This window comes from Aythya fuligula, chromosome 16 (assembly GCF_009819795.1).
Source record: "Aythya fuligula isolate bAytFul2 chromosome 16, bAytFul2.pri, whole genome shotgun sequence".
NCBI lineage: Eukaryota > Metazoa > Chordata > Aves > Anseriformes > Anatidae > Aythya > Aythya fuligula.
In genome coordinates this window covers 2,869,425-2,930,372 of record NC_045574.1, presented here as the reverse complement: position 1 = coordinate 2,930,372, position 60,948 = coordinate 2,869,425, and the positions used below count along the sequence as shown (strand labels likewise).

General features: G+C 52.2%; 2 protein-coding genes across 2 annotated transcripts; both read left to right on the top strand.

Annotated features, from left to right (window-relative positions):
• The first annotated feature begins 1,012 nt into the window (after positions 1–1,012).
• Positions 1,013–18,145, top strand: ZNF341 (zinc finger protein 341). The gene is made up of 15 exons (XM_032198072.1): positions 1,013–1,054; positions 1,176–1,286; positions 2,577–2,764; positions 3,581–3,733; positions 4,389–4,622; positions 5,352–5,547; positions 6,692–6,776; positions 7,842–8,032; positions 9,052–9,245; positions 11,261–11,469; positions 12,679–12,775; positions 14,308–14,440; positions 14,882–14,993; positions 15,780–15,850; positions 17,047–18,145. The coding sequence occupies exons 2-15, from the start codon at positions 1,178–1,180 to the stop codon at positions 17,559–17,561; spliced, it is 2,487 nt and encodes an 828-aa protein (XP_032053963.1). The 5' UTR covers positions 1,013–1,054; positions 1,176–1,177; the 3' UTR covers positions 17,562–18,145.
• A 3,695-nt stretch (positions 18,146–21,840) lies between these two features.
• On the top strand, positions 21,841–41,368 carry CHMP4B (charged multivesicular body protein 4B). Its single transcript, XM_032198349.1, has 5 exons — positions 21,841–22,115; positions 35,278–35,455; positions 36,246–36,360; positions 36,763–36,889; positions 39,898–41,368. The coding sequence occupies exons 1-5, from the start codon at positions 21,920–21,922 to the stop codon at positions 39,969–39,971; spliced, it is 690 nt and encodes a 229-aa protein (XP_032054240.1). The 5' UTR covers positions 21,841–21,919; the 3' UTR covers positions 39,972–41,368.
• Positions 41,369–60,948: the final 19,580 nt, after the last annotated feature.

The window sequence follows — 60,948 nt, the reverse complement described above, 5'->3', positions numbered from 1 at the left end:
TCCTGAGTTCAGAGTTACTCAGGGATTTACAGGTTTCTTTTTTTTTTTTTTTCCAGATCTGCAAAGATCTTGATGAAAAGTAAAAAGCAATCTATGAACTCTCCCCTCCCGCTTTGCCCCTTAATCTCCACGTGTGGCCTTGGTGTGCCATTTATTGTATTCACAGATTTGTTGTGGTAAGGAAATTAGCAGAGAGGAGTGGTGCATTAACAATCCCCCCTTTTAGCTATTTTTTTCATGATTGTTCTCTGATTCTTCCCCTATGATTTCTAAAGAGAGAAGGAGTGCACGGGCTGTGATGCGTCGGCCACGTGCTGCTGGCCGGCTGTGTCCCGAGGCGAGCCGGCCCCACTGCGGTGTTCATCTAGAGCGTTTTAGATCATGTTAGCTGTGGTGACAAATGTTTGTGCCAAAGCAAGCGAGCTCGTTCTGACACCAAATCTGCCTGGGTGTGCATGCGCTCAGGGAGTCCCGGGGGAGCTGGAAGTGACAGAGCCACCGGCAGCTCTGAGGGAGAGGCACCCGCGGAGGCTCAGCCCTGGGGGCAGCGGGAGCTGTGGTCCTGTAAGTGGCTGAGCCAGGTCTGCTCGAAGCATCTCTCCAAGGAGCCCGTGCTTGATCTGTTCTTTTTAATGCTGTCTCTGAACCCTCCTGTAGTTCATAGCCCTGTGTCTGACGGGATCCAGGAGCGCTGACCCTGCGCACAGGGAGGTGTTTCTCCTGCACCGCACAGGAGCTCAGGTGTGGGCTGAATCCAGGTGGCTGCACCCCAGGCATTTTGTCATCAGCGAGCTTGGTGGCTTGCTTCTGCTGTGTCCCGCTGTGTTCCCAGAGAGCCCCTACATGGGCTGCATGGCCCGTGACATCCCAGATATCCACCTCTGAGCTCTTTTCATACCTGCTGCCTGCAAGCATCCTTCCTCACTGCAACCCGTGCCTGAAAGGAAGCTCTCTCTCAGCTTTCTTGCCCTTCTTCCCTTCCCTTTCCTTGTGCCAAAGGACAGGTGGGAGCGTTGCTGTAGCGTGACTGCCCGTGGAGCAGGGTGGTGAGAAGGTGAGGGGGGCTCTGTGGGGAACACCTCCCTCTGCGACTCGTCGTGAGCAAGCTCCCGGTCCCCAGGTGCTCTGCGTTCACACCACGCCCGATTCACCCCCTGTGCTTTGTCTCCTTCCAGGAATGGATAACCAGACGGTGCTGGCCGTGCAGTCCTTGCTGGATGGTCAGGGAGGAGTAACAGACCCGTCTGCTCAGAGCGTCAGCTCCTCCACCGCCATCCCGCCCATGGGTGAGTCCCGAACTGGGGGAGAGACGGGCGAGGGGTGGTGGGCTGGGGGTGTCCTCCCACGGCGCGCTCTGTGACTATCAGACCAGGCACCCTGCTTGTGTAGGGCGCTGCTGGAAGCGTTGTGACCCCTCAGCGGGGCCTGGCAGAGCAGGAGGAAGGGGCAGAGCAAGCACCTGGGCAAGCAGAAATGCTTTGGGGCAGGTCAGGCGTTAGGCTGGGCTACATGGTGCCGTTAAAGGCACGGAAGAAGGGAGCAGCCACTCTCTGCCATGACTGCGTGTTCATATTTTTTTATTTAACGAGCCATTCCTTATGCCCTGGGGATGTATCAGTGCAGTCACACATGCACTCACAAACTCCCAGTGCTCGACTAGGACGGGGGTTGCTTTATCCCCGGGCTCCCCGCGTGCTGCACGCTGGCAGTTTGGCACCAGCCAGTTCAGTAGATTGATACATTGCGCCTTTCCCCGTGAGTGTGTTTTTTCTTTTTACCCCTTTTCCCCTTGTGTGGCTGCTGATCAGATCCGATTAGATAGTGAGTTCCTGAGGGATCCCATGGGAGAAAGAGCCTCTTGCAGTGCCCCGTCTGAGCTGTGCTCCTGCAGAAGTTACGGCCGTGTCCCCAGACAGGAGGTCCACCTTGTGAGCCACAGAATATTATTTTTTCCAAGAGGTTTGAGTCTGACTGGCTCAAGTGAAAAGTGGTGTGAGCTTATGTGATTTGCTCGTGCTGCAAGTTTCATCTAGGGTAATGATAGCTGGGCTGTGGTCTCCTCCTGCCTCTAACACCAAGTAGAGGCACCAAAGACCAGAGGTCTTGTTGGGGGTGGGTCCCAGACAGAAGCCGCCCTCCCCTATGTGCCCTGCTGCGTGTTCCTCATCCTTTGTGCAACCTGAGCAATAAAATCTGCCTCAGCCAGGCTAATGCAAATGCTTCGGAAGAAGCTGTTTTAACAGCAGAAGTTGCTGGGGGAGCAAGGCTGGGTTCCTTGATCACGTCTTCGGGATGAGAGGACAGGTGATGGGATTCAGCTTGTCAGAGGGGGACAGCAGGGTTTGTGTGTGGGAGCGCAGCCAAGGCCGGCTTGTCCACATCAGCTGGCTGTGGGGAGAGCTTGGCATCGGGGAAGAAGGACGGTTGCACCCGATGTCTCCTGGCGATGATGTCCGCGAGGTGCCAAGACACAGCAGGCGTCTGCTGCCTCGCCTTTACTTGCTGTGGCTGTCGGGGGCAGCTCTGGGGCATGCTGAGCGCGGCCGGCAGCAGGGAGCTGTTTCTCTTACTTGCAGATGACGAAGACGTCTTCCTGTGTGGGAAGTGCAAGAAGCAGTTCAACTCCTTGCCTGCCTTCATGACCCACAAGAGAGAGCAGTGCCAGGGAAGTGCCCCTTCCCTCTCAACAGTCTCTCTGGCCAGCAGCAGCGTGTACAGCCCCCCCATCACAGCGGTGCAGCAGGCTCCGAGCGCCAGCCGACAGGTACCGTGCTGCGGCCCAGCAGGCTCTGCCACCCGGATTTTGGGAGTCGGGGTACCCTCTGTGAGGCTTTTAGGTCCAACAATGCCTCACGATTGACCTGTGTCAGTCGCGGTGCTGTTGGCACCTCATGGTTAAATCTGCCTGGTCCTCTGCAGTGAGGTGGCCTTCAGTACCCAGCGTCTGATGGCCCTTTTTCTGGCTGATAGCCCTTTTTCTGGCCGGGAAGGGTTTCCCAGCGTGTCTGTGTTACAGCCAGGCTTTGGTTCTGCTCAGGAGCCCCAGCGTCACCACCTGGCAGGTCTGCAGCGTGCTTGGGTGCTCGCTGCGCAGTGCTCAGGGGTCTCACTGGCTCATGGGCAGAGGAGGGCAGCGTCTGTGCAGCCTCCTCCCTGCGTCCCTCTCTCAGTCTCCTGCAAACAACTTCGCCATCTGGAGCTGGAGCAGCCTCCCTCTTTTCTCTACCTTTCCTCGCTGGGGGGAGGTGTCCAGTGAAAGCCTGAGCTTGTCTGTGACCGGTTTGTCCTGCAGATCTTTAATAACCACAGATTTTAGCTGTAGCCAGTGGGCATCTTCTCATGCCGCTGTCATCTTTTATACCTCTTTTTCTGAATGAAGAACATTCCTGGAGCTGCCTTGTTGTTACAGCTAGGAGCTATTAGGGACCCATAGATCATTACTGTGGCTTTTCACAGCCTCTGGTCAGCGGATAGCAGAGACTCAGAGGCTCAGCAGAAAGTAGTGCCATCATTTTTCTGCGTTTATTATTCTGTCCCGTTGCTGGCCAGCAATGCAGCGTTCTGTTTCTTTTTCTTCCAGCAAATTTCTACGTACATCACCGTTCCCCCATCGCCTTTGATTCAGACCCTGGTGCAGGGGAACATCCTGGTTAGCGACGAGGTGCTGATGTCGGCCATGTCCGCCTTCACGTCCTTGGACCAGCCCATGCCCGCCGTGCAGCCCCCGGTGCAGGTGAGGGGCTCGGGGCTGTGGTTGGGCAGCAGGAAAACCCAGCTGGTTGATCAGAGCCTGGTGATCTGCTTCCAGGTGGGGTCCCGGGCACCTTCCTGCAGTGGGACAGCCAGCCCTGGGTAGGAGCATGGGGTACGTGACAGGGTAACTGCAGGGCCTGCTCTCTGCTCGTGTCCCTGTTGCTGGATGCCCAAGTCTTTGTGTCCCTGGCTGTCTGTTGCACTGACTGTGGTTGGCTTTTGGAGTCCTTGTCAGTTTGCCTCGTGCATCTCCCTCCTGGGATGGTTGTGCTGGGCTCTCCGCAGGGCTGCCCAGGCTGGCCACACTCCCCTTGCTCTGAAAAGGTCTTTTGTAATCGTGAGGATTAAAAGCTTTAGAAATGAAGCAAAAAAAAAAAAAAAAAGCAGTGGGGCTTGGATGCTTGAGTTCTGGAGGAGGCAGTGCCTGCTGACAGGCCAAAGCAGCGTGGTCTGATCCAACCTGATGGCTGGACCGGGCTGTGTTGTGTCGAGACACCCCCACTGCTCCTGGAGGTGCCCTTTTGTGTCAGGGCTGGGAGCGTGTGTGCGGGAACAGCCCCTCCAGCTTCCTGCTGCTACACTAGGGCTGTGTTCTCAACGTCCTATCTGTCTGTCTTTCCCTGTTCTGGTTTCAGAGCAGCCTGAGTATGCACGCTGGGGCTGGGTACCTCTCGCAGCCCCCCCCGCCGCCGCCTCCCCCTCCGCCGCCTCCTCCTCAGCCCCCGCCGCCTCCCCCGCCAAGCCTGGGGGCTCCGGGACAGCCCAGCGCCGGCGGCGTGGTCGAAGTGTACAGTGCTCCTGCTCCTCTGGCAGCAAACAGCTCGGTGGAGATCCAGGCGCTGGGCATGCAGCCCTACCCGCCCATGGAGGTAAGGCTGAGCCCGGGGCTCCGTCCTCCTGGGTCAGTCAGGCTGCAGTGCTGCTCGGGGGTCACCTGGGCTCAAAACACTGAGTTAGAGACGGGGAGGGTACGGCCGGTTATCTGCCCGTGCTGATTTCCTCTGGGAAGAGGGGCCGATCAGGTGTCAGCGAGATGAGTGCTCAGAAATGGGCTGGGGTGTTGGATAGCTGGCACTGCATTTATCAGGGTGGGAAACAGAAATGCCCTGAACCCAAATCACCCTGGACTTTTTTACTCCAAACGTCCATTTCTAGGAGCAGCACTGATGCAAGCAGCTCTGCTTTGCCACCTGGCATTTTCTTGTGCTCCTCCTTCCCCTCTGCAGGCACCCTCAGGGTGCTGTGAGCCCACAGGCTCAGCGGTGGTGGTCCTGGTCCCCTGCTCTGAAGGGATGAGAAACTCTTGCAGGCACTGGGCATAGCTGGGTACCAGAGGGCTCCTTCAGAGTTTCTTTGCTGTTCTGTTCTCTCTGTAATCACTCCCAGGTACTTTGTGGTGTTCAGCAAGAGTTTTGCACTGTGCGTGTTGTTTTAGAGAGGCACCGTTGGATTGCTGAACCAGGAATTTGGTTGTTTGGCGGGGGGAGAAAACTCAGGCAGACTCCCAGCTTGGTGGGGCAGCTGCTGCTGGAGGTGGCGGGTGGTAGGAGCTGTGCTGCGTAGCAAGCCTCTTTTCTCTGATAACTGAACTCTTGCAGGTACCAAGCCAGTGTGTGGAGAGCCCCGTGTACCCCTCTCCCCCTGTGTACAGCCCTGGGAAGCAGGGGTTCAAGTCCAAGAGCACCAGTGCTCCCGCGCCTCTGAGCGGCTCAGGAGGAGGCAATGTGGTTGGTTTTGATTCCACCTCCGCTGTCAAAAGTAGGCGATCCAAAAACGAGAGTGGGCTGCAGGAAGGTAAGAGTCCTCGTGGCAGCTGCCCTGTGCCAGGCTGCAGGATGCCGCGCTTGTCCTGTGCCACGGCTCTCTGGGTGCAGTGGGGTGGCACTCGCTGTGCCTGCAGCTCCCTGGGAGGACACCAAGCCCTGCCCCAGGCTGTCAGGAGCAGGTGAAAATGTGGATGTGCTGCTTCGTCACCTCTGAGCGCACGTGAAGGGGCTGTCCCTGTGCTGCTGCGTGGGCAAGCTTGTGCTAAACCTGCACGGCTCCGCGCCAATTGGATCACACTTGAAAACGGGGAGGTTCTGCAAAATAGGGTGTTAAAGCTTGGTCCTTGTTCTCCAAAGCGATAAAGCCCAGCCACAGGGTGTGTGGGTGTTTCGCTGTCTGTGAACACAACACGCTCCCAGGTGAGGAAGGCCAGGGGCATGCCCAGTCCCAGCACAGAGGAGCCCCAGATCCCCCGCTGCCCCTTACTGGTCAGAGCCTGCCCTTTACTGGTGCGGTGGCCGTGAGTGTAGCCCAGTGACGAGGGAGGTCCCAAGCACGAGGTGGAGGAAGGCTGCTCCAGGAAGGCTGGGCCCGTAGAGTTACACCAACACCAGGCTTTAACGTTGTTTGCAGAGCTGTGAACGACCGTGCAGGCTGCAGCTCTCAGTCCAGAGTTTCCTAGAGCAGCCCACGGCTCTGCTGTTTTCCATTGGTTTATACCCCATCGTAGTAGACAGAAGATGTGGCTGACCGATCTTCTGGAGGGGAGAAATATGCATGTGCTCTGGCTGATGGCTGACCTTGGTGAGTTCATAGGAGAGAGACAGAACCGGGGCCCTTCCTCTCACTGATCTTGTGTCTTTTCCTAACACCCAACGTGCCTTTACTCTGTAGCGTAGCTGGAAGGGTCCCTGGAGTGGTTTATGCCCGGAAGGGATTCCCTGTCCCCCACTTCTGTTCTCCTCAGTGCTTACAGAGTTAGCTCAGGCTACGTTAAATACACGCTTGTCCCATAACCTCTCCCTGGTCTGGCCAGGCAGATCTTATCCTTCCATGAGCCCTTTATTATGGGTCCTGCACAGTCATGTCTTGGGGTGAGGGCCCTGCAGTGCAGGGGGAGGCAAGGTTATGCCACACCGGCTCATTCCTCTGCACACTCTTGCTCTTTCAGGGAAACCAAAGTCCCCCAAGCTGAAATGCACTTACTGCGACAAGGCCTTCACCAAAAACTTTGACCTGCAGCAGCACATCAGAAGGTAAGGGTGATGCTAGGCCGGGCACAGCAGAGTGCCTGGGGTGGATCCCGGGCACAGGAACGCTGAGGGAGTCTGCACAGCCCAGCAGACCTTGCATTTGTCGTGTCTCCCAGAGTCCGTGCTGCACTGGGAGGTCATCCTTCATCCCCCTGTCTCCAGGCTCTCCCTCACAGTTCAGGAGCTGGGCTGAAGGCTGCATTGTAGACGTGATCTTGCTGCTTATGGGCTGAGGCTGGAGCCTGCTTTCCTCACTGATGAGACCTTGAAAGCCACAGCTGTTGTTACCTGACTGCTGGAGCGGTGTCATCTCCACTGCTTCCCTCTGCCCTTTCCTTCTCCATCGCAAGCTGCTTCCTGCTTGCAGGAGGGCTGCTATTAGCAAGCCATAAACCAAGCCCAGCGTCTACATGGGGAGCTCTTACAGAGCCAGAGCTCTGGCAGGAGGCAGTTGAACTCTTCAGCATTTTCTCCAGTGGAGACTGCTGAGCTCAGGACAGGTGAGAAGGAACAAGTGGTGATTTTGCTCCCCTTCCCATCCTGGACTCCTCAGGTGACATGCTCCATGTGTCACAGCCAGCTTTTTCTCCTGCAGCAGAGGAGGGCAGAAGGATGTTTCTGCTGTGCACAGCAGGGAGCAAATTCAGAGAGATTGGGGACTCCAAGTTAGAAGCCACGTGTGCAGGGGAGGGAGGGGTAACAGGGAAGAAGAGGCTTGGACCCTTGAAAAGAATAACGGGGTCCCAGGGGTCCATGCAGAAATCCCAAACCGAATGCCCTGGTGTTGCTGCAGAGTTATTTTCCTCTCCCACTTCTTCCTTTGGTCCCTTGCTACCCCCAGACTGTGAGCACTGCATATATGTGCCAGGCTTGTTTCCCCCAGGCCTCTGACCGTCCTCTTACTCTGGTTGATGGGGTCTGAAAGCCCTCGTCCAACCTGGTCCAGGTGCTGATCTGCTAAGCAGAGAGTTCCTAGTGCAGTCCTGCAGCAGCTGCCCCACCACGGTCCCTGCCCGGGGGCTGCCTCCTCTCTCTGCTGGCTGCTGATCCGGTGCCTTCTGCCTTCAGTCACACAGGGGAGAAGCCCTTCCAGTGCATCGTGTGTGGCCGAGCCTTTGCCCAGAAGTCCAATGTGAAGAAACACATGCAAACCCACAAGGTCTGGCCTCCGGGGCTGGGCTGCACCATCTCCCGCAACTCCATCACGGTGCAGGTCATGGCCCTGAACCCCAACCAGACGGAGGATGAGGAGAACACAGGTTTGCTGCCTGGGAACGTGAGCTAGGGGCAGAGCAGTGATGTGAGGTCTCCACGCATCCCTGTGTCGCTTGGTCCTGTGCAGGGAAGGAGCCGTGCGTGCTGTTTGTAGTCCTGCCGTGGGATTTAACAGCACTCACCAGGGAAACGCTGCCGGAGTCACATTTGCTCCACTCTAGCTGGCAGCTGCGTCCTTGGGTGCCCCCAGCCGCTGTCAGTTCAGTTGCTGGTGAAGAGAGGGGCTCCAAACTGTGTGCCAGGACGTGCCAGGAGCAGGGAGAACCTTCCTTCCCCTTTTCACTCCCTGGCAGGTGCAGCACTGGTACTGCACGAGCCACCCTGGGCTGCCCTGGTTCAGCGGCTGGCGAAGCCGGTGATTTAGCACACCTGGTGCTCTGGTGATGTGCAAGTCAGGCCTGGGCTGTGTCTGTCCCCAGCAGCCAACCGAACATTCTAGAAGCAGAGAAAAGCTTCTTGATGGTGTCTGCATGCCCTTTCCGCTGGTAGCCCCAGCCCTAGGCAGGAGGGGAGGGAACAGCCCTGTGGCAATGTCATACCTTGGGGAAGGTCCTGGGAGCTGCTCTCTGCAGCCATCGGGGCTGCTGCTGGCTGGAGGTGACCACTGGAGCTGGGAGTGAGCCTGGCACTGGTTCCCTGGACGGGGCCTGTCCTGCTGACAGGGAACAACAATTACGTCCCTGGAAGCGCTGTGGTGAAGAGAATTGGTCAAGGAGAAGAAGACGGAGTGGTCAGAGCCCTTGGTCATCAGTAGGCAGGCTTAGAACTAGGCCGTTAGTGAGATTCTGATCTGAAGATCTGCCTAAACTAAAGAATCTAAAGATTCTTTTTTTTTCTAGATCTAAAGAACTCGGTCATTAGAGAGTGAGATTTGATCTAAAGAAAGGAAGGAGGAGCCTGGATCCAGAGCCAGGCCTGGGTGTCTCAGCAGTGCCGAGCTTGCAGAACAGCTTTCAGAGCTGTCATGTGGCAGCCTGTGACTTTCTCTCTCCCTTTTCTCCAGGTTTGACTCAGCCCTCGAGGAACCTCACACAACCGCCCCAAGACATGAGCCCCATGGAGGAGAGCGAGGCAGGCAAACTGGAAGCCAAGCAGGTTGTCTTGATCGACAGCTCTTACCAGTGCCAGTTCTGCCCCAGCAAATTCAACACCTATTTCCAGCTCAAATCACACATGACGCAACACAAGAACGAGCAGGTAGGAACCAAGAGTACCTTGTGGTGCTGGTGAGATTAAGACAGGATCGCAGGCTCTGTCCTGAGCGTGCTGCTTGCTCAGTCAGTGCTTGCTGTGCAGCTCAGCTCCCTGCACGTCTGGGTTGCAGCTGTGAGCTCTGGGTGGCTTTGAAAAGCTCCCCCGCCCTGCTGAGCCACTGGGGAAAAAAACGGTCAAGCAGGTTTGGGTGGCTAGAGGGAAAAGAAAAGAGGCAGAGACCAAAGTTTTCAGCGTAGGTAGCAGCTCTCAGGATGGTCACTGCTGGGGCATTGTGGTCTCACCACTCTGGTGTTTCCAGGCGCTCACACCGACACCCCTTTCTCCTGCCTTGCTTTCTTGCTTGTTTTCTCAGGGGAGTGCCCAGGCAGTCTGTGCAGGCAGAACAAGTATCGTGTGGAAGGTGGGTAGGTTTGGCCCAGCTCTCACGATGTGGAAAGAGGCAAGGGCCGGAGGGGTTCGCTTCCTGGAGCTACATCTGCTCCTGGGCCTGCTCTCACCCCAGAGGTAGAAACGGGAAGGGAGCGAGCCCTGCTCTGGGCTCTGTGCTACCTGGGTGTCCTCTGAATGGCTGTGAGTGTCAGGGAAGGAGGCTGGGTGTGTGGGGCTGGCTGTGCCTGGTGGGGTCCTTCCCTGAGCCAGGTGAATCATAGAATGGTTTGGGTTGGAAGGGACCTTAAAGATCTCCTGGTTCTAACCCCCTGCCATGGGCAGGGACACCACCCACTGCACCAGGTTGCCCAGGGCCTCATCCGACCTGTCCTGGATCACCCCCAGGGATGGGGCACCCACAGCCTCTCTGGGCAGCCTGTGCCAGGGCCTCACCGCCCTCTGAGGGAAGAATTTCCTCCTAACCTCTGACCTAAATCTCCCCATGGTTTTTAGTTTAAAACCATTCCCCCTCCTCCCGTCAAAGAGTTGCTCCCCATCTTTTTACAAGCCCCCTTCAAGTACTGACAAGCTGCACTGGGTGCCCCCGGAGCCTTCTCCTCTCCAGGCTGACCACCCCCATCTCTCTCAGCCTTCCTGCCCAGGAGAGGTGCTCCAGCCCTCTGGGCATCTTTGTGGCCTCCTCTGACCCCGCTCCATCAGCCCCACATCCTCCTGGTGCTGGGGGCCCAGAGCTGGACGCAGGGCTCCAGGTGGGGCCTCAGGAGGGCAGAGCAGAGGGGCACGATCCCCTCCTCCCTGCTGCCCACCCCTCTGCTGATGCGGCCCAGGGTGCAGTTGCCCTTCTGGGCTGCAGGCACACACTGCTGGCTCATGTTGAGCTTTTTGTCCACCAGAACCCCCAAGTCCTCCTCTGCAGGGCTGCTCTCAGTGAGTTCTCCCCATCTGTGCTCAGGCCAGGTAGATGACATTGGTTGGTTTTCCTCTGTCAACTGATGCAGTCACTCCACTGTAGAAAGCCACCAGTTGGTCAGGCATGATTTGCCCTTGGTGAAGCCGTGCTGGCTGTCTCAGATCATCTCCTTTTGTGCGTGTGCCTCGACATTGCTCCCAGGAGGATCTTTTCCAAGATCTTGCCAGGTCCTTGTGTGTCAGCCTGGTGGGTGCTGTGCTGCAGGAGTGCAGTTCTGGTTTCTGTTCAGCTCCCAGCAGGTTCTGCTGCTGCCTTCACCTAAAGCTGTCAGCCACATTTTGGTGCTGAGCTCTTCTGCACCGTTCTTGCTCATGGGAAGAGGATTTTTTTTTTTTTTTACTGTCACGTTGTGCTCCTGCTGCAGTTGAGGGCTGGGTTTCATTGCTCTGCCCTGACCGAGCCCCGTAGCCAGTGTGTGAGCGTGGTGGGGTGCTCTGGGAGCCCTGGTGCTGTTTTGTCCATAAAATCAGCTCAGCTGCTCCCCAGCGCAGGGCACTAAGGGGCAGCAGTTGTGTTCTGTAGAGTGCCCAGTTGCAATGATTTCCAAGCTAGGAAGGCTGCTCCGTCTGCTGGCAGAGGATTTGCCCTGTTTGTTCCCATGCTGTGCCACTGCCCCTGCTGTCCCTTCTTCACCCAGGTGTACAAGTGTGTGGTGAAGAGCTGCGCTCAGACCTTCCAGAAGCTGGAGTCTTTCCTCGACCACATCAAGAGCCACCAGGAGGAGCTGAGTTACCGCTGCCACCTCTGCAGCAAGGACTTCCTCTCCCTGTATGAGCTGGGCATCCACCAGTACTCCCACAACCTGCTGCCCCAGCACAGCCCCAAGAAGGACGTGGCCGTGTACAAGTACAGTAGCAATCGGTGCTCACAAGGCTTGTAGGAGTGAGTGTGTGCAGAGCGTGGCTGCCTGAGAGCGGTGGGGACGCCAGGGGGACGAGGGGGCTGCCTGCTCAGCAGCCACGGTTCTCTGGTGCACGCAGGTGGTAGCTGGGGTCCCACCGGGCTGTTGGAGCCACGTGTGGTGAATGCAAAGGGCCTTTCAGAACGACAGGAACAGGCTGGGTGCAGCTCTGTGGGAAGAGCCCCCCACTGCAAGCCCTCTTATCACCCCGTCAGGAGGGAGGAGAGCACAGCTGAGTCTGCCCCAACGGGACAGTGACCCCGGGCCCAGGCTGAGTCTCTAAACTGCAAAGGGACTGTGGGCTGTAGAAGCTGTGCCCAGGTAAAATGAGTTACTTCTCCTGTTCTTATGCTGTGAAGGGCTCTATCTTACCTGGAAAAAAGCCCTTCTACTAGTGTAGGGGGAAGGGGTGAGGGAGTTCTGTGAACAGCTCTCTGGAGCTGTTGAAATGCCTGTAGGGACATCAGGAAGAGAAGGAAGCCCAGAGGATACTGCAAGTCACCTCAGAGCCTAGTAAGTTAATGCCTGCTACTTCTTAGACCATAATTTCTAGTCAGCCTTGTGCCGTGGAGCTTCATCCTACAGCTTGCTACCAGGGATCTATGGGGTCAGAGCCTTCCTTCTGTCCAAGGAGGTTTTAGTCTGCTCTAAGCAAAAGAGGCTTCACTGCAGATACGTGGTGAGAAGGGTGCCTGTGTGCGTGTTCCTTGTCGGTGATGCACGTACACATTGCCTGTTACCAGCCAGCTCTGGCAGAGGTCTCAGAAATACCACCAGGGTTTGTGAAAACAGGTGAGTTAGGTGGAGAGAGCCGAGGAGAAGCCGTGGAAGCTGTCCCCATGGATCGTGTATGTTCCTCTGTGGGTGCTCCCACGGGAGTTTGCGTGGATGAGCACTGGAAATTTCAAGGCTTGTCTGCCCAGGGTTCCAGGTTCTCCCCCGGTGAAGGATGCTGTGTGTGTGTGTGATCTGGCCACGCGGGTTGCTGAGGTGTCGGGGCAGTCGGGCGGTGGTGGTACCACCTGTGCCAAGCTGACCCTGCCAGAAGTCAGCCTGGAAGGCAGTGGGTGAAGGAGCTGCGTGGGTCTGCCTGCCGTGGCGGGTTTGCTGCCCGTAGCCTTGTTCACGGGCTCTGTCTTTCTCTCCACATTCAGGTGTGTGAAGTGTGTAAATAAGTACTCCACGCCAGAAGCCCTGGAGCACCATCTGCAGACAGCAACGCACAACTTTCCCTGCCCTCACTGCCAGAAGGTGGGTGGGGAGCCGCTGCCTGAGCTGGTCCTGGGCACGTGGCCGGGGCTGTGCGGGGCACGAGACCCCTCTACTCGCTCTCCTCTCCCTTCCCACCTCGCTGTGGCCTGGTGGGCTCGTGAGGTGCTTTGCAGAGAGGCAGAGGTGACTGCACCCATCCCTGGCCTCACGCAGAGTACGTTCATCCTTGTAGTGCTGGCTTTTCTCCCAGGTCCAATTTGCTGACCAAACAAGCAGAATTTGGAAGGAGAGCTTCCTTGTTCCCATGACAGCACAGAACTGCACTCTCTTATTTCTTAAGAGCAGGTGCAGCAGTGGTGAGGCTGGTTTTGGGAAGTCTTAGACTGGTGGCAGTGCCTTTGACCCCCCATGGCTGGCTACCTGTGTCTGGAAGGGTTGTGAGCAGAAATCCCTAGGTTCTGGGGGAGCTTGGACACCTGTGTTTCTGACCTCATCTCCTGTTGCAACAGAAGTCTCTGGGTTTCCCCTTGTTCCTGTCTTTTGGATGAATGTTCTGTGTCCTTGGCAAAGGGAAACCTTTTTGAGTGATGTGACTGTGACAGGAGCAGTGCATGGATGGGTTTGGGCTGGAAATACTCTCTTCAGCATTGCCCTGAAAAGGGTTTGAGGGACAGAACTTTGTGGGGTTTGAATTCCAGTGAATTCCTTTTTGAAATCCAGTCTAAAATTTGGACCCTTGCTCCTCTGTTCTTAGCAACGGAAATGAAAACCCTGTGATAGGGGCAGGAGCAGTCTCAAAGGGTTGTCCTCTCTGCACCGAGGTAGCTCAGGGAGGAGAAATGCTCCTGCCATGGTTAGGATCCTGTCTTTACCTGTCATCTCTCCACTTCCCCCCACCAGGAGGGAGATGCCCTTCTGCACCAGGATGGGACTTCAAGCATGCAGCAGGGGGGTTTGGAAGCCCACTGTCTGCAGCAGTATTGTTCACTTCTGTTTGTGTTCTTAATAATAGCGCTCTTTTCTGGAGATGAAAGAACACAGTCCTGGGTACCAGACATTCTGTGCTCCCCCTAGATACGTGCTCACAGCATCCTCATCAGGAATTCACTTAGCTTGGGTATTTCCAGTAGCCCTGTCAGCCAAAGGAACCATTCGTACTGGTTTTGTAAAGACCACGAGTGGGAGCTTTTGGTAATGGATAGTGAGGAAGCACAGACTGAAATCATCCCTGTGGAGCTAGGAACTGCTGGGGGTCCGGGTGCAGCGGGTCCCTGCTGGCCTTAGCATCCATCTGGGGAGCTGCTCCTCAGCACTGTGGTGTTCAAAAATTTAGTAGCAATGTTTCAGCTCATGTGTTTCCTAAGGATAAATGGTTTTGTTGTTTGTTTATAAAGCTCTGTCTGTATTTTCCTTATACAAAACTAAAGGTTTCCTCAGCGCTTCCTTTCCAAGAGAGCGGTCACTGTGAGCTGCTTGTGCTTTTTGTACAGGCTAAAACTCTTCTGCCCGTTCAACTCAGCGATGTCCCTTCTGTGCTGCTGGCTCTTAGCCTCGTTTCTGTGTGCTGACAGGTGTTTCCCTGCGAGAGGTACCTGCGCCGCCACATCCCCACGCACGGTGCGGGCAGCAAGTTCAAGTGCCAGATCTGCAAGAAGTTCTTTCGCCGTGAGCACTACCTCAAGCTGCACGCCCACATCCACTCGGGTACGGGCTCTGCCGGTGCTGCAGTGCTGGGTGTCTCCGTGTCGTGGTCCTTGCTGAGCTCCGTGGTGCTCTGGCTGTTGTCCTGATAACCAGAGTAACAGAGCTGGCTGTGTCAGTCGTCTCCAGTAACGTGGCTTTTAGGAGCTGTATGGCTTTGATTCAGTCTTGTACCCAGCAGCTGGAAGCAGGACACAGAACTGGCATCCCCGATATCCAGGGTTGCAAAAGCTAGGGGAGCTGCCCTGGAGATCAGGAGCAGCTCCCAGTGGGGACAGTATCCATCTGCTTACCCATAGGGCGGGGTAGGGAAACCTGGGACAGCTTCCAGAGAAGCAGAGTGGCACTGCTGCCAGATTGAATCCTGCACATGACTAGAAGAGCCCTGAGTGACTGCACCTTCCCCGACTCATCTCTCTCTTTCTCTCTCTTTCTTTAATTCAGGTGAAAAGCCCTTTAAGTGCTCGGTGTGTGATGCAGCTTTCAATCGGAAAGACAAACTCAAGAGGCATATGCTGATCCACGAGCCTTTCAAGAAATATAAATGTCCCTTCTCGTACGTAGCGTCTCCAGCATGGCAGCATGTCTTAATGGCTCGTTGTGGGGTTTGGAAAGGAAAAAACATCCCTTGTAGGTATCCTAGGGTACATGTAGCATCTTCCCATCCTCTGCTTCTTGGGGAGGCAGGAGTGCTGCACGCTGTTGCACTGCGAACCCAGAAGCCTCAGTTGCCACTGACTTTCTGTGGGACCACATCACTTCATCTCAATTCCTCAAGACCTGTAAAATAATGCCTTTGTATGTGGGAGGCTTGGGGGATTGCACCTGCAGAGCTCTGGGGAGGAGAGAGAGTTATTTGGGTACCAAGCACAGGATTGCCTGACTGACAGCATCTCCCCAACTGCACTTAGAAGCAGAGGAGCTGATGTACAAGCCAAAGAAATCTAGGTGTAGGAGGTCCATCCCCAAATCTGTGGCACATTCATGGGCCTTCTGAGGCAGCCAAGACTGACTTCTCCCTGCTTCCAACCACCGTGTAGCTCCTTCCAGCGTTTTTCTGCCTCCAACTGGGACCCCGAACCTGCTGCTTTTAGGAGAATTTGTGGCGAGGCAAAGGCGATGCGTAGCCTAGCAGAAGCCCCGTGTCCCTGTAGCAGCCTGATTCTCTCTCCTTCCCCTCCAGAAGGGCAGAAGCAGTGGGGCGCTGACTGTGACCACACGCAGGGCCCCATCTGGGTGCTGCTATAGAGAAGGGCTGTGGATCTCTCTCTGGACTGGGCTCTGTTTATACATCAATCCTCAGCTGATTCATGCTGCTGACCAGCAATTTTTGTTCTTACAGAAGCCACACGGGCTGCAATAAAGAATTCAACAGGCCAGACAAGCTGAAGGCTCACATCCTGTCCCATTCAGGTGAGTGCAGCTGGCCCCTGCCTGTGCTGCTGGTGGTTGGGAACGAAGTGGCTGAGATCCCGTGTGGCTGTGTGGGAGTGTGGTACGGGAGCAAGCCGGAGAAACAAGAGAAGGAAAATTGTGGAAGCGCTTCAGCTGTATATCCCCAGAAGTGCCAGGTGTGCTGGGTGCTTTCCCTGCAGTGTCCCTTTGCTTGACCAACTACTGTGCAGTTTTGTATGGAAGAATTTCCCCCTGCATATGGTAGTGTTCCCCAGATATAAACCCAACTTCTTAAAATATCTTATCAGCTTTAGACTTTTTTTTTTTAAATCTCTGTTGCTGCAGGCCTGTTTAAATGAGCTTGCATTTTACAACCGTGTCTAAGCTTTAGGCTCTTTCCTAAAGCAATGCAAGTGTGTAAGCAGGGCCTGCTGGGGAGGCTTGAAGTGTGTTTGCTATCAAATGAATATCCGGAGTGCCCTGCCCACTCCTCACCGATAATATCTCACATTCAAAAAGAGATGCCTTGGGATTTGACTGCCTTCTTTCTGTGGTCCAAAAAAATGCTTCCACTTCTAGGAAAGACAAATCATTCCTGTGCCCTAGGGAACTTCTTGATTTTTGTCTGTTAGACTTGTTCCTGGCACATCCAAAGCCCTACAAGGTGTGATCAGATGGGACTGCGCTGGCAGTGCAGTGGATGATGTGTTTCAGACTACATTTGGGAGGGAAAAAAAAGTGTTGTTTTTTTTTTTTCCTCACCAAATACACCTGGGGAAAAAAGGTCAGGATGTAGCTGTTCTGCATTTTCATCACAGTCACCTGACCATGTTTTTTTTAATTATTATTATTTTTATTTTGGTTTTATTTTTGTAGTGATATTTTAAACCTCTCCTTTGAGGCAGGAATGAATGTTGTAGCTGTTTGTAACCACGGCCATTCAAGGTGTAGCAGCGCATCCTTTAGGGGCTGCGTATTTGCCTGACAAAATGTCTCCTTAAACTGTGGGGTTTTTGGTTGTTTTAATTAGCAAACTGAAAAGAATGGGGCTTCTCAAGGGAGGAGGTGGCTGTGTCGAGCTTTTATTGGGGAACATCTGCTTGGAAGAGGAGGCGAAGCTGTCGTGCGCTCCCTCTGGTGCAGGTTTTCCTGAAGGTCTACGCTGTGAAGCAGGGTCTCTAACTGAGCTCTCTCTCCTCCCGCGCTGTGTGCAGGGATGAAGATCCACAAGTGCCAGTACTGTAACAAGTCCTTCAGCCGACGAGCCCACATGGTGGAGCACCAGCGCTCGCACACCGGCAACTACAAATACCGCTGCCCCACCTGCAGCAAGGGCTTCACGCGCCACAAGTACATGAAGGACCACAAGTGCCGCCTGGGCTCACCCAAGGACAAAGACCTGCAGCTCAGGAAGCCCCAGAAGAAACGGGTGGCACGGGGGCGCAAGGTGGGCCTGTCCATCCCCAACCAGCTGGCTCTGGCGGAGCTGAAGGACGGTGCCGCTGGGGAAAGCCCCCAGGACGACAGCCCGAACAAAGAACCCTTTCAGGAGTCGGACGCGGTCCTGTCCATTGTGGTGGGTGGGTCAGGAGCTGCTGACTCAGACCTCGTTGTTCCTGGGCAGCCCAGCAGCATCACGTCCAATTTGTCCTTGGCAGAGCTGCAGGCTGCCTCGGACGGCCCCTGCACCATGCTGGCTGTCCCCGTGTACATCCAGACGACGGAGTGACTGTGTAAAGAGCCACCGTGTGGCTCAGGGCTGCTGCTGGGGTCGTCAGACGTGGTGCAGAAATTTGGCTCAGTGAAAAAGACCAAGGCTCTTGTGGGGAGGTGGATGGATATGGGAGAGAAGGGCTTTCATCTCCACTTGTTCTTCCCGTCCTTGGGCAAAGGACTGCTTGGAAGCTACTGATGGCACAAGGCACTGAAGGGAATGGCTCTGTCTTTTCTTGTCCCTCTGCATCACTGGTCAGCCTAGGGCAGGAAAGACTAAGATCCCTGAATCAGGGTGAGAAGAAAGAGCAAACAAAAGTGCAACAAACAGAGCTGCTGAAATCAGGTGGCTTTGCAAATCACAGCCTGTCCCATCTGTGGTTTTTCTGGCCTGAAAGCTATATTGCCCAGTATTTGGGTGGCCTTTCCAAGAGCAAACAAATGATCCTTCCTAGTGGAAGCAAGTTCATCCTGAGATCCTTCGGGAACACTGTTCAGAAATACCCTGACAGACTTGTCTGGTATCTTTCTTTTCCCTGTCTGTTATCAGCAGAAAGATCACCGTGTCTGTACTACGTGTTATAAACACCATGGAGCTGGCACGCCGTGTCGAGTCGATGGGTGGGAGCAGCTCTGTGCTGCTGGCTCTGGGCACACGTGTGTTTGGTGTTGCTTCCACAGTGGTGGTCTCATGGTTTTCTCCATACCCAAGGATCTCCAAGTGCCTTAGATATCAGCGAGCCAGTCCTTGGAACAGTTAAATGTGGCACCTCCCTTCCTGACACTTCTGTACAGTGGGAGAAATGAAGGCCTGGGCGAAGCGACCTGTCCAGGGTCACACAGGAAACCTGTGATGTGCCCACGAGCCAGATTTGTAGCATCTGCTGCACTCCTCCATTAGCTGATTCCCAGCCCTACATTCCCTTAGCTCAGTTTTATGGGCTGGTTAATCATTTCAGTGGGACGCTGGCAGCGGGGTGGCAGTGGTCAGGGAGCAGGAAAGTCCTGTGCGACTGGAACAGCTCTTGCTGTCCACACGGCTTCTCCGATCTGATTGCCTAAGTAGGAGTCCCAAAAGCGAGGTGGGAACACCAAACCCAGGGCACCTAATGGGAGGGAACTGAAAGCTGTGTGGTGTTGGGAAAGGAGCTGCGTGGGCAGGCGTGGAGCCCAAAGTAGGCAGGAGAGCAGTCGAGTGTGGTTTTGCCTGCTAGGCTCCCTCTTCCTTCCCATGCTACACTCAGCCTTAGTTTGGTGCTGGTGAGCTGGTCCTGCCTGTGGGAAAAGGGAACGTGACCCAGACCAGGAGAAACACCCCTGCTGCCTCGGGGTCCACCTGGCACATGCTGTCCCCATGCTCTGCTCTCCCCACTGCATTTGTCTTGTACAGGTCAGCAGAGCAGGTGGAGAATTTGGGGTGATGAGCTGATCAGCTGTCGCTGTGAAGATGCTGCCCATTGAGCCTGGGGGTGGTGCAGGGCAGAGCACCGGGTCAGTCAGCTCTGGGTGCCGCACGCCTGGCTGTGGGGTGCCCTGCCTCACTGCTGCTGCCACGTGGGGCAACCTGTGGCCATTCCTGGCTGCTGGTGCAGTCAGCCCAGCGTTACTGCTCCCACTGCTCTGCCCCTGCTGCCTGCCTGCAACCTGCCTGAACTCCAGCCCACGGCTGGACCTCCAGGTACTCCTGCTGTGTCCTTGCGGTGTGTTTTGCTTAATTCTGAAACTGAGAGTTTGCAGGAGGGCATAGAGAAGAAGGGATGAGTCTGGACTCCAGAGGTGCAGAGGAACAGGATGGGAGGCAACAAGGACGTGCCAGAACATGGCAAATGCTGACTCAGTGGAAAGAAACGTTGATCAAAAACACGTCTGGCACTGTGACGAGGTTGTGGAGGGGCCGGGAGGTTGTGGTACCTGCTTGTACTCAAAACTCAGCAATACCCCAAGCGTCCTGCTCTGAGGGAGCATGCTTGGAGGAAATGGTTCTGTGCTTCTGGGAACCTTGTCTACTCTGAAGGGCAGAGTTTATTTGCCCACAATAACTTTTAAAAACATTTCTCACAGGAGGGGAACAGGAGAAGGAACTAGGAGGAGTATATTTAGCAAACTGTTTTCCTCCCCTCGCTGCCCACACTGCACAGTGTCATTATGTGGCTTTGGGCGCTCGCTGCAGCCAGCTCTGTTCTGAGAGGCCAACGCGTGGGCACAGCTCTCCTTCAGCTCACAGGTGGGGGCTGGAGGCCCCCATGGCCCTTCCTTTAGGGCCCCTGCTTCCCCCAGCTCAGCCAGTTGAAACCAGGTGCTGGAATCTGGTGTCCGCTGGCTGCACTGAGTGGAATTCAAGGGTTGGGAGCAGAGCTGTAAAACAGCTTCACGTGTGGCCGCGGGGTGCTGGGGCCGAAAGATGCTGCACTGATGCTCGGTACCTGTGTGGTGGGGCTGTGCTCACGGGCACTGCTAGCTCAGCGCAGCTTTCCCTCGGCCGTAATGATCTTAGAGTAAATCTCCGAGTGATTAGTGTGAGGTAACAACAGAGGGCCCTGAGCTGAAGGGCGGCTGGGCCGGGTGGTTGTGCAGCTCTGCCTGGAAGCCTTGTGGCTGATGAATGCTGCCGCCCCGGGGAAGGGCTGGGTGATGCCCAGGAGCGTGGCAGCTGCTGTCCCCCTGCTTCCCAGGGGCTGGCGGCTCTGCAGCTGCCCCAGGTAGGTGGTCCTGGGGCCTCAGTGCCTTTGTTTGAAAAGGAACAAAATGCAGGTATTTAAAAGAAGAACAAAACCCTCTCTTCTGCAGATTAAAATTTGTCATGATGGAAAACCTTGTGGGAAAGAGAATTTAATTACGAAAAAGCAGACGCTGTCACTGAGGCGCGGTGAGCTGTGAGCAGTGCTCGGTGCTGTTCTGTGTGGGGAAGGTGGCTCATCGCAGTAAGCCAGGAGCTCTGAAATCCCATGCCGTGCTGTTTTGCCCAGCTGAATAAGCTCCGATGAAACCCAGGGCCAATTAAGACGTGCACAAATTGTTCTGTTTCCCATGGGCCAAACGGGGAGAACCCAGGAGCCGCGTTCCTGTGGCAGGTGCCTGGCTGCTGCCGGGCTGGGGCAGGGGGCTGCGAGTCACCGAGGGCAGGCAGAGCGCTGCCGGTGTTCCAGCTCCTGAGGTGTCCTGCTGAGGGCTCTCCTACCCTGGGCATGGTTTCTCTGAGCCTCAGTGGACTTTTCTTGTCTATTTTTTTGTGTGCGCCTGTCTTTGTTCTGTGTCTGCCGTTACAAACTTAACAAGCCAGAATGAGGCAGGGGCTGTGTGGCCAGCAGGGCTAGGGAAGTGATTGTCCCCCTCTACTTGGCTCTGGTGAGTGCTGTGTTCAGTTTTAGGCCCCTTGCTTTAAGAAGGACATTGAGGTGCTCGAGCGAGTCCAGAGAAGGGCGACAAAGCTGGTGAGGGGCCTGGAGAACAAGTCCTACGAGGAGCGGCTGAGGGAGCTGGGCTTGTTCAGCCTGGAGAAAAGGAGGCTCAGGGGCAGCCTTATTGCTCTCTACAGGTACCTCAAAGGAGGCTGGAGTGAGGTGGAGGTTGGTCTATTTGCCTGGTGACAGGACGAGGGGGAACGGGCTAAAGTTGCGCCAGGGGAGGTTTGGGTTGGGTGTCAGGAAAAACTTCTTTACGGAGAGGGTTGTGAGGCACTGGGACGGGCTGCACAGGGAAGTGGTGGAGTCACCATCCCTGGGGGGCTGTAACAGACGTTTCGGTGTAGTGCTTGGTGATACGGTTCAGTGGAGGGCAGGTCAGTGTTAGAGGCTGGACTGGGTGATTTTGGGGGTCTCTCCCCCCCGTGGGGGGGCTCCTGCCCTGCCCAGCGTTTGCTGGGTCACGGGGCGCCCTTGGCGTTTGCTGAAGCGACGCCCCAGGACCAGAACCGCCAGTACGGATACCGGCAGTGCCGACACACGGCTGTATCGCTGTCTGTATCTCGATAATTATTAACACCGAGCCCAGCCCGCTGCGGGACCTCCCCGGGCCGGGCCCTGCCTCAGGCCGCGGCCGCCATGGCAACGCCCCGCTGACGTCACCCGCCCTCTGGGGGCCGCTTCCCGGTTCCTCCCGGCAGCCCGCTCCTCCCCGGCGTGCCCCGCGCCCGGCCCCGCCCCTGCCGGGACTCCATTTCCCAGCGTGCCCTTCGCGCGGCCGCCGCTCGGCGGTGCGGCGCTGCGCCGCGGGGCACGCTGGGAGTTGTATGCGTCGGGGGAAGGGGGCGGGCGCTGAGGCGGGGCGGCGACCGGAGCGGCCCGGGCGGCGGCGGCAGCAGCAGCAGGAGGAGGCCGAGGCTGAGGCTGAGGCGAGCGCCGAGCGCGGCCGGAGCCGTCCCGAGCCGCCGCAGCCATGTCGGGGTTCCTGGAGAAGATATTCGGGGTGGGGGCCGGCGGCAAGGGCGGCGGGAAGGGCCCGTCCCCGCAGGAGGCCATCCAGCGGCTCCGCGACACCGAGGAGATGCTGAGCAAGAAGCAGGAGTTCCTGGAGAAGAAGATCGAGCAGGAGCTGGCGGCCGCCCGCAAGCACGGCACCAAGAACAAGCGCGGTGAGGGGACGGGGCGGGGGGGGGGGGGGCGGTGTTTGTGTGAGCCCTGCCGCCGGGCCCGGTTACCTGCGCCTCTTCTTTGCCTGCTGCGGCCTGGGGCAGGCCGGGGATGGCGTTAAACTGGCAGAGGGCAGGCTCAGGTCGGGTGGAAGGAGGAAATTCTTCATTCCCAGGGTGGCGAGGCCCTGCCCAGGCTGCCCCAGGAGCTGGGGGTGCCCCATCCCTGGGGGTGCCCGAGGCCAGGCTGGGGGGGGCTGGGGGCAGCCTGGGCTGGGGGCAGGGGGTGGCTCTGGGTGGGCTTTGAGGTCCCTTCCCACCCAAACCCGTGGGCTCTGGGCTCTGAGGCCTCTCCCCACGCCTCTCTGTGGGCAGCGGAGGCATTGCCTTTCCTTGGAGGCGCAGGAGGGAGAAGAACCTGCCCGAGCTGCAGGATTCTGGGTCAGGCTAATTGAGGTCTCCAAGCAGAACAGGATCCCGAGGAGTAATTAAGGAGCTGTGAAAACGAGAAGGGCTGAGGATGGTTTTCTGGTGGAAAGCCAACCCCCCCACTCCCTCCCCCCAAGGAAACTTTTATTTTTTTCTCCTCTCCGGAGCCAAGAGGCCAGCGTTAATGCTGGGCTGCTGGGAGAGCCCGTGGGTTTCTGCTGGCTTGCTGGGAAGTGAGTTCTCCTCGGGACACGCCGTTTGTTTCTGCAGAGTTCGGGGTGTCACTCATCAGCTGAGCTGGGACAAATTCTGTGTGCGTGTTTCTTTTTGTCACGTGGCTGTGTGGATGTGTCTCTGTCTGACTTCAGGCTGTTTTATAATCCGGAAATTGTGACTCGTGCAAAGTCACTTAAATTTGTAACTTAGGGGAAAAATAAAAACAAATTGGTTTTATTTAGGAAAGTCTGCTTTTAATGGGAAGGTTTTTATCTAACGGAGACGTTTTAAGCAACTCCAAAAAAAAGCTAACTTATTAAGGATGGTTTGTAAGGATTGGCTCTTTATTGGATCTGAACTTTTAAAAGACCCACCTCTAAAAATCTTTCCAGCTTTCTTACCTCTCTGAGACTCCTGGATTTCCCTCTGGGGGTGTTTATCTGTCCCTGCTCTCTGCCAAGATGCACGGCTGGGAGGTCTCGCTGTTGTTAGCAGGGGCTGCTGTGGAAAGGAGGAAGGGGAACCTGCACATCTGCAGCAGTGGGCAGGGAGCTTCACGGGGGGATGGAGGTGCCCTGGGGAACGCGGAGCGATGTTCCTGGGGGGAGGATGCACGTCCTGCCCCCTCGGCGTCACGGCAGGAGCCGCGCTGTGCTGCTGGCACACTGAGCTCTTGTTCGGCTGCCAAGCACACACGGTTTCTGAAGGCTCGCTCAGCAGCTCCTTCGGCACCCCTGGAGCCAGAGGGAAGCACAGAAACTTCTTACAGCGCCTGCCCCAGGCACACGCAGGGCTTTTATGAAGTTACGGACGTGTTTTGTGTGTGTGTTTTTCATCATCTGCATGGAGGGTGTCTGGGCTGTGCAACCAGGCAGCTTCTCATCAAATCCTGAAGTTACCGCGAGTAACCAGCTGGTATAAATGTCCTCAGCGTGTCCTTAGGCCGCGTCGCTTCTTGGCATGGGAGGCTTTCAAATTGTGCTAGGAAGTTGTTTCTTTTTTTTTATGGTCTTTTCTGGCTGCACGCTGTGGCAATTTTACGACCACTGTGCCTTCGGAAGGGGGACTCGAGTGTTGGGATGTTAACAGGCAGCAGTTTTTTTTCTTATTTCTTTCGCTCTACCAATTCCTTCTTACTGCTCCACAGCACCCAAGTAGCTCCTGGGGAGGGGGCAGGCAACAATCTGCAAGGTCAGGTGGCTGCGAAGGCGTCGGTGCTGTTTTCGGTGTGTGGTGGGGAGAGCAGCAGCTCTGGCTTTCCTGCGGTTACCATTTGTTGTCCTCGGGGTGGAAAACTGCCAAGGAGAAGGTTGGTCATCCTTAGAACAGGACAAAAAGGTGCAAGTGAGTGTTCTGCCTGCTGGAAGGACCCGGGTTGTGCCTGTTTTGTGGTGTTGTCTAAGTGCCCTGCCTTTTCTGATGGAAACCTGGAGGTGAAGTTGTCTCAGTGGGAAGTTGACAACAGGGGGAGAGCCCTGGTGCCCTGCCGGGTGCTGCTGTTAGGAGCAGCCCACCAGGGATCGGATCCAGAGTAAATCAGTGCAGTCCCGTGCCAGCCTGCCGCTGGGTTTTACCTTTTGTCAGCGAACACGAGGTCCCCAATCCTGGAAAGAAGGAGAAGCTGACACCACGCTGATGTGCAGTAGATACATTCAGGTGTTAGCAGGAGGCTGACGCTTCATGGATTTTCTACCAACTGATTCCTGCCAGCTAGTCAGCTCCTCCTGCTCTGTAAATAAACACAGTGCTGTTTTTTTTCGGCACCGATGACCAAGTACAAAATGGATGCAAAACCACAGCTAAATACCAGCTGTGTAATTCAGGCTTTTCCTGGGCAGAGAGCACTCCTGTTGTCCGCCTCATGCCAAAAAAAGAAAGCCAAACAAGAAAGCTGGGCGGGAGCTGAAGCTGAAAGTCGAGGCTTTATGCCCCCCGTCACCTTTCAGCAGCCCCTGGAGCTGCTGCAGGCAGGTCGGCTGTCATCTCCAGGTGCTGAACTGGAGAGCACAGCTTCAGTGCGAGAGCGGGGATAGCACTGCTGGCTGAGCCCTGCTGCTCTCCTGAAGCGCCTGGTGTGGGAGAATGGTGCTAATTGCTCTGCTTTTAAGGAGCTGTTCCAAAGCAAGGGGGAGCTTGCAGTGTGCCGTCCTGTCCTGTGCCTACAGAGCAGGCTTCTGGAGTCCGGTTGCTGCAGTGTAGAACTGGGGAGGGACGGGAGGATTCAAAACACCTTTAAAAAAGTTGCACAAAGCTCCCCCCAAACCTGCGGCTCTGCCAGCTGCGATGTGGTGACGCCGTGCTGCAGTCCAGCCTTCCTCTCTTCCGTGTCAGAGGGGAAGCCTGGTGTGCTGGCAGCCACTGCCTTTGCTTTTAGTGCTTTTTTATGGCTTTTTCTATCACGGTGTGTCATGTGCTGGATTCCAGGACCTGGGTAAGCTCAGCTCTAGCTCGTACAGCCTGCTGAAGGGCTCCTGGGCCGGGTTCGGAGCTGCAGTAGCACAGCGGGCTGTATGCTGCTGGCTGGAAGGCTGCTGCCAGGATTTGGATGGATTTGTGCTCTCCCCAGTGAAATCCTTACCTGCTCTGGAAAAAAAAAAACCTGGAGCTGTGAGTGCTGCCCTCCCTGTTGCTCTGGGGTGCTTTGTGCCCCTCGTGTGGTGTGAGCGGGGAGGACGTGGCCTGGCCTGCAGGCAGCGAGGCTCTGCACGTCTGGCAGGAGCGGGGTGTAAAGCCAAACATCCCCATTTACTCGTGACACCCAAAAACGCATCATTTTGCAAAACTAAAAGCTGGAGCAGCGCGGGCACTTCAGTGCTCTCTGGATTTGCAGCTGGGTGTCCAGCGAAGCAGAACTTGTGGCACAAAGTGCCTGGGACGGACAGGGCGCAGTTGGAGGATCCTAAAAACGCTCACATCAGACCTGGGGAGAGCCCGGCTGTGCCCTCGGACACCTGATGGCCCCAGGGAGGTTCTGCTGGTGGCTGGGCTGGGCCCGGGCGAGGAGGCCGGGGCACCGCAGAGCTTCCTGATGGTACCGGGGTGCTGAAATATGTGGCTGCTGCTGGGAAGGGCACGGGCACAGCTGGATTTGCTTTGTAATTTTGGGGTTTCCCCAACTTTTTCCCCTTCCCATCATCGGTGTTGGAATTGGAAAATTCATGAAAGAAGTTAAAATTTTCAGCTCTCAAAATAGCGAAACTTCCCCAGACGAGATGTTGAGGGAAGTGCTAAATATTGTGACAGCCTCAGTGAAATTCTTCAGCTTGGCGACACTGCAGTGGGAGCTACACAGAGCTGGAAAAAGGGTGACAGATTCCCAGCCAGTAACTTCATTCCCCAGGAAGAACAAGTCTCCAAATGAGCCACTTAAAGGTAGGATCTCCTGAATTTTGCGTCTTGGTCTAAAAACTATTGCTTAAACTTAGGGATTCTTAATTCCTGTCAAAGAAGAACGTGTTGAGATGTTTAAGAGGAGCTGTTTCTGTTCTTGTACAGCTGAACCTCTCCAACGCGTTTCTGGCAAGGAGACTCAGAGGAAGACAGTTTTTTCATGGGATTCTCTTTAGCTGGGCGTCCTTCAGCAGTCACAAAATAAAGAAGAAAACCCACAAGGAGCATTTGCAGTGTGTAAGGATCCTAAAGAGCCCTTAACGAGCACACTTTTTTCATCCAAAGCCCTTCAACATTTGTTGAATTCTGAAAAATGTCTCTGAGTGCGTATAAATATCAAACTGATGTGAAGTAGGGTGCAGGTTTCTAACAGCGAGCTATGTTAGGGGTCACTTGGAAAGGGTGAGAGGGCGATTTACCCCAGCGGCCACAGGGAAAAAGACAGAAGTGTCCAGGACGGCTCGCCTGGAGATCATCTCAGTGAGGATTATTGACCAGAGGATTGCTGTCGTGGTGTTCAGGGAGCAAAGAAATCAGCTTCAAAGGGTTTCTGTGATCCTGGACCTTTAACCTCGCTTCCCGCAGAAGACTGTGCCCAGGAGGAAGTTCCTCGTCTCGCCAGCTCCAGCCCCACGAGCGATTTTCAGCCCGAGTGCCCGAGTCACCGCCTCGGTGGTAAATCCCCTTGCGATCATGGGTTGTGACCTTCGGAAGCACGCTTTCTGTGCTCATAAAAACGGCTATTTCTGGCTCGCTGGTATAAGGAAGGGTGGCGAGGAGGTGTGATAGGCTTCCAGTACAGCTCCTCCCACCCCAGCTGTGGGGTGCGGAGCCACGGGGCCGGTCCCGGCTTGCTGCGGGTGCTGCTCGGGCAGGGCAGTTGGTTGGCACCGCTCTGCTGGGTGCTGCACGGAGCAGAGCTTGTGGTGCTGGTGTGCAGGGGTGCTTTCTTCTTGCTCATCCCCCCCTTGTGTATTTCTACGTTTTTAAACCATGAATCCGTGTTGTTTAGTTCAGTCCCTTGCACTGCTTTCTTCGAGAGGAGGTTGTAATCTTCTTGGTTTGAATTCAGAGAGGGCAGGAGCCTTCTTTTACTCTGCCTGGGTTGAGATGCTTTCCTCGAGTAGTTTTAATCAGTTGCTTCTTAATCTTTGAGCTAGGAAACATTGCCGTCCTTTGAGGAGAGGGTTCGGGAACAAATAGATGCTTTGTAGACAGACACAGAAAGATAAATGGAGAAAAAAGACACAGCCCCGGTCTCTTCCCGGGCAAAACCACCACCACCTCTCGAGGAGGGGCACAGGAGGCTGCTGCCAGCCCTGGTGGCTGCTTTCTGGGAGCTCTGCTAGAGGCATTGGGGCCGGGTAGTGGGGGAAATGTGTGGTGATGGCTTCAAGCATTCAGCATAAAGGGACTTTTAGGCCTGCGTGTATCCTCTGGACATCACAGATCTCGGTAAGTGATCTTCCCTGGGAAAGAAATGCGGCTGCTTTGCCCTGTGTGAGCCTTGGAGTTGATGTGAATTTATTTTTAACCATGCTTCAGTGCCTCTTTCTCCCATCCGCTTCCACACCGTGATGCTTAAAACCAAAACTCTCTTCTCTGACCTCCGACGTTTTGTGCCGAATGTAGGCAGGTGATTCACGGGCCACCAGTTAGGAACAGGCTTTGGTGCTGCTTCCTGGCCCTGTTTGCTTCCTCTGCAGTCCCTCGTCCGAGCTGGTGTGCTGTTAGTGTCCCTGGGAGGCTTCGTGTTCCTTCGCAGCTGGAGAGGTGGCACCAGCGTGCAGGACGGGCACGAGGCTCTGCTGGAGCAGCTGAAGGGCAGGAGGTATTTCCAGCACCGGTACCTGTGCCAAAAAAAAAAGCCCAGGCAGAAGAGTGAAGGACAAGGGTGCTCTCTAGCTGCTGTAAAAGGACCGGGGGGTTTGGAAACAGCCCAGAGGGTTTTAGAAGTGCTCTGAAAAGATCTGACCTCTGGTCCCTGAGCAGAGAAGTGAGAGTTGCCAGCTGCTGCACGGTGCGAGCCCCGGCTGCTCTCACCTTCCTCGGGACGTGCTGCGGGTTGCTTGTGGCAAGGTGCTGCCTGGGGCTTTTCTGCTGGGGCTGAGCCCCTACGAGCGTGCTTCAGCTCTTCTGAGCTAGCAGGCCTCGGAGCTAGGTCGCTTATTCAAGGCTGAGCTCAGAGCTGCGAAGGAATTTTGGGAAGTGTGGTGGGGTTTATCATTACTGGGTTAACATCGAGCCTTCTGTCTGCTTGTAGCATTGGAGGGTGTTTTCTGATTGCTTTAAGGTAGATCTTCGCGGGATTTTTGTGAGACACCGTGAGCTGCTCGCTAATTCTCAGCAGAGTGGGAGATTAACAGGCACTGTCAGGGGGGAAGCCGCTGCAAGCCAGGCAGCAATTTGTGTTACGCTTTGTGGTGCCTCTTGCTTATCCCATTTCAAGGGCAGCGAGGATGTTGTTGATGATTATATTTTCTGCCTAGGCAAGCAGCAGGAAGGTGGAACCACGTTTTCAGCAGCAGCAAAAATAATGAGGCTGCTTCTGCCGGGTGAATTAGAGACGTGCTGACGGTACAATGTGCCGTGAGTCCATCACCTCTGGTGCCTGGGCTTTGTGAGAGGGGCCGGGAGACCCCTTTGGGAAGCCTCTCTGCTCTTCTCTCCCAGTATTTTGGCACGGCAGGCACAGTATACGTGATTTTTTGAGGCTCCTATGGAACTTTTTCGTTGTGTCTGAATATGGCTGGCGATTTTTTCTGCTGCTATCTCTGATTCTGCCATTTCTTCTTGCCAGAGAGAACTGAAAAAATTGGATGTGAGATCACCCCCGCCCCAGCTGCAGCAATCAGAGCTATTAACCCATCTTCCTCTGCTTCTGTTTCAGGTGTCTGGTGTAACGCTACCAGATCGCTGTGCCATTCCTTCCAGTTACAGGCGGGAGGTGGGCAGGCAGGGAGCGTGCGCCTTGTGAGCCATCGGTCAGGACAAATTCCCTGGGTTCACAACGCCCGGAGCTCTGTAGGAGCCTGGTTTGGAGCTCAGTGAAACTCCCCTGTGTTTTTTGCCACCGTTCTCAGTGCTCCTTGAAGCACCCGGTCCTCCTGCTCTCCTCAAGCTGAGACGTGTTGTTGCCAGCAGAGCCTGGAGCTCCAAGTATTCGGAAAAAGGAGTCCTGAGTTCTTGTTTCTGTATAAACCAGTCTGTATTTTGCTACTAAGGATATTTAAAAGCATTTTTTCAGTAGGATTGCTGTAGGTGTAAGTACCCCATCAACACTGCTTGTCCTGCAAGTGTACAAGCAGGACTTACTTGCAGCAGGGCTGTTGATTTTTGATGGACTTACTGATGTTCTGAGCCAGTTTCTTCTCTCTGAATGCAGTATTACTTAGCAAAAAATGTGTTTTTATTATCCTGCTAACTTCTGATCGCTCTGACCCTTTTTCTTATTTCATTCCCAAACTATTGTAAATATTATGAGGGAGATCTTAGGCTTACAATGGCTCTATTAATAATTGTTTACTTACAGGTTGAAATATCTTAAAAATTACATAAAATTCTTCCAGACAGCTTTTTTTTTTTTTTTTTTTTTTTTTTGAGAACAAAGTGAAATTATTTGGGTGAACTGTTTTGCTCGTTCAGACTTGTAAGCCCAGACAGAGGAGGATAGTCTGGCAAAACGACTCTGCCCTTTTCACTCGTGAATGTTCATTTATCACACAGAGGAGTGGCTGAAAACCATAACTTGAGTTCCTGCTTATCAGCTGTGCTGGAGTGCTGGCTGCTGTTGTGCCTTCTTTTTGCTCGCTGTGGTCGAACAGTAAGCATAAAGCTGCTGCTGGCCTGTTGGGGGGGGCTACCACAGAAATTCAAGTAGGTAGGAAACTTAAAAGTAATAAAAAAAAAAAGTGCAAAAAATTAACTAATATTCTGCAGTTCAGCAACTGAGGACTAAAAAGGAAAGAAGGAACGCATTTTTATATGTCAAAAAGTTTGACTTCCTAAGGAGGCTGTGAAATTTTCTTCAAATTTGCTTGTGCACGTGTTTCTGTGCAGGAAATTGAAAGCAGTTTTCACCCAGCGCTCTGCCCGTTTACATCTTTATCAGTGCAAATTGGGTCCAATGTCCCAGCTGGAGCTGGTAATAAAGGCGAGGAATATGTCAAACTGCCATGTGGAAAAGATCCCTTTGAGCTTGCTCACCAGCTCTTAATGGGTAACAGGAGTCACCCAGCTGGCTGTAAATGTATTACCTTCCAATTTATTTATAATAATATACATTTCTGGTTTTTCTCCAGTGGGTACTTGCCTATGGAAAGTGCTGATAAATTTACTAAAATTCAAATCAATTTTGTTACCTGCTGTTAGGTTTTGGAGGGTATGTAAAGTGTCTGGATACTCTCCTGCACGTTGGGGTTAGGAGGCAGAGCACCCACTGTCCCCCTTCAGGCTGGGGGTTGTGAAGTTTGCCTAAAATCCTGTGTTAGTGCTAGCGGGCTCTTGCTGTTGTCTTGTGAAAACTAACTTTGTGTAACCATCAAATGTTTTTGCTATCGTGGGGTTTGCTTTGATTTATTAAGCGAAGATAAGCATTGATCTTAGGATTTTTATTTTTAAATAGTGAATTCTAAGCCTACCACCATGCTGCTTGCATCGAATCCAACGCTGTTCAGCAGGTTGAGTTGGTCATCTGGCACTTTGTTCTGATGGGTCAGCAATCGCTGCCCTTTTGTGATTCCTGCGAGAGACTTGAGCTAAAAAGAAAGGAGAGGGGGAAAAAAAAGGCAAGCCAAAAGATCCCCTCCTAAAGCAGCCAGTGCTTTGAAGTGGTGCTGCTGTTTTTATATAGAAATAGGCTAATTCAAGAGCAAGTTAACCCCAATCCGAAGCCTTCCTGCTTTTTGGGAGGAGAAATACCTGGCGTTATCTAACAACTTCTGCGGAACGTGATGAGGGAAGGCTGTCAGGGTGATGCTACAGCCTGCTTGCTGCTTTCTGAGCAGACACCGTGTTTCCCTTTCCCGTGCCCGCTTTCCTTCACTGCGTGTCCTGTGCCGAGGAGCTGGTGAGGGCTCAGTGCAGGGCCCGGCAGCACCGGGCTGCTTTCTGCATCCCAGCCACACCGCGTGATCCAGCGCAGACCCACTGCTGAATAACTCATTGCTGATGGGTTGGGATCACAGCCTGTCTGTGCTTCGTCCTGCACAAACGCAGATTCTCTCGTAAGAAACGCATCGCCCACGGTTTGGTGAAAGTCCCGATGAGCAAAGCATTAATCCTGTTTGCTTGGAGTGTCTGAATCTCAGGCGCTTCACAGAAGCTGCTCTGGGATGCTGGTTTGATGATTTTGCAGTCTCATACAGCTTTTTATTCCAGGGTAAGGAAATGATCTACATTTTCCACGTGTGACAAACTCCTTCTAGAGAAACCTGCTGCCAGGGTGCTAGCAACAGGTTCTGGGTCGCAAGCGAGGCACGTCTGGCTGGGTCAGGGAATAAATGGTTTGGGTTTAATAGCTGGTTGCAGGTCCTGCTGAGGCAGTTCCGCAGCAATTACAGCTGGGTATTGAATTGCGTTGCCTGCCGATTTAATTGCTGTCTTGGAAATAGTAAAGGCATAATTAGAGGTGCAGGTCCTGAGGTCTCCTCTTTCATGGCTGCCTCTTCGTGAAGAGCAGAGCTGGGCTGTGTTACATCTCGACTGCAAAGGCGCGTCCGTGCCTTATATCTGTGTGAGATGCCGTCGTGCTGCAGGGCGTTCTGAAGCCAACTGGCTCGTCTTCGGATGGATTTCAAGTTCTGAAAATGGATGTTGTGGAGAAAGATTTAATGCAGTTCCTTTCAGAGGAAGTATTTATAGCTTTGACTTCATTGAAAATGTAATAAAAATGTGTAGTTCTGGTAGCGCAAGGTTTCCGTAGGTATTTGTGCAGGTGGTGAGGGCTGTTCTGCGGGATAAAAGCAGCAGAGCTGCTCATCAGTCCTCCGAAATCGACACTTAAATAGGAGAGCGGAGATAAAGTAGTTACAGATCTAACCAGAATCATCCCCTGAGCTGTACGTTTCCATCCGATACCACTGTTCTGTGAAGTTAACAGCAACGTGGACAATTTATAGCCCCAGAGACACCTGAAAATTAAGAAATCAGTCCTAGGAGGGAGGTGGAAAACCAACTTAATCGTAACAAGCTTGGAAAAAAAATAAAATAAAAAAATCACGCTTTTAAGTATTTCACTTGAAAGTAGATGCATTTGTATTGATACTGCTTGTTGTTAGATGGCAGAAATGATCAGTTATTGGCCTGCAGGGTCTGCCTGTGGTCCTGGCTGAGCTGTGGACAGGGACGTGGGGAGCACGGGGTCAGCACTGCTTGCAGAAAGGAGACCCCAGAGGCACGTGTCCTTTTGCTGCTGGGCTATGTGTGGGACTCAAATTGCCCAGACTTGGAGGGTGAAAGTGATGTGGGTGAGCGAACTGAACTTGGTGGGTTTTTTTTTTCAGCTTAATAAAATCTTCTACTTATAAACCCAATACGTGGGGATAGTTAAGCAAGGGAACGTGGATGAAAATAAATCGCAGAAAGTTGTGACCCTCTCATCTGAGGCACTAAATACCTTGTTCTGTGTTCCTTGGTGCTGCAAGAAATTGCAGTCTGTTGTGTGAGGTTTTCATCGTTGCAGAAACTCCTTTATCACTGGGTGCTCGTTGGGCTGTGCTCAGTGTCGGTCCCCAGCTGCCTGGACACGAAGCTGTGCGTGTGGCCCTGCCGCTCCTGCTAGGGCTGCGTGTTGCTGTATTGCTCCTCAGCCCTGCAGCTGGCTGCAGCACGGAGAGATTTCTACAGCTTCGTCTTCCGGTAGGTCTGGGTGAGCAGCCAGGCGAGGGGAAGGTGGGTCCTGAGGGGTCCTCGCTGCCGGGGGGGGCGCAGAAACCTCGTGGCCCCAGCTGGGCTTGGTGCTGGGGGTGAGCAGTGGGGGCACGCCGAGCCTGGTGGCGGTGGGGCTGCAGCCCAGACCCATGGGCTCAGCCCTGCAGGTTGGAGGAGTACGTAGCTTGTTTCTGCAAAAGCAGGAGCCTTGATCTCTCTTAATTTCTCCCCTGCTAACGTGGGAAAGGAAGGACAGACGGAAGGAAGGCAGCGAAGGCCAGGCAGTGCAGTTCTGGTTCGCTGAGCTGGCGTGCTGGGGATGGAGGGAGGGGTAGGATTGCACAACCCCTGATACACCCCGACCACGTGCTCTGTCACCATGATGCTCGTGGTGTTTGGTGTCTCAGGGCTTGCTTAGTGCGTAAGCAGGAAGTGTAGATAAACCGTGGCTGTTCTCAGGGAAAGCTACAGGGGGGGAACTGTACGTAAATCACAGTGCTTGGGTTTGTGTAATGGTTATAAACCCCCTGGTTTTGCCTATAATTCTCCTTAATGCGCAAAGGCTTCACTGAAAAAATGTTTTTTTGCTATCTGACGCTTTCCCGGCATCTGTCAGTGTATAAGCACAGCCTATTAACAGTTTTATCTTCCTAAGATAACTTTGTATATCCTTAATTAAGCAATTAGTGCATCATGAACCAGACTGAAAGTGCCAGTAACGCGCTGCTCTGTGCTTTGTGCCTGGCACAAAGCTGGGACGTTCCAGGTGAGTCTGTGTCGTGTCCCAACAAACACCTTCGTGTTACACGGAGACCCCTTCCTGCCCTGCTTCTGCCACGTGGAAACTGCAGCTGCTGCCGCCAACACTTGTTGGGGGGGGATTTGCTGATTGTTGGGGTGGCAGCCACCGGAATGGCCTGTGCTGGAACAACCGAGGTGACGTTCGTTTGTCCTTGTGATCACGTCTGCGAAGGCAGCCTCTGGTGCGCTCCAAGTGTGCTTGGCAGCTGAAGCTACAGCTGCGCAAAAGACTTCTTTATTCCTCCAGGATGCTGGGGTAATTTGAAAAGGATCAAAACGAGTGTATTCGTAGCCAGTTGCAGAGCTGGGGGTCTGTGTAGAGCTGCTGGGTGCTAGGGTGTTATCTTGAAGGGCTGTCAAGCTTCTCAAGATGGCATCTGACAATACAAGAGGTGTCTGCTGGCTTAATCTGCTCCGAGGAAACAAGCTATTCTGCTTCTGTTGCAGGAATTTACGCAGCGTGTCACAAAGTTATCGTGGCTCTAGTAGAGGAGATAAGGGAAGCTGCCAGGATTTCTTCCTCTTTAGTCCCCCAGCTCTCCAAAATATCTGCCAGGGAATTGTAACAGGGACAGGCAAAGGTTTGAAATAGTGTTGTAAGTTAAGAAACGGAGAGGAAGGCTGTCATGACAGCGGTGTGTGTCCAAGCTGCGTTTTTAAAGTGGGTGGACGTGTATTGTACAACCAAGTCCGTGACACCGCAAGCAAGAAATCTGCTCTCAGGGGAGCAGCAGTGCCTCGGAGGGAAGTTGTCGTCTCTCATTGTGTTGTACTTGGTCCATCAGCAACAGTGCTCGGTAGGTTTTGCCTCTGCACAACCCCTACCAGACTTTTAACCAAGTCCAGGTGAGGCCACGTGTAAATCTGACTCCTTGTCACCGTGTCCTCGGATCGAGCGTGCACCAGGCTGCTGCTGCCTGCCCGGGTTCCTTCCCCTCCTGGGAGGAGCTGAGTGCTGCAGGAGGAGCTGGACCAGTCCACGCAGAGTTTTATTTGGGACTACTCTACCTACAAACACGCTGCTTCTCCCTGCAGCTGCACAGGAGTTCAGCTGGCCGGCAGGGGCAGCAGCAGCATAACCTCGTGCGATGGTTGCTGCGCCTGCAGCTGTGCCGTGCTCTGCTGAGCGAGCAGAGGTTCCCAAGCACACCAGCTCGCAGGGTGAAGCCTGCTGTTTGCTCTAACGTGGCTTCTGCCTTGTGGTCTGTTACGGCTGGCGGGGCCGTGCTGAGCCCTCGAGTCACTGCTTGGCTCGTGTCCTTCTGGAGGCAGGGGATGGATGGGCAGCTCACGTTTGGCCACGTTTGAGCAATGTTTTTGAAGGAGGTAAATATAAAACAAACAATAGAAGATGTTAGACATTGCTCTGTACCTCGTACCATTTTTTTACAGAATGTGAGGGGCTGTCTGGGGCACAAATCTCACAAATCCTACTTTTTTTTTCCCTTCTGTTGATTAGCTGCTCTTCAGGCCCTGAAGCGTAAGAAAAGGTATGAGAAGCAGCTTGCGCAGATTGATGGCACGTTATCCACAATTGAATTTCAGAGGGAAGCCCTTGAAAATGCCAACACGAACACGGAAGTGCTTAAGAATATGGGGCTTGCTGCTAAAGCTATGAAAGCTGCTCACGACAACATGTAAGTTACTCCCCTCTTTTTCTGCCTGTAGCAATCTTTAGTTTGGTGTTTGCTTGAGCTGCTAAATACCAAGTTTTTCATAACGAACAGTACAGTGAGTGTAGCAAAATCTTTTTAAAAGGCTATAACTTAAATAAAACTAAAATATTAGGTATATTTGTGTATTGACCAACACTTTCTCAGTTTGGTACCACGTCATATGATGCAAAGCCGATAATGGCAAATGTACTTTGTCCAACAGAAGGCTAGCATCAGTGTAGTTTAAAGCAAATGGGAGGGTGTACCACTGCAGATCCACCTCACAACAGCAAGAATTTTAAGTCTCAAGGGGGGAGAGTTAAACTTCCTTCCTTGCAGTTTGCGTTTGTAGCAGTTTCTTTGGAGTTTGTGTATGTAGCAGTAATTAAAGGTAAACTACATTATGGGAATGTTGTACTTGTTCCAAAAGCAGATATTTTAGATGTAATATAATAATGCTGGATTAGGGAACAGAGCAAATTATTATTAATGTCAAAATACAAACCAAAACCTCTTTGTACAAGGTCTCTGTATATAATTGCTGTGAGCTAAGCTTCTTGGGAAAAGAAGAAAAAAAATGAATAATTTTTTTTTGAGATCAGGGTGTGAGGTGTAGGAAGATAGAACTTAGACTTGCATGCAAAATATTTTTTGAGAAAGAACCTTGTGAAATGTCACCATGGTGTGGCATTATTATAGAAAACAGGAAATACGGTCGTAAGTGCTGATTGGGAGAGTGCCTGATTTGCTTACTCTTTCTTTTGTTTTACAGGGATATTGATAAAGTAGATGAGTTAATGCAAGACATTGCAGAACAGCAAGAGCTGGCAGATGAGATTTCAACAGCCATCTCAAAGCCAGTAGGATTTGGGGAAGATTTTGATGAGGTATGCTTTGAATTTTCCTCTGTTTAAATGAAATCGTTTAATATCTGCATGCTGCGTGTATCTAGTTATAGTACTGGGACATAAAATCTCTCCTGGAACGTATGACTTGCTGTTTCTACCAGTACATACAGCAGTTGTGTACCTGATTTTATGCTGAGAATGGTCTGGATGACTCGATCTGATAACATTTAGGCTTGCACTATCTTCTTTTTTCACTGCTTTCCCCACCATCTTCAGTCTAGAAGAGAACAATACAGGAATTCAGACAAAGATTCAGATTCCTCAGATTGCTCTGATCCTGTGCAATTAAGCTATTTTCTGTGATAACATGACCAGCTAAATCTGCTTGATAATAAATATGATCTAAAAATTTCTTTTTTTTTCTCTCCTTTATAAAACTAGGATGAACTTATGGCTGAACTAGAGGAACTAGAACAAGAAGAACTAGACAAAAACTTGCTGGAAATAAGTGGTCCCGAGACAGTACCACTACCAAACGTGCCCTCAATAGCAATACCATCAAAGCCAGGTATTTATGGACCAGAAACATCCTGGGTTTTTGTAACACACACTCACTTAAATTCTAGCTCCTCTGATTTAAGAATCTGAGCTACAGGCAGCACAGACACGTTGCTTGAAACAGCTTCATGAGTTCAAAATCACATCTGGTGACGTTCCTTCAAGGAGCTAACCTGCCTTTCACAATAACTATGGGAATTAATAACTATCACAGGAACAGTTGTTATCTATTCTAGCACTTCCAGTTTATCTACAGCCTGGATGATGCTCAGGGTAGAGTCAAGTTGTGGAAGAAGGAAGCCAGTGGGAACCTTCTACCAGTCACTGCTGATCCAGCAGGGAAGTAATATTGACAAACAGACCATGGATATAAAAGGAAAGGAATTGAAAGCAAATTAGCTCTTAGAATTAGTCCCAGGCTGGTTCAGATATCCACACTGAACCATGCTTCCTTGCTGCTATTTATTTTTTTAAATGTTATTCTCATTTTTCTGGCTTTTAGGAGGAACTCACTTGTATATCCTCAGTCTCCTATTTGGAGTCCATGGTTGCCTCCTCTGTCTGACATTTGCACATATTCAAGCCAGGCTGTACTGGACTTGTGGTCGTGACAGTTTTAGAACATGTACATCTAGCAAAAATGAGTGTGGTGATGTAATGTGAAGAATGGTCAAGAAGTGTTAGTATTTACACAGTTCAAAGCTGCTGTTAAATCTGCCCTAATCATTTTTCTGTAAACTAGAAGTGATACCTTGTGACTTACAGTTGAGTGGGAAAACCTTTGACATGCATTAATGGGATGTGAAGCTTTACTACCCAGTTTGCTAAATCTGCCATAAGGCGTTACAAGTAGAGCTGCAGAGACTACAGCTTATTTTGTGTGCTTGCTTAGGAGGGGAAAAAAGGTCCAAAAAGACGGAGGACAAAAAAAAATATTCCCAACTAGTTGTCAGTGTACCTGTAATTATTTTGCTGCTTTCCAGGCTAATTAAAGACTTGGGAAGCAGCAGACAATGCCAAACAACAAGGTCTGCTTCAGATGGCACGCTATCAAGTTTGCTCCTTGCGTGCTCTGTCTGTTTTGTTTCAGTGTAATCGATTTTGCACTTTTTTTCCTGGTTCTGTTTTGCTAGGCAGAATCATTGGTAAGTGTTGATGAGAAAGGAGTGAATTCCATCAAACTATCTGGAGCCTGAGACAATCCAAATTCAGATCCAACAGCAGCAGGAAATGTTTACATAAATGTGGGCATTACCTTTTTATTTCATAGCTGTTTTGATGAGGTTTGTTTTCTTAGTGTTGGTTGGATATGGACATTAAAACATACCGACTAAATAGACCTTCTGCATTATATTAGCTAGTAATGACTGCTGACTAGTCAGGGGCATTATAATTGTACATGTTGCAGCAGCTATACAGCATAACGTGACACTTACGTAGGCATACCACTTAAAATAATAAATAATAAAAATTATGAATGTTTTTCATAGAAAAAAACTGAGTGTGCAAGAGTGTCTTACAGGATTGGTTAAGCTGATTTTTCATCAAAATTCGAATCCCACTACTCTGAATGACATACTAGTCCCCTCTTACTTAAAGCTGCCTTTGAGTCCAGCATTTTGGAAAACCTGGGATTCTGGGGGTGGTGCTGGGTGGATTTTTTCCTGTTGTTGTTTGCTTCATTTTGTGTGCTTTTGTTTTCATTCATTGTTTTTCACTTAAAAGTGACTTAATACAGTCTGGGGTCAAAAGTATTTTTGGTCACCATGGCCCAGACTTCCAAAGGGACTGCTTTTCCTACCAGCTCAGGGGCATGCTTAGTGTGTCTTCTGCAGCAGAGGTGACTCTTTCCTTCTTTTCAGTGGATGGAAAACAACTGTGAGCTTTCCTGCTTTTCCAGTTTTCAGGAGCTGTCTGTATTTTGACTTAATCAGTCAGAATTTGAGTTTTGTTGTTGTCTGCCAACTAAATGGGTGTCTGAAACAATCCAGGCAGAAGCTGTTTTTGTTTAGCAGAGACCGGAAGATCTTAATTTAGAAAAACAAATTCCAAATCTTTACAAGGAATAGGTTTTGAGTTTGACTTAAAGCTGACTCAGTTCCCTCTTGCATCATCTTAATGAAACCTTTATGTAAGCCATTCTAAGTATTAATTATTTGACACTTTTTTTTTTTTTTCCCTGTTGAAGCAGAGTGATTTTGAAGCTGAAACACCTTTTTTGGAAAAAAAGAAAAACCCTTTTTTGGGTGTTTTCCGAAGTTATTGCAGCTCTTTCTTGGTTAAAATGTTTTGCTAAGTGGATTGTTTTAATTGCAGAAACCAGATTTATCATGTTACATCGTAACAAACAGCATGGTTTGGTCCCTTGAAAGGACCAGACATGATAGCATCGTGCTTCCTAGTAGCTGCACCCAACCAAGTCCTGGTGCTCATGGCACGAGGAGGGGAGTAGCTCAGAGCTAGTGCTAGGTAGCTTCAGCCCAAGAGTTGGACTCTTCTGACACAAGAGTTGGAAGTCTCTCAATTCCAGTCTTAGCTAGACCGAAACACAGTACCTCTGTGTTCTGTTGGGCTTTGAGGATTTACGGATGGAGTAAGGGAATTTATTTTTGTTTGGGAGACTGTGATACTGGAGATAGGAGATAAGTTTCTGTAAGAAACTAAATCCTTCTGGGAGGGGCTCAGAAACTGAGAGCTCAGGGTCTGCTCCTTTGTGGCATGGTGATTATGGAAAACAATAGATGCCACTGGTGTACGCATCCTGACCTTCATGTATGTTTGCATTCTTCCTATGTTTTTTTCATATTAAAGGGGCAACGTCAGAAAATTTAGCCCACAGTAGCTTTTCAGAAGGTACCTTCAATTGAAAAGGTCTTGTGTAATTTTTTTTCCCCCTCACCTGGCATTTGGTGCTTCGTTTATTGGTTAGGTCTTCTCTCCCCCAACAAATGAGAACGCTGTAGGGTTCTGTCAAGATTTCCTTTCTTAACTTACTGGTTTTCTTTTAATATTTTGCAGCCAAGAAGAGAGAGGAAGAAGAGGATGAAGACATGAAACAGCTGGTAGCTTGGGCAGGGGCAGGCGAGCAGTAACCACAGCAGTAAATGGCTGGAAAAAGACTTTGATTACCTATTCTGGGTGCAAATATGTTGTGTTGAGGAGAAAGCATAAGCAAAATGTCTTTACCTTTAATTTTAACCTGAAGCAGTGGGAACTGCATTGCTGTTTTCTGCATAGTGAGGTCTGCACGGAGGAAAGAAGGAGGAGCAGGAGGAATTGCCTGCGGTTTGTACGGTTGAATTTCTGTAAAAAGGTATTCGCAAAATCAAACATTCGGCTTTTGGACTGTGCTAATGCCACTGCTGGATCTTCATCTTCAAAAGTTTGGGCCATATTAAATTGACATAAGCTGAAAAACACTCTGTAATTTTAAGTCAGTTTAAGTGTGTTTAGAAGTCTTGTAAGGCATTTTAAAAAGGAAAAGTCGTAAGCCACCATCGGCTTCTTATTGTGTTTAGGTGCAGGAATGCTTTAGGTTTTTAGTTCTTTGCAAGTTATGTTTATATCCCTTTACTGATGTGTGGCTAGCCTTGTGTTCGTCACCGCAGCAGTGTAGTCACTATTCCCATTTTAATTGGTGATAATGATTTGCAGTTGACAAATGCATCTTGGAAGTTGGGAAGATTTAAATTTCAGTTGTACATTTTTCTACATAGCACTATGATGTTTATTGCTTTTTCTGTGATAATAACCCATTCAGATACATGCACACAATTATTTTAATTAAGAAACTACTATGGATTGCACTGTATTAAATATCTTGATTAATTTTCATCTGTGACTACTGCCATCAGTTCCTTACGATGTTGAAGTTATCTGAGTCTATTACGTAAGTGCCATTTGGCCTCTTCCTACACGAGTGACATCTACTCTTTGAAGTTAGTTGAACGTTGGTTGTATAACTGTAGCTTAGTTGTATAAAACTAGAGTTTTAGCTGAACAAAATTGCCAGAGGACTCAGAGCTCTTACTCTAATAATCTTCTGGGGCACAGTGTCAAAGTCCACACTAAGGAGAAATGAAAGCTGGTTTAATACTGGAATCAACAGGTTTAAGGACGGCTGAGAGCCTTGGCTTTGTATTTTTTTGTCATAGAAATAACTCCCATTGTACAGTGTGCAAACAAAATGTGTTTTAAAGCTCTGGTATTGTATAGGAGTTATGACTGACAATCTCAAGTGCAGTGAAGTGTCTTAGCAGAAATGTTCAGGTTTAGCTGGGAGAGGAAAAAGCAGTCCCATAGCACTTAATGCTTTTAAGGTTGCTGATGCAGAAGCTCAGAACCTGTGAGTGACAGAGGCACCACCTGGCAACCCAGCTGTTTCCTGGGTCGTGTTTTCTTTCCTGTTCATTTAGCCAATTGCTTCAACTCAAGGAAGAGCCTGGTTTGCACAGCAAGAAAATGCAATAAAGAGCATCAAGATTCCTGTTTACATTTAGCCAAATGGCTGGGACAATCTTGTTTCTTTTAACTTTTTCTTCTGAGAAATGATAGGGTGGTTTCTTAATCCTACATTTTATTAGCATGTATGAGGATTGATCACTCTCTGCTTTGATATTACTGGATTTCTTGATATTGTGCATAATATCAGGGAATAGCAAAAATTCTTAGAGTAAAACTTTTCTGCCTTGCTTAGGCTCATTCTGTGGGCAAAACGTAGCTGTAAAAAACACCGAGATGCAGCACAGGAGGCAGCAGCTCTTGGTGGTGAGCAGGCTTTCTGCAGCTTTGCACCCAGTGCCCAGAGTTTCTCCCTTCCCAGGAGAGGCAGTCTGTCTCCTGAGAGCAAACTACGCTCAATTAACTCGCCCTCCTTGGACACCTCAGTTTGCAGCTGCATCGGTATTTTCCTATTTTCCACGCTGTTAATTGTTAAAGGAGGCAAGCAGAAAACTGGGATCTGGATATTTTCAGATTTTGGTTAACCCTGCTTGTTTTTTTTTTTTTTTTTCCAACAGAGAAGTTGTTCAAGTTTTGTTACCTGTGTCTTGGATACTGTTGTATTTAAAGTAGGGCACAAATGTAGTCCAGGCTGGTGGACCTCCTCACAGCTTTGCCCTTATGGTGCTCTCAACCTTCAGCGGGGTGGCTGTTACCTCTGCTATGCAGGTAGAGAAACCGGGGCTTTGCAGTCATCCTTTGACCCTAGGGACATGCAGTGCTTCCACCAGGCGTGGCAGGGAAGTGTGTTGCATTTATGCTGTGTGTTTGGGTTAGGGGAGTTGGGGAAAAAATCGCTGCATCGTGGCTGCTTCAAGGCTCAGGAGTTGAGCACACCAAGTATCTGCTGCCTCCCTTCAGAGCAGGGTGAGCAGCACAAAGAGCCCTTGCAGAAGCTGCACCAGAGAGTGGCTGCGAGGGCTCTGCTTCCAGCAGCTGCCTGTAAACCTCAGCACTTGTCCTGCCCCAGGGCCGGAGAGCGCTCGTGTTGGCACAGCAGATGGCACTGTTCCCTCCCAGGAGCAACGAGAATCCATTGCTCAGCCCAACGCTGCTTTTTGGGAATAAAATTAGGCTTCAGTCTCATTGGCTCTTTGCCTTTCTAGATGTATAGAGGGCTTTTCTTTGTGCCTTTCCTGGCCTCGTCTCCAGCAGGCACTCTTTCTGGGAATACCGTAAGGTGCAGCCGTTTGTGTGATAACTTCCAGTGCAATGCTAAACAGGAGGAGGGAAGGAGGGCTCCATCAGGCACTGCTGGGGCAAAGAACTTGCCAGTTGCTTAATTGATGGGTTATAAGCCGTTAATTCACGCTAGTAAGGAGCTCTTGGGAAGCCCTTCATGGAGCTTTCCTGCTGAGGGCAATGAAGAGCCCCAGGAGGAGCGGTGGCCCCGCTGCACAGCTCCAGGCCCAGCAGGAGCCCCCCCGTGCGTCCTGGGGGGGCAGCTGAGCACGGAGCCCCCCGGGAGCCACCTGGGGGGGCAGCGGGGGGGCAACATGCTCACTGCAAAACACAATTTACTCCTTGGTGCTTGGAGCACTGAGGACTTGGGAGGGGAAGGCGCTGCTTCTCCAGAAAAAGCATTCAGCCCCTGTCTGCCCGGCCAGCTGGCAGCCACTGAGGGAGAAGAGGCTGGGGCTGAGCAGGTAGGGAAAAGGGGGGGCAGCAGGGAGCAGGGTGTGCTTGCTGCCCACCAGGATGTTTTTCTGGGCGTTTTCCTTTCCCTGGGTGCCTCCTGCTGGTGTCTGCCCACAGCAGTGAAGCGGGGGGCGTCTGGGCCCTCGGGGGCTTTTCCAGATTGGAGAACCACAAGGAAGGCAGGTGCTGAGGGGCTGTCCCAGCCGGGCCCGCATCGCTCCCCTGCCTGAAGGTCACCCCCAGCGCGGGCAGAGCCCCTTGGCCCTGACTCCCTGGGGTGCTGGGGACAGGGGCAGTGCCATGGCCACGTCCCTCCATCCCCAGAGCTGCCATCACCGCCTGCGACTCCCCCTGCTCCCCTCGCAGGCGTGTATTTAAGTCTCAGCCCTCACATTAAAAGCCATCAGCCTGTTTGAAGGCTCCGAAGGCAGCGTGTTCATGAAATTAGCCCGTCTGTGGGATTGGGTTTGTTCTCAGTGAAGAGGTGTAATTCTGCTAATCGATGTAATAGGTTAAACCCTTTTATTATGGCTCTGCTCAGAGGAGCTGGAGTTTGACATTTGTATGCTGTGCTCACGGCTCCCTTTCTCCCCTGCTAGTTATTTTTATCATTATTTTGGTTCTTATGGCAGAATTGCACTCTGTTCATCTGGAAAGCTCTCCTTGCTCTAAATCCTGCTTGCGTTCAGCTTACTCTCAGCCCTGTGGCATATAAAGGAGCTCTCCTGATTTAATTTTCAAACACAAAGGGCCATTAACTCAGAGCGATGCCTCCCCGTGGCTCCCAGCAGCCTCCCCCCCCCTCCCTTTGGGCTTTTTGGCTCTGTCCCAGCCCGGAGCTGGCAGTGAGCAGGGCTTTGAGGCCACGTTTTGGGACCTCACCAGAGGTTTCCACTTGTCTCACCTGTGTGCTGGGAGCCCCCTGAGGTCTTTCCATGCCTTGTCCCAGAGCTGTGGCCACGAGCAGTCCTCATCAGCTGTCCCGTGGGTCTGATTTTGGGGTGGTGCTGTGCAGAGCCAGCAGTTGGGCTCCGTGCTTCATGGGCTCCCTTCCACCTCGGGGCGTTCTGTTCCAATTTAGCAACGCGCTCCAGAAGTTTACGGACTTGTGATTTAATAAGGGTATGGGAAGCAAGAGAGACGCCTAGATGGAGAGATAAATACACCTCTCTCAGGAGTCCAGGTGCCACCAACAGGTACAAAGCACCACGAAACTTCTCAGGCAGGTTGATGCTCTCGAAAAGGAGCAGCCCACACACACCCAGGGGTGCAGACACATCCCTCACCCTGCTCAGCCTCCTGCAGCGCCCACGGAAACAGCTCAGCAGCACGGTTACGCAGGAGGAGCAGCTCTGGCTGCCTCCCAGTGCAATATCGGGCTTGAACGCTTGGAGGCAAAGCTGCGTCTCGGGCCAGGCAGCTGTGCAGCAGCTCCACCTGCACCTCCCTGCACAGCGCTGGGAGCTGAGGGCACCCTGGGGCTGCGGGGACGGGTCCGGGAGCACCTCCCGGCCTCTCCCCCTCTCCTGAGCTGTGTGAAATTCCTCTGAGTTAGGGAGTGGGGTTTTAAGCACAGCGAGTGCAAGGAGGGTCTTGCTGGCTGCCAACTGTTCACAAAACAAACAAACAAAACAAACCACCATTTTTTCTTCCTTTGCTTTTCGTTTTCATCTCCCTCCGAGGCTGACATCAGGCCTGGGAAACCACTGGGGCTGCATGAGGGGAGCTTGGGCATCGTGGCTCCCACGTCCTGGTGGGTGGTGGGGACAGCACCGCTGCCCGGGGGTGGCTTGGGGACACTGGAGGCACCTGGCAGAGCAGCCAGTGAGCGTGGAGGTGTCACCTGCGTCCCATGGAGGTGTCACCTGCCTCTCCAGGAGCATTTTCCTGGGGCACTCTGGGTGTTGTGGAGCCCAGTTTTGCACCTCCTCAGATGCAGCCCTGTGGGGAAGTGGTGGCGGTGGGGCCCTGTGTCCCCTGGGGTGTTCTGGGGGGACGCAGCGTGGCCACGGGGGGCTCCTGGGGACGGCCAGCAGCGGGCAGTGCCGTGATGGGTTTCCATCTCCTCCCAGCACAGTAGGTGCAAAACCAGCGCTGGGCACCGTGACCGTGGCAATACGCAAGGATCAGCAGCCCCAGAGAGGCTCTCATCCAGCCCTTGGGCGCTCCCAAGAAGTGTCCCACCAGAGGATTGTCTCTCTACACTTACTGCCTGCATCCCCCCGCCCCGATAAAGCTGCTCCCCTCGCTGCAAGCACAGCCCTGCACCCAGACCCAGGGCACCCCGGCCATGCTCCTGCCCTGCACTTCCCAGGACCGTGTTTGTTTTGCTTCCAGAGGTGACATTTGCCTCGTTCTTCCGAAAAGATCTGAACGAGGAGGCCTGGGTCACCGTAAATGAAATACGCATTTTCTTCCTCATTAAGTACACACCACCTCCAGCACCAGTTATGGATTAAGAGGCTTTCTGGCCCTGGATTTTGCCGGGGTCCTGCCCTGAGCCCTCTTTCTTGCTGTTCTGGAGAGCCTCAGTGGGTGGCTGATGGTGGGTGGGATCAGGCTTGTCAGCACGATTGATGTGGTCGATGCCAGCGAATTGTTTCTGCCTCATCGCTGGGGAAACCAGCACAGGAGCCCCCTCTTGGGGACCGCAGCCACCACCCGTGGGCTGCCCGTGGCTCCGTGCTGGCCCCCGGCTGGCCGTGCTCCTCCCGTGCCCACGGCGCTGGCTTGTCCAGGAAGCTTGGTCCTTCCTCCCCTTCCCCTCTGCGGGAAGATTACAAAGTGGAAATTTGCCACATGGCTTCTTACGGACACGTTACTGCTGCTTGCGGGGCCGTGGCCGTGGCGTGGGCCATTTCTTGGAGCACTGTGCCCAACCCTAACGAGCCTGGGTGACACCGTGCAGGACACCGGAGCTCGGTGTCCTGCAATTTTTCACCCTTTGTCTGCTGCCTGCAGGCACAGAGTAGGTGCTAAAGCCCTGCGATGGGACACTGGGACACGTGTCCTGCAGCCCCAGGAGGTGTCTGAGGGGGGGACAGGGTGGCAGAGCCATCTGTCACTGCCTTTTAATGAACGCTGTGTTTGGTACGATAATTAAATCTGACTTCCGCATTAATTTTTTCGCTAATTGTTTACAAAAATGTTTGGGATAATTGTCACAATTTTGCACAGAAACGGTGCGTGGCACCCAGCTGGCGGCTGGGAACCCGGTGTGGCGATGGCCTCGAGTTCTCTGAGGTCCCCCAGGGTTGTTCTCCTGGCACGGGGAGCGGAGGGGTCCCAGGTCGGCAGGGACAGCCTGCGGGGGTGCGGGGCTGGATCCTGCCCCCCTCGTGGGCAGGGTGAGGGGTTGGGGACGGACGGACGGACGGACGGACGGATGGATGGATGGATGGATGGATGGATGGATGGACAGATGCTGATGCCAGGATCCAGCCAGGTCGCAGTTTGGCTCGGGGAAGGCGTGTGGGGCTCAGCAGCCCCTTGGGCTCACGTTGCTGGGCCATAGCTCGGCAGAGGGTCAGACCCTGCACTTTCGGGTGGGTCCCATGGCAGCACCGCCCAGGCGGGGAGGGGAAGGGGGACCCAAAGGTGCCCCCCAGCTCGTGGGTGTGCGCAGCACGTCTGCTGCGGGACGTCGTGGGGAGTCTGCCGCCCCTGGGCAGCTCAGTGGAAGGATGCACCACCTTTGTTTTATTTTTTTGTGGATATCTGAATGGAAATTTCGTCCGTGTCATGCCACAGCCACCCAGCCCTGATGGAGCGCCACGGTGAGCCCTATCCCACGAGCACAGACAACGAGCACCGCTGAGGTCGTGGTTTCAGGCTGTGCAGAACAACCGTGGCAGAGCTTTAAGCAAGTTTTCCACCACCCAAGCTCAATTTTAGGATGGCAATGTTTAAATTCAGGCCTGGGACTCTCACGTGCTGCTTCTGTGGCTCCTCTGCCTTCTTCCCGTTGGGCTGGGAGGGCAGAGCGGGCAGGGTCGCGCCCCAGCAGCCCCGGCTGCTGCTTTTCCCTTCATTAGCATGAAACCAGCGTGCGGATTAGCTCGCCCTGCTGAGCCTATTATAGGTTGCCAGTTTTGTGTACCAGCCAGCTCTGTGGCTGTACAATGTGTAATTCGCGATCAATTTACCTGAAGTTAAAATACAAAGGAAGGGAGGAAAAGGGAAAAAAAAAAAAAAAAAAAAAAAAAAAGGCTTTTCAGCTTAGCAGCTGGTAATACCTCAATAGCTGCCACTGTGGGCTATCAACTGCACTTTACAATCCAATATCTGACATTGTTTCTTAGCCTCACTCGGTTCAGTTTCACCTCCATCCTGGGCAAATATTGACAAAGCTCTCATAATCCCGCTGGTGCCATTGCAGAGAACTTCATTTTGTCTGCAGCGTGCTTGGTGCCATCTCCGTGCCCTGCGTGGCAGCCAAGAGAGAAAAACACCGAGTTAAACACAGAGGGGATGAGTGGCAGCTTGCAGACCCCTGGACAACCCCGGTGTCCCCCAGAGGGACACCCTGGGTGGTGTGGTGGCTGTGGTGTGTGGGCACGGAGAGCTCCAGGCTGATGTCTGGAGGTTTGGACCAGGGGTTGGGGCAAGACAAGGGGAAGGTATTCACTTGTCTCTGCTCATGCACAAGGTGGGGATGGGCGCATGGTGCTTGTGCTGGTGTCTCATTCAACAAAAGTTCATCACCAGCCAGGGTTCAGACCCTGCTTCTTGTCCCTCGGGTACCGGGAGTGCCATGAGTGGCCGTGTCCTTTAGGGACACTGCCCTGCAACCCAATGGGTAGAGCTGGGCCGGGGCCTGAGTCCTGGAGGTAAAATCCCAGCACTTGAGTGGGAAAGACCTGGCCCAGCTCTGCTCTTGGGAAAGCAGTGACCCCGGGGTGCCACAGCACAGCTCCCGGACGGCCACCGAGTGCCACGCCGTGTGTCCCACCGCAGGGAAGGTGCTGTGGGTAGAGCTGCCTCAGCACAGCTCCGTGGGACTGAGCGGGGCAGAGCTGGAGCTTTGCTGGTGTTATCTCTCCAACCAGCCCCTCGCACCCTGCCTGGTGTCCCCGGCAGTGCTGGGCTGCGGGGAGCCAGGGGACAGCAGCGCTCAAGCCCCAACCACGCCTGCCTCCAGTCTTGCTTTCCATTTGTCAGCAACACGGGGGTTAAATCACCCATCTCCATCAAAAAGTGTGCTTTTTATGCAGTGAGGCAGCAGGATTTCTCATCCACAGCCTCCGCAGCATCTTCACCCAACCCGAATGCTGCTGCATGCACCCGAGGGACCGGCACGGGGGCACCAAGATGGATGTGCTGAGCTGGGAGTGATGGATGGACGGGATGGATGGCAGCAGGGTGGCAGGGGAAGAGAAAGCTGATCTCAATCGACTGGCTAACGACTTCATAAAGTCACTGACTTGTTGGCAGTGCCTGGCAGCTCATTTTTAACAGCAGCAGTCCCGTGCTCAGCCCCAAAGCTGGTTGCCTGGGAAATCTGAAACTCAATAAGCAGCTCTGAGACTGAAAGCAAGCTCAGTGTGAACCACGTTGCTGCCTTCCCTGCACCCTGTCCACGCTCTGAATGCCCGATTGCTGCCTACCCCCAGCCTTACTGGAGGAATAATGCTCTTCCACGCGGTGTCAGCACAGCCCCAGCCCCAGATATAAGTGGTGGAGACCCATGGGAGCTGGGGATGGTTGGCAGCTGTGGTTTGGCCTGGACATGGCATTCAGTTTCATGGCATGACTCAGATCAGGCCCATGGAGAGTGACTCCCCCCGCTCTGTTCTGCCCCTGATGGGATGGATCCTTCCTCACACCACTTATCCACAGCCCAGGGAGTGAAACACTCATCATGGCACAGGTCACAGAACGGTTTGGGTGGGAAGGGACCTCAAAGCCCACCCAGGGCCACCCCCTGCCCCCAGCCCAGGCTGCCCCCAGCCCCTCCCAGCCTGGCCTTGGGCACCCCCAGGGATGGGGCACCCCCAGCTCCTGGGGCACCCTGGGCAGGGCCTCACCGCCCTGGGAATAAAGAATTTCCTCCTTCCATCTAATCCAAACTTGCCTTCTTTTAGTTTAAGCCCCAGCCCTCAGAGCACCCTCACAGCCTCCTCTGGCCCCGCTCTGACAGGCCCACCCCTTCCTGTGCTTCAGGTGGGCTCTCAAGAGAGCATCTATAGTATAATTTAACCATAATAATATAATTTATTCTTTTTAAAGTCCCATTGTGCTGCTTGGTAAGATGTTGGGCATCACCAGTGATCCTCCTGATCTCTGCTCCATTGATTACATCCCCACACCCCCTCGCACCCTCTCCAGTCCCTCCACAGCCCATGGTGGCTTCTCGGCATGGTCTCATTTGAAACCATCACCCCGAAAGCTTTCAGGACTCTCATCCACCCACCTGCATCCTCTCCAGGTCTCTCTCCTGTCACATCTGGGTGGAGCAGAACAGCTTCTGCTATGGCTCCAAAAAAACAGGTTAAAATAGTAAAAATGACATCCTTGCTTGGCCCTAACTTCATAACCTCGTTCTGGGCACAGGTGCAGGAGGCATTTACCTGTTTAATCAGCCGGCTGGCAGCAGTGGGGGGCCACGCGCAGGAGGTGCGGGGCTGCATCCACGGCGAGGTGCCAGTCACGGAAGAAAAGCCTCTTCAGTGCGGCACTGTGTGGCAGTACATGCTAATTAAGACAAATGTAATTACTCAGGCTGCAACTCATACTTAACGAATTGGAACCAAAACGTGGCAAACATGAGGAGAAAGGGAAAGGCAGGCTGTGCGCCTCACACCTTCCCCACTCAGGCACCTGCGGTGCAGCCGGAGCTCTGTCTGGGGGAGAAAGGGTTTTTTTTTTGGAGAACAGGACTCGATGGTGCCCTTCCGCTTGGTGTGAATGTCGGGAGGAAATGTTGGATGTAACACAAAGAAATGAAACAACAGAAATCTGCGCTGTGAGGAAAGCCAGTGCCAAACAGTGCTCCCGAGGGAGGTAATGTCCCTTCCCTCTTAATTTCTTAATAAATCCATTTTGATTAATGCTGCTACAGAGGGAATACTATTATTACAAATAAATTGCTGATGGCAGAGCTGCCGAATTAATAACACTGGGTACCACTTAACTAATTAGCGGGTGTTTTTAGCAAGACCATTATCCAGACACATTAAACCATCGCCTTGCATTGCGCTGCCTTCCAGGCTGCCTCTGCTGCAAGGAGATGAGATGAGAAGCGTTCTCTTTTTGCCCCAAAGCCACCTCGCCTTGTCCTTGTTGTTCAGCTGAGCTGCCTGGTTGTTGGTGGCACCTCAGCAGCAGGGCAGCGTTGTTCCAACACCTGTTTCTGGTTGTTTTTCCCACTTCCAATTAGCAGGAGGCTTCCCTAGCTGGGGCTGGGGGTGCTGCTTGGCACTGGTGTGCTGGGAAATCCTGACAGCAGCTGGAATGTGAGGTCATGGGAGTGGTAAGGGCTTAATGAGCAAACTGCCTTCAGACAGCAGCTGGCGGAGCATCACAAGAGATGCAGGAGCATCCACAAATGTCAGTGCTGCGCTGGTGACCAGCACCCTGGGGACCTTTTCCTCGCTTTGGGAAGTGCCTCTCCTCCTCTGGCCAGGTTGGTCTGGGAGCGGTGGGCAGCCTCGGGGCATTCAGCACGCTCCACGTCTAACTGAAGTCAAGACCAGCAGGGGTGAGGCCACTGACAGGCCCTACCCAGGTCGGTGCCACTGTCACAGGGGTGGCTGTGTCCCCGTCTGCCATGGTCAGGCAGGCAGCTGTGCCTACTTCTTCCTCCTCCTCCTCCTCTTCCTCCTCCTCGTCCTTCTCCTCTTCCTTGCTCAGCCCCATGGCTGCTGCTGGAGGGCTCCCTGCAGTGGTTTCCCATTAAGGCCTACTTAAAATTCAAATGCAAATAAATATTTAATTTCCTTAATTAAATCTATTTTCTCATTAGAGCTGAATAATGAGCTTTGAAGAACAGAAGTAATGGCTTGTGCTCGGCCATGTTGGAGGGGACTGTGCCTGTGGGTTTGGGGAACCAGAGCTCAGCACCCCTTGCACCTCCAGCCAGCAAAAGTCACCCAAGTGGCTGCTTAACATGGCTCCACAGCAGCTCCTGGCTTTGCAAAAGGTGAAGGCAATGGTTTGATCCCAGCAGCTCCAAAGCTGCACGGATGGCCCAAAGCAATGGCCAGAGGTTGGGGGGTTGTAGTTTGCTGGCTGGTTTTCTCAGTGCCAGGGCTCACTGAAGATGCTGTGGCAAGGCAGAGGATTAGATCAGCTCTGTGCTCTTCTGAGCAGGCTGAAGGCCTGTGGGGTGAAAGCAGAGGTGCTCCGGCTCCAACACGTCACTGGTCCTCCCTCTGCTGCTCTCCCATCTGCTCCCAGTGTCTCCCCTGCAGTGCACTGTCTTTGGAAGATTTTAATCTATTTATTTAAATTAATAATAATTTGCCCATTAAAATGCTGCAGATCAATGAGTTATTCTTAGTGAGGTGAAGAGCCTGGCATGTTCAGCTTTGGAGAATTTATTACCTTGTGCATTTGTACCTCTGGCGGCACACTTGTTAGATGCTGCACGCGACATGATTTATACAATCACTGCCACTTGTAGCGATACAGCCTAGAATAATGAAAGAGCAATTGTGTAAATCATTTATTAATTATTACTGAAGGATTTATGCAGGTAAAGGGCACCTTCATGTGAATTGTTGGTGTTTTTTTGCCAGCATTTACTGCACTGACAAAAAAAATTGACTAACGCAGCTGGCTCACAGGATGAACTCCTACAGGTGTGGCCAAGCCAGCCCCCCCACAGCCCCTCCGGCTCTCCCCAGATAAAAGATGTCCCTGGGTCCCTCTCTGCCTTGCTGGGGTTTGGGCATGCAGCCCCCAGTCTGACCACAGCACATCTATGCTTATAATGAACAGGTTTCCTAATTAATCCTCATTTCCAGCCGCAGCCAGGATGAGCTCCATGATGAGCACAATGCCATTTGCTGCAGATGAACTGTGCTTTGGTGGGAATTCAATTACACAATTTTTCCTCGCTGAACATAATGCATTTTGACGATACAGTGGTTTCAGTGTTAATGAGATGCATTTTAACTGCTGTGAAGACTGTATTTCTCCCTGCACTTAGTACACAGGATCCACATTAATTACAGTTTCAGTGGAGAAAAAACCCCCAGAGTTACTACCTACGTTTTACTCCCAGTAATAGCAGTTTTCTTGCCTTGCCAGGAATGTTATGGATTCACTTTTAAGCTGCATTTTATACCAAGCAACTTGATCATGATAGCAGGGAGAAAACAATTCTGCTGTGCTTCAACAGCTCGCTCTCTATCATAAAGGGGTCATTTATGGCAGGGAGATGAATCAGATGCGTTCGAGTCAGAAGATGCTTGGGATAAAAGCATGTGCAGTTGTTTTAGGAGGCTGTTGTAAGGCAGCGGGGGCTCAGTGCTGAGTTAAAGCAGCGGCTGATGGGCTCAACCAAGGGTATCCATGCCCTGGGATGGGCCTCGTGACCAGCACAGCCCTGCAGCAAAGTCATGGCTTTTATCCCAGGGACAAAGCTTGTTTGCTCTTTGATTTATTTTTGAACATGGAGTTGCTCTAAGTGGGGGGCATGGGAGATTTCCGACCTTTTTCTCTCCAGCCCTTTACCTTGCTCTGCTCTGGGCCGGGCTAAAAGAGGAGCAGTTGCCAGCTGTGTGAGCACGTGCTCAGCGAGCAGTCGGCAGCCAAAAGCACCGTGGAGATGCTTAATAAAAGATTGATCCAAGGCGCTGCAGCATGACACGAGTCACTCTGTGACCTTCGTGTAGCGCCGAGGCCTCATCCGTTAACAGACATTAAGTCATTTCGTAGCTTTCTATAATGCATGATGAAAAAAAACGGAAACAATTATTTCTGCTAATCATTCATGAATTTATTTAGGGGTTTATATATCAATATTTATATCTGGAAGAGCCCAAGCCAGAGCTCCACAACTGGGCAGTGACTGGCACCAGGGCAAATGATGAATAACCAGGGTGTTAAACTAGCAGAGGGTTGGGTGGAAGGAGGAAATCCTTTCCTCTGAGGGTGGCGAGGCCCTGCCCAGGCTGCCCCAGGAGCTGGGGGTGCCCCATCCCTGGGGGTGCCCAAGGCCAGGCTGGGGGGGGGGGGACTGGGGGCAGCCTGGGCTGGGGGCAGGGGGTGGCTCTGGGTGGGCTTTGAGGTCCCTTCCCACCCAAACCGTTCTTGATTCTGTGTTTGGGGGTGGGTAAAAGTGTGCTTCCATATACCAAATCTTTCTTATTCGTTTCCCTGAGGAACATCTCATCCTACTTTTTCTTTTATTTTTATTTTTATTTTTATTTTTTTATTTTTTTATTTTTTTTTTACATTAGTGGTTAATACACAAGCTGGAGCCCACAGCCCTGTTGCACCCATGTTGCAGGCTCCCTGTCTGCTGACTGCAGCAAGGTTTTTTTTAAAGGGGAACAGATCTTCCAGAGTCCTCAGCACTTCCAGTGTGCTGGAAGCCTTTGGAGATGTGACACCAGACCTTATGAGTCCTTTTGGAGCTCCAGGGCCATGCTTCAGGCAGCGATGCCCTGGTACCCGGAGGTGGAGATTGCACCTGAGGCAGGTGTGTGGTGTCCTCTGCAGTGGTGATAGCTGGAAAGGTGACGATTTTGAGAGCCATGAGACACACACAAGGCATCCCAGGGCCCTAGGTGCCTGAAATTTGGGGATGGGGATGAGTTCCAGGTGCTGGCCATGGCCCAGGCACAGCGCACTAGATGGAGCTGCAGGACTGCTGCTGCCTCCAGCCCAGATCAGGGAGGTGTCCAGAGACCAGGAGGTGACAAGAGTGACCTGCGTGGGGACAGCAGTGGCCACCCACCCTGCTCGTCCCAGCAAAGCCCCTCTGACACGTTAGCCTGACCTCATTTGACGTCTGGCTCCCGGCAAAAGAAACTCTCCGAAATGGCCCTGAGCTGAGGACACCATTTGGCAGGTGCCATAAGGCAGATCCTTTTTCTCACTTTAGCAAAACTCAGTGGAGGGTGTGAGGACATTTGACTCATCTGGGTCTATCTGGCCTCTGAGCTGTCTTTAAAAACAAACAAACCAACACAAAACAGAGAAACAACTCGCTAACGGGGTCAGGTAGTTCAAATTTGTATATTTCTGGCCTGGCAGGAATCTGTGAGGGTTTCATGGCAACCAACAGGAGGCACTGGACCAGTAATTAAGGAGACGGTGATGAAAACAAATCAGGTGAGTGGTTGTGGTGGAGCTTTTCATCTCTTCTGAAGTCCTTGGGTGCTCAGACAGGCATGTTCACTGGAAAGATATATTTTTGTTTCCCTCAAGTCCATTTATAACAAAAAAAAAAATGGGGAAAATTGGGGAAAATGAGCGAGGCTCTGGCTGGTTCTTCTAGCTTGTGTGTCTGAGCCCACGTGTCACCGTGCTGAACTCACCCTGTGCTTGTGTGGCCTTCTGTTGTATCTCAGCCCAGGCTTTGCTCCCAGGCAAGGCTCTGTGTCATAAATTCCCAACTATCTTCTATTTTTTTGGGGGTGAAACTTCGATAGTTTTGTGCCCGTAGTTGTGAACTATGGAAATCTCTCCTGGGATTGTGTCAGCTGAGGAACCCTTTACTGGAGGCAATGTCCTGGCCAAGGCAGGAGGAAGAGGAAGATGCTCCTCGGGGTGGAGATGGCACTGGCGATGCCCCCACTGTCTGGGCTCTCTTTGGGTGCTGGGGAGCAGAAGCCAGCAAGGTTTTTAGGCTGGAGAAATGCCAGGTTGCCTGTGGCTGGGCTGTGAGCTTGGCTGAGGTCCTGTGGTGCAAATCCTGCCCCAGTGTGGATGCAGAGCAGTGTCTCACCTGCGGAAACTCCTGCTTTTGGTGGATATTGAGCAGGGGAGAGGACCTGAAGGTCCATGACGTCAAGCCCATCCCTGTGTCCTAAGTCATCCCAGATTGCTCTATTCCCTTCCACCCTTTTCTTCCTTCAAATGTAGGTCTACTTCAGGGTCTTTGTTGCAAAGAAACAGTAGCCATCTGTTCAGCCTGCGTGAACTTCTATTTTAATTTTCATTTTCACATCCTCTGCAATAACCATCTCTTCTGGGAAGAGAGAATACCTTGCAAATGCCATATGTCCAGAGTTGTTCTCATTGTAGTTCCCCAAAAGGACTTGAAAATCTCATAAGCAACCTGGCTTACCCTGAGTATCAACCTGGTCTCATTCACCAAAGGGGGATGAATAGTTTGCATCTATTTCAGAGAGGCGGCTGTGGTTTTGATATTTCTGTGAGATGAATTGAACCATGACAAGTTTTGTGGTTCACCAGCTCCAGAGGTTTTGCCATAGAAATTTTTCCTCTTCTGCTGCTCGAAAGCAGATGGCAATTTATTCAGTAGTCATGTTGGAATAATGTGTGTTTCTGTGCCTTTCTATATGCATGGTCAACGGGGAGCAGTCCATCTTCATGTAATTTTAGGTATCTTAGAGGATCCAAATGCAAAACCCTGCACTTGGGGATTTTGTGTAGATTTGTGGCCCTCTTTGGAGGATCTGGGGTCATAAAGTAGTGACTGGAATTCAGGGGGACATAAATATCATATTTTCATCTGTGGCAGCTATAACCTTGCTTGAATATTGTTCATGTTATTGAGAGGGAATACGGAGCCATTTGGCTTATTTCATCAACCTGAAAGTTGCAAGACAGGATGGAGGAAGGAGCTCTGATAATCATATAAACCGTGGAAAAGATCTGAAAAGGCAGCTGTATGTCCTCTGACAGAAAAAAAAATAAAAATAAAAAATGTTATTTTCATGCCTTTCTAACAGGTTATTTATGGAGGAGTGGGTATTCCAGCATTCTCTGGAGCAGGGCTGGTGGGAAGAGCCATCTTTTTGCCTTCATCAGAAAGCATCACACAATATTTTACTGACCTTTAGCTGGGATAAGCAGCAAGCCTGGCTAAAGCAGCAGGGAGTGATGGTGTCCAAGGGCAGAAGACTAACAGGGCTGCGTGGGATGTGTTAATGCTGGAGTGGAGATCTGGAGAGTTCTGGCTGTGCTGCGAAGTGACAAAGTGCCCGGTCCCTGAAGGGACATTTTGGGGCTACAGGCCCAGGCTCGTCCTCTAAGCATGGCCATATGAGACATTACTGTCCAGTTCTGGGGCTGTCTTGTGAAGGTCCCACAAAAGTGAAGGTCCCATTTCCCACTGTCCAAAGTAACCACGGAGATGGTAGGCACAAGGTAGGTCTAGAACAGGTGCTGTACTGATCCGCCTTCCTCCACTTCAAGGTCAGCCATCCTTTTTGGGCTTTTAGGGAGTCAAATCATAGTTATGAATAATTTATTTTACAAACTTTTCAACCGTCAACAAAGTGATTTGTGAACAAATGTTTTCATTACTTGGCTGGCTATAGAGATGGATGAATAATATCCATCAAATAAATTATTCATCTTTTTCTCTCCTTGCCATCATCAGACAAATTCTTTGTAATTTATATTTGTTCATTATTCATCTGGCTATAAGAAACAGACACATTAGAGGTGGGTTAAGGGTTGAATCTGTTTTATTGAAACCAGTGACAAAGTTCTTGCTGATACTGGAGACTGCACCAACACAGACCTCATCTCATGTAGTCCAGGTGCCCCCCAAGCAGCGATACTGATGGGGATTAGTGGTTATTATGTCAACTTTTTCATCATCTTACATAACCCAGAGGTCGGGGGCCAAGGTCCTCCCTTCCCAGCTCCCAGCTCGTTGCCTCTTCCTGCTGTATTTGCCCCTGATGAAGCCATGCCAGCAGGCTGGCCCAGGGGGCACCACAGCTTGGCAAGGGAGGTTTGTACTTGCTGTTGTGTCTTCCCAGAGCAGGATGCTGCTGGCTCAGGTGGCTTTTGAGTGGGAAATGAGCCCGTTTAAACTTTTAGCTCCTGGAGCTGGTGGGACTCCATGAGAAAGGTGCCACCAAAGCTGGGGCATCAGGCCTGAAGGGGTCAGGAGTGGCAAACTCTGCAGGAGTAGACTGGTAGCTTCACTTTTGGCTCCAACATCTTTTAAAACAGGTCCGAGATTAACAGAGGAAAGACTTGTCTGACTGAAGGCTTGGTGTTTGACACCAACGTGCTTGGGGCTTTGTGGTTTCCTAGCAGAACCCTGTTCAAAATACACAAGCAGGGATGCAGGAAGGCTTTCCAGAGATACGAGAGGAGGGAGGGGGAAAGGACTTCTTTTGGCTTCCCTACAAATAGATATGAAGAAAAACAACACGGAAGCTGTCTGAATGGACAGACACAGGACATATCTGCTGCTCCTGCTCAGAAGTGACCTTTCTCTTGTTCACCTGATTTACAAACGTTATGTTGTTCCATAGCCTGGTGACTGAACCAGTTTCAAGTTTCAAACTTCTGCTTTTTTTGCTTTATTCCAGTTCTGAAAAATGCATCTGTGGTTATTTTCTCTTTAAACTGCTGGGAAAAGTGTTTTTCAATTGCTGTCCCATAACTCAAAAAAATGACAAGACAAAATGTTCTTCAAACCCTTTCACTCTCAAAAAAAAGTTCAGGCAGACAGGCAAAAGTAGGAAGTTTCTCCTTTAAACAGTGAATAGCTGGGAAAATATGCAAAAAGCAGAGGTAAAAATGGTGCTTTTTTGTAACCTTAACTGGAGGATGCTGTGCCAAGTACCCCTCGTAATAACAGGCTGATCTACACAGCGTGCTTGCAGACAGCCTGGGAACACAAGAAAAGCTTTGATTTTCATTCATGGCATCCAAGGTGGCACTCAGCTGAGTGATCAAACAGCTCTCGGTGTCAGGATTCAGCTGGAGAGAAGAAATGGAAACTGAAGAAAAACCCGTAACAGAGCGGTGCCAGCGGGCATGTTCTCTGCAGGCACGGGGAGGTAGGTGGCTGGGGGAACACCTCGCTTCGTGCTCCCAGGGCTGGGCTCCAGCCCGCAGCCCAGCCACCTCCAACAGAGATCATGACTGGCACTTCATGAAGCTGTGTCTAACCTGGTCCCATGAGAACAGCCAAGGAAAAGCTGCAGAGCCAAGGGGCAGCTTCCCAAAGTGATGCTGCTGCTGTCACACCCAGGGGATGCGCCCCGTGCTCTGCCCCATGGAAACGAGGCTGCAGGAGTGAGCGGAGGGGACAGTGCTGGAAGGATGGCCAGACCTTTGGCTGGTGCTGGCTTTGCTCCTGAGCTGTTCTGCTCAGCTGGACCTGGTCAGAGAGGACACATGGACCTGCTCCCTGGTGCTGAGCAGGTGAGCCTACAGCTCCCATTCCTGCCGGGTGCCTCCATGGGCTTGGTGGTTGTGTCACGGGCAGGGTGCACACTCAGTGTGTGCACACTCAGCTGCTGAAATCTGTGCGTGAGCTGAGGAAAGCAAATATGGCAGTGAGCAGGGGACCTTCATGCCTAAACAACATCTTGGAGTTTGATTTGTGGAATCATTTTAATTTTTCCTTTTTCCACCTTCCTGCCAGCTCTCTGGTCCAGGGGATGCATCCATCTTCATGAGCCCTTTTGAGCTCAGAAATGTATTTCAGCAGGAATCGTTTGTCTTGTGCACCTGCATGGGATGGGAAGGGAAAACAGAGGGGCTGTGGTCTACAGGGGAGTGCTGGAGGGGGTGTTTTCCCCTTGCTTTCTATTTGTCTTTGACTTGGCACCTGAGGCACATGCTGCTCTCCTGGGTGTGCAGGAGCCCTCATCTAATCCAAGAGCTGATTTTTGAAGGGGCAGTGCTGTGGAGGCTGTGAGTTTTTGCTCAAAATGAAGCCTACTTCAGTCTCCTTTTCAAAGATCAATGGGTTCTGGGAGCAATCATGGGGAACAAGGGTGTCCCAAACCTCAACTGGGAAGCTTGCCTGTTTCTCAGGATTCCTCAGGCTGGCTTTTCTGATGTGCTTGGGGAAACTGTTTTTTGATTCTTGCTTCTCCTCCCTCTAGTAACAGCAAGGAAAGATCCTTGCAACCAGCTTTTCCATTTGCTGTTCTACGTAGAGGTCATAGATGTGGAGTAAGGGGCATGAGCCTGACACGTACTAAGCAGCAGGAGCTAGAGCAGTCCTGGGGAGGAGTGGTTGGGCACAGCAGCCAGTGCCACGGCTTGCTTGCACAGGGGCTGAGCCTGCTCACGTGCAGGAGTGTGGTGACAGCTTTGCCGTGGATTTTATCTTCCTGTGGGTACCTGGGCATCACTCTGGAGAAAAACAGATGGCTAAGTGCAAGGTGCAAATGCACACATTTTGGGAAAGGTGGGGCAACTTAAACAGCTTGCCTGTATTAAACTGCACTGGGAGCCTTCCCACACGGTGCAGCATGTTTCAGTGCTGGAGCCATGGTCTCCTGCTGATGGGTGGTAATTAGCAGCTCCTGGGAGGAGTGGAGGGCACTCCTTCCTGAACGAGCTCAGATGTGATCCATACATGCCCATCTGTTCAAACCCTTAATTAATGTGCTGCATCTGAGTACTTGAAAAACCTTAGAAGTTACCCCAAAGTGGCTTGTGGTCCTGTTTGGACAGGACTACAGAGCTTAGGCACTGTTAGATATGTTTTGAAAGATTCAGTGAGCGAAGTATTTCCAGGGTTATCTGGACAACACTGAATGTGACAAACTAAGGCTTGGTTTTCACGGCTTCATTATCATGTTTTGCCTTTTCTCTTACCATTCCCTGTTGTTTTTTCTTCCCCCACGTCCTACCTTCATCTGTGCATCTTCTAGAGATGAAGAGGGAACAAATGCTCTTTTTTTGAGCTTTAATAGAAGTAACCTGATCTGGCTGAGCATGTGGCTCCATGGTCATCTGTATCAATTCACCAGAAGGGTCAGTTAATGGGGGAAAAAAATGACAAAATGAGAGCAGGGGCTGCATCAGCCTCTGAAGAGCCTGTTTGCACTGACCTTGCTTTGCACCTTCCCATTTCTGTTCCTTCTGGGCACCGCATGCCAGGGCTGTGGAAAGGCAGATGGCCTCTCCCAGGCTCCCAGAGAAGACTCGGCTGCAAAGAAGGAGAGAAAACCAGCAACGACCTGCTTGGAGGCACAGGGCGAGGAGCGAGCAGAAGGGTGCCCGTAGGATGGCGGCAGAGCACAGGGTGTGGTGGGGAGCAAGCAGAGGGGAGCAGGGGGGAGCTGCAGTGGGGACCGGCTCCCTGCAGCCCTGCTCCTCCCTGGGGCTGGGCCCGCACCCAGGAGGTGAGGGTGGTGATGGCTCTGGTGCCAGTGGGGAGCTGTGCAAGTAGCTCTCGGAGCACTTCTCCTCACTCCATGTGGAAGATCATAATCTATCAGAGCTATGGTGATCCCACCAGCTCAATTTAATAATCTCTTCTAAGGCCCCCTTTGCTGCCGATCCGGTGCTAGGGCAGAATCTTTCTGTTTTCAGGGCCTGTTTCTTCTGGTTTTGTTTTTCTGTGGATGTTGCAGCAGTAAAAGGCCACCCTCTTGGGTGTGAAGGGAAGTGCTTGAAAGTCAGAAATGCTGATGCCGTGTGTGTTTGTTAAAGCATTTTATCTAATCGCTCTCTTCCTTTGCTGCTGCTGCAGTCCCCTCTGCCCCTCTGTAATCACCTAAAAAGCTGCTCCCAACAGCCCTGAAGAGCAAACAAGAATTAATCGAGCTGTGCCACGGCTCCTTATTTGCAGATGGAGCCTGGTGCTCCCTGATCATCCTGAGTGTCGTGGGAAGGAGTGGTGGACTCGGCTCCCCACTGGCAGCCCTCTGAAGTCGATGCATCTCATCAGAACTGATTTTTTTGGATGTTTGGCCAAGGCAACAGGAAGAAGCAGCCACCCACAGAGGGCAGCAGCTGATGTAATTTGCAGATTGGAATCTAAAGATAGCTGGCTGGCTCCTGGGGGATGCCTCCATAGCC

Excerpts from the sequence above, each read along its gene's own strand:
- CHMP4B (XM_032198349.1), top strand. The coding sequence starts at position 21,920 with ATGTCGGGGTTCCTGGAGAAGATATTCGGGGTGGGGGCCGGCGGCAAG. Across the intron at positions 22,116-35,277 it reads CGGCACCAAGAACAAGCGCG|CTGCTCTTCAGGCCCTGAAG; the intron begins GTGAGGGGACGG and ends TCTGTTGATTAG. Across the intron at positions 36,890-39,897 it reads AGCAATACCATCAAAGCCAG|CCAAGAAGAGAGAGGAAGAA; the intron begins GTATTTATGGAC and ends AATATTTTGCAG.
- ZNF341 (XM_032198072.1), top strand. The coding sequence starts at position 1,178 with ATGGATAACCAGACGGTGCTGGCCGTGCAGTCCTTGCTGGATGGTCAG. Across the intron at positions 8,033-9,051 it reads GGAGGATGAGGAGAACACAG|GTTTGACTCAGCCCTCGAGG; the intron begins GTTTGCTGCCTG and ends CCTTTTCTCCAG. Across the intron at positions 12,776-14,307 it reads CCTGCCCTCACTGCCAGAAG|GTGTTTCCCTGCGAGAGGTA; the intron begins GTGGGTGGGGAG and ends GTGTGCTGACAG.